This window comes from Malus domestica, chromosome 17 (genome assembly GCF_042453785.1).
Source record: "Malus domestica chromosome 17, GDT2T_hap1".
NCBI lineage: Eukaryota > Viridiplantae > Streptophyta > Magnoliopsida > Rosales > Rosaceae > Malus > Malus domestica.
Genome location: NC_091677.1, coordinates 18,649,637 through 18,721,725, shown reverse-complemented (window position 1 = coordinate 18,721,725; position 72,089 = coordinate 18,649,637). Strand labels below are relative to the sequence as shown.

General features: G+C 40.0%; 2 protein-coding genes across 3 annotated transcripts; one reads left to right on the top strand and one right to left on the bottom strand.

The window, feature by feature from the left end:
- Window positions 1-22,829: 22,829 nt before the first annotated feature.
- Window positions 22,830-26,551, bottom strand: LOC103401784 (LOB domain-containing protein 22). Of its 2 annotated transcripts, none has more exons than XM_070817524.1 (2): window positions 25,541-26,551; window positions 22,830-23,215 (listed from the first exon to the last, which is right to left on the bottom strand). In XM_070817524.1, exons 1-2 carry the CDS (start codon window positions 26,446-26,448, stop codon window positions 23,206-23,208), a joined length of 918 nt encoding a protein of 305 aa, XP_070673625.1. In that variant the 5' UTR covers window positions 26,449-26,551; the 3' UTR covers window positions 22,830-23,205. The 2 variants fall into 2 exon arrangements, with proteins under 2 accessions (XP_070673625.1, XP_008338722.1); XM_008340500.3 differs by lacking the exon at window positions 22,830-23,215 and adding an exon at window positions 24,812-25,113.
- A 9,791-nt stretch (window positions 26,552-36,342) lies between these two features.
- LOC139193404 (uncharacterized) lies at window positions 36,343-36,804 on the top strand. The gene has a single exon (XM_070816402.1). It carries the CDS (start codon window positions 36,343-36,345, stop codon window positions 36,802-36,804), a length of 462 nt encoding a protein of 153 aa, XP_070672503.1.
- The last annotated feature ends 35,285 nt before the right edge of the window (window positions 36,805-72,089 follow it).

Below are 72,089 nucleotides of genomic sequence, written 5' to 3'. Positions count from 1 at the left end.
TCCACACATGAAATATATGCAATCTAAATCGATTTCCAGTTATCAATTTAACAAGTTATGAACCTCGACACTCCAAGTTAATTAGGTCCGCTTAAATTAACCTTCAGATTTCCCTAGAATCATTGAATTGGATGAATATGCATTGCAAACAAATTATTCCTAACAAGTTCTCTATATGAACAACATGATAAAGATACAAGTTAGAATCATTACGTTCTTTGGAAATCATAAGCATCGACAAGGCATTCGTAACTACGAAAAGCATGATACTCTTGCCAGGAATCTACTTAACACGATCGTGACTAGTGACCTTCACTACTTGCAAATATAAATTCATAACGATTAGGTGAAACAAACTTATATCCTAGCACCAAATTCAAGCATGCAAATTAAGCGTGCACTCTCAATCAACATACAAGAATAAGTTCTAAATCAAACGGTTAAGCGAATTGTATTCACGACTTATGCAACGATAACTGGAAGTAATCAACTTATTTCACATATATAATCATGGTTTTGAATCCACCCTTAGCCAAAACGAATTTAGCCAATCATACTTAAAGCAAAACAAAGATTACATGAATTAGACATTGAAATATAAGATAGAAAACACCTAAAATCGTTCAACAACTCAGATTGAAAAGCCAAACAATTGTAGAGAATCTGTCCCCTTTGTTGCTTGCGGCAGATTGTATGGTGATGCTTCTTGGATTGTTTTGATGACGTAGAATGGAATTTGGGGGGTGTAGAGGCACGGCTAGGGGGGTTTGGGGTCAGAAACTATGGAGTTTTGTGAAGGATAGGTGCGGTTAGGGATGGTGGATGAATTCTGGCGTGAATGGAGTTGTATGGATGTGTGTGGAATGTTTTGTGGCTGCAACAAGGAGGTTTATTTAAAGGAAAACAGAAATTAAAACCCTAGGTTGATTAGGAAATCAGAAATTAAGTCTAAGGATTCTAGAATTAGGAAATAAATCAGAAAATTAAAGGAAAGGGCAAGGGAAATTCGGCTAGGGTTTAAAACACAAAAGGAAGGTGTTTTAAAGCATAAAAACAGGAAATAAGGAAGAGGAAATGCAAAGGGGGGTGCGGCAAGGGTTCAAAAGGGTTCTACGCTTTTGTTTTGTGTCCTAGAATGCTTAGAAAGTCTTCATAATTGCTGGAACTTTTAGGGACAATTAGGAAAAATCAAACCAAAGTAGGAAACCTTGGCTTAACTTTCCTACTTCAAGTAGGAATCCTTGTTGGAGGAGGAATCCTTGTTCTTCTAGGAATCCTCATGTGATTAGGAATCCATCTTCAATTAGGAATCCTTCGTCGATTAGGAATCCTCCATCATGTAAGCACTTTCCTACTTCAACTAGGAAACCTAGTTCAAGTAGGAATCATCATCTTCAAGTCTTCAAATTCGTCCAAACCTTGGCTCCAATTATGTGATAATCATTCCAAGCCCAATTTTGCTCCAAAAAGCTCCAAAATGCATCTTCTTGCATCCTTTGGCCTTAAAACCTGAAAACACATAAAACTAGCTTAAAAGACTACTTTAACTAAGAAAACACCATGGAAATGCATAAGAACTAGCTAACTAAGGCGCATAAATATGCTCCTATCAATCGTTTATAAGCGACCTCCACTACTTGTGAATATAAGTTTGTAACTATTAGGTGAAACTCCCTTATACTCTAGCATCATATTCATGCATGCAAACTAAGTGTGCACTCTTAATAAACATACACGACTAAGTTATCAATTAAGTAGTTAAACAAATTGAATTCACAACTTATGAAATCACAACTGAAGGTAATCAAATCATATTGCAAGCATGAACATGGTTTCGAATTCCCCCCTAGCTAAGGGGGGGTTTAGTTCCTCAAGATAGGAGCATATTTATGCGCCTTAGTTAGCTAGTTCTTGTGCATTTATGTTGTGTTTTTTAGTTAAGTTAGTCTTTTAAGCCATTTTTATGTGTTTTCAGGTTTTAAGGACAAAGTGTGCAAAGAGATGCAATTTGGAGCATTTTGGAGCAAAATTGAGCTAGAATGGAGTTCATGCATGTGGAGCACAAAGAATGGACGAATTTGAAGGATTGAAGAGGCTAGGAATGTGTTTCAAAGTTGAAGAAATAAAGACTTGAAGATGTGAGGATTCCTAGTTGAAGATGGATTCCTAGAAGAATGAGATTCCTACTCAAACAAGGTTTCCTAATTGAAGTAGGAAAGTTAAACCTAAGTGGCCTTAAGTTCCAGCAACAAAGAAGTAATCCAAGTCAAAGAAGGAAAAGGAATCCAAGAAGAAGAAAGATTGACCAAGACAAGCTTTCCTAATCCTAATGCATAAAGATTTCAGCTACAAAAGGGATTTCTTTTCCTATTTGGAGACTTAAAACCTGATTTCTAGAAGCCTTATCCCTTCCTACAAAGGTGCCACACCTTATCCCTTGTTTTTCTAGAAATCAGCCACAAAACAACCTTTCTAGAAGGCCTTATCCCTTGTCCTACAAAAGTGACGCCCTAAACCTTTCTAGAACTTCTAGAAACCTGATTATTCCTTTCCCCCTTGGTTTCTAAAAGCCTTAGCCATTTCCTTCAAGGATTGTGTGTTATTATCGTATACAAATTAGGCCTTTAAATCCTTCTCCTTTGCTACATAGGGGCTGCGAATTTCAGCCTATAAATACCATCCTTTGCTGCACCATTTAGTCACCATTGATAGGAGCATATTTATGCGCCCTAGTTTAGCTTGTTCTTGTGCATTTATAGTGTTTTTCCTTAGTAAAGTAGTCTTTTAAGCTAGTTTTATGTGTTTTCAGGTTCTAAGGGCAAAGTATGCAAAATGATGCATTTTGGAGCCTTTTGGAGCAATTTAGAGCTTGGAATGGACATCATATGCTTGGAGCCAAGAGGATGGACGAAATTGAAGATTTGAAGATGATGTTTCGTACTTGAAAAAGGTTTCCTAGTCGAAGTAGGAAAGCGCCTAATTAAAAGATGAAATCCTAATCAACAAAGGATTCCTAATTGAAGAAGGATTCCTAATCTACGAGGGATTCCTAGTTGAAGATGGATTCCTAGAAGAATGAAGATTCCTACTCAAACAAGGTTTCCTACTCGAAGTAGGAAAGTTAAATCCAAATGGCATCAAGTTGCAGCTACAAAGAAGATTTCCAAGTCCAAGAAGGAAAAGGTTTCCAAGATGAAGTAGGAGAAGAATTCCAAGTCAAGAGAGGATTGAGACATGTTTTCCTAATGCTAGAAGGACTCCTAAGTGTTGTAGGACACAAATGAGAAGTTTCTAGAAAGTTTCCATCCTTGCCGTGGGTTTCATGCAATTCCTATCAGTTTTGGGGCTTTCTAGAAGCCCTATCCTTAATCCCTACTTTGGTGCCGCACCCTAGCTTCTAGATACCCTAATTCCTTGCCTTGCAAGGCATTCTAGAAACCTTATCACCTTATCCCATTGCTGCCGCACCCTTATCCCTTTTCCTTGAAAAATCTGATTGTTTAGACCTATTTCCTTGTGGATTTGGGTTATCCAAGTCCATATCTAATTACCCTGGGTTTTAAGTGCCTATATATACTCATATTAACCCCTAAATCAGATCACCACTCACCACAATTCACAATTCACTCCAGAAATTCGTCCAACCCTCTCCACACTCTTGCCGCACCCACCAAGCACCATCCCCATCCCTTAAACACTACTACATTCCTCCATAACCATGCATCCATACACCTAAGGCCCTAAACCTGTCCCTAGACCCTTTGCCGCACCAAGGAGGAGGAGAAGGAAGCTCGAAAGTTCATGCAATTCAAGTTCACGCCGCTGGAATTTCTAGGTGCATCCGATTATGCTCTAGGCGCTGTTTTGGGACAAAGAAAGGACAAACAGCCACACGTCATATATTATGCCTCTCGGACCTTGAACGATGCTCAATTGAACTACTCCACAACGGAAAAAGAACTCCTTGCCGTTGTTTTTGCTTTAGATAAGTTTCGTTCTTATTTACTTGGTACTAAAGTAATAATTTACACTGATCATGCAGCGTTGAAGTACTTGCTCACGAAGAAGGAGGCCAAATCAAGGCTTATTCGATGGATGCTTCTTCTCCAAGAGTTCGATATCGAAATCCGAGACAAGAAAGGCAGTGAGAACGTTGTGGCTGATCACTTGAGCCGTTTGGTGCATGAAGAAGATGTCGTCCCTATTCCAAAGACATTCCTGGATGAGCAATTGATGTCCATAAAGGTTAGTGAGCCTTGGTATGCCGATTTAGTGAACTTTTTAGTGTCAAAACGTATTCCAAGTGAATTCACTAGGCACCAACGTGATAAACTTAGGCATGATGCACGGTTTTATGTGTGGGATGATCCGTACTTATGGAAATTTTGCGCCGATCAGATTATACGTCGTTGTGTGCACGATTCTGAATGTCATTCAATTTTGAGTTTTTGTCATACATATGCATGTGGAGGGCCCTTTGGCACACAACGCACAACCCTCAAGGTGTTACAATGTGGTTTCTATTGGCCGAGTATTTTTAAAGATGCTAGAACTTTTTTCTTAACATGTGATAAATGCCAACGAATGGGTGGTATTAGTGCAAGGGACCGAATGCCGCAGGTTTCTATCCTAAATGTTGAAATTTTTGATGTTTGGGGTATTGATTTTATGGGTCCCTTCCCTTCATCGTATGGTTTCATGTATATTTTGCTTGCGGTTGATTATGTGTCGAAATGGGTGGAAGCCAAGGCCACCCGGACTAATGATTCTAAAGTGGTTGCAGATTTTATTAGAACTAACATTTTTGCAAGGTTCGGAATGCCACGAGTGATCATTAGTGATGGAGGGTCACACTTTTGCAATCGGACCATTGAAGCGTTATTGAGGAAATACAGTGTCACCCATAAGGTTTCTACACCGTACCATCCTCAAACGAATGGCCAAGCCGAGGTTTCCAACCCAGAGATCAAGCAAATACTTGAGAAGACCGTTGGGCCAACACGGAAGGATTGGAGCTTACGGTTAGATGATGCACTTTGGGCGTATCGTACGGCGTACAAAACCCCCATTGGGATGTCCCCCTTCCGACTTGTCTATGGCAAGGCGTGCCATCTTCCCGTTGAATTAGAGCACAAAGCACTTTGGGCCATCAAGAAGTTTAACATGAACCTCGATGAAGCGGGAAGTCAAAGGAGATTGCAATTGAATGAGCTTGATGAGATACGGCACGAGGCGTACGATAATGCAAGCATTTACAAGCAAAAGACCAAAGCTTTCCATGACAACATGATCCATGGGAAATCATTATCAATTGGGCAGAAAGTGCTATTGTTCAATTCCCGTTTACATTTGTTTCCCGTCCAAATCCAAAGCTTGAAAACGGGACAAGAATTCAAGGTGAACCGGCATCGTTTGAAGCCCTATTATGACACCTTTGTGGAGCATGCCGTGGATGACATGCCCTTGGATGCCGTGGGCCCTAGTAAGGAGTGAATGAGGTCTTCGTCCGGCTGTACGACGTTAAAACAAGCGCTACTTGGGTGGCAACCCATGCATTCAACAAAGGAGGACATAGAGAGCATTCCAATTCCAAATTTGCGTCCTAAACTCTTCTCTTTGTTGTTAAATTCGTTTCTGCTATGTTAGGTTGTTTAGATGTTGTTTTGTTTGTTTGTTTGTTATTTGTGTGAGTCTATGCTTGAAACATTGAGGACAATGTTTGATTTAAGTGTGGGGGGGTAACCAAAGTGTTTTGATGCAAATTCGTAGGGTTTTGTCACCTATAATTTCAAATGTTGTTTCTTGCTGTTTTTAAGCCTTTTTAAGCTGTTTTGGTGTGTTTTGAGTCAAAAATCCGAAAATCCCCTAAAAATTTGAAAAATTTGTTTTAAAAACCCAAAAAGAGTCGTTTTTGTGTGTTTGTTTGTGTCTTAGGGTACCTTCCAACACAATGATGAGGATTCGGTTTGTAATTGCATGATGGTTAAAGAGAGTTATAAACATGGATAAAAGTTTGATTTACTCTTTGGTTTATGCTTGGTTGTGGTTATAACTTATGAATTCACATGTAATCATAAAGTAAAAATCCGTTTTTGTAACATGCTTGAAGGAAGTAACTCAAACTAACGCTACAACCTTGTGAGACTTGAGCCTAAACGTTTATTTGGAGAGTTAAAATCTGTGCATTCTTTGGTTTCTAAAGTCGTTGCATGATCTCATTATTCTTTGCTTGGTTGCTACTTAGAAGGCGTTTCATCACTTAGAACCAAACACTAGAACTCATGCCCATTTCATTCAAAACATGTCATTGATTTGCATAACACATATTCAAGATTAAGTTATGTAGTGTCCACCATAGCCCAAAAGCCGCATATCCCTATTCCATTATGTTTTGTAGGTATTAACCCCGTTGAGCCTCGTTTAGCCTATTTTCCTTGTTAACCACATTAGCCTTACCTAGCCTAGATTAGGACCATCCACACCCTTGTTCTTAAAACATAGTAAAGCATAACGCAAAATGAATTCCTTTTGATCAATGTGTGCGGGAAACAAGTGTGGGGGAAGGATTAGTGATATGGGGATGTGCCAAAGTCTTGAAGGAGGCACGGCAAAGAAGAGAAAAAAATGAGAAAAGAAAGAAAAAAAAATTCGTGAAAAATAGAAAAAAAAAAGAAAAGTTGTGAAAAACATGCAAAATAGTTGAAAGGCATGTGAAAAAGAGTTCCAAAGTGTTGTTTGTTGAAGAAAGGGTCCAAAGAGTTGCATTCGGCCCTAATTGATTGTTTGAGTCTTCCCTTCTGTTTTGAAATTGATTTCGGCATGCTAAAGTGAATTCTAAGTTTCGATTTCCATACTTTGTTTACTATTGTTTTAAAGAACGTTTGTTTTCCATATCCGTTTTTGTTAGCCAATACCTTAAGCCCCGTTACAACCCTTGACTTTAATCTTGAGTGTTGGGTATTTCAATTTGTGGAGTTTGAAATTGGTTTGAGCATATGGTGTCATTGGTTCTCGCATCTAAGTAGTAGCATTCCATTCATGAGATCATATTTATAAACATGTTTTGAGTTACAAAGTTTTTGTTTTGTTTTAAATTTCGTCAAAACCAATTCCCCCTTTCCTTTGAAGTGTTAGATTAGTTAAAATCTGTTTTGGTGTGTGTGTTTTAAGTGTTTTGAGTCAAGTTAAAACCAATTTTCGTCCAAATAACTCCTTAGAGTCAGTTTTGAGTCTACTTGGTTGTTTTGTGCTGTTTTGAGTCTTTTAAGTTTGTTTGGAGTCTTGTGAGTCTTGTTAAGTGTTTTTGATGTGATATTAACTAGCACTCAAATTAAACCCTCTTTTTATCAATTGTAGCAATGTATGTAAGTAGGGATCGTTCTAGACCGGGGATTAGGAGGGATTGCAAAATCACTTGGAATTGACTCAGAAACGTAAACACAAGTTTAAAACACTAAAATAAACTCAATGAATGCAAAACTAAACTTTAAAACATCAAAACAAACAAAAAGACTCAAAACAGCACCAAAACACTCAAAACTGCCTTAAAACCACTTTCTGGGCAGTTTTGAACTCTAAACAAGATTTTGACGAAAATAGGTTTTAACTTGACTCAAAACACTTAAAAACACAAACTAACACACTCTCTAACTAATTTGACACTTGAAAACAAAGGGGGATTTGGTTTTTACGAAATTGAAAACAAAACATAAACTTGTAAATCAAAACAGATTTTAAAACGAATTTGATTGAATTGAATGGATAGAAAGCTAGCTAAGGGGTTCATCTCCACACATGTTATACTTGCATTCAAAACGATTTCCAATTGCTTTTCAATAACCCATGAATTCTCAACGCCCCAAGTTAATTAGGTCCGCTTAAATTAACCTTCAGATTTTCCTAACGTTATTGAATTGGATGATTGCATACGACAACCCAAAGCATTCCCCACAAGTCCCCTACATGATTGCATAATAGAGATACAAGCAAGAATCATTAAGTTCTATGAAAACCATAAGCATTGACGAGGCACTCGTAACTATGAATTGCATGAAACTTATGCCAAGAATTTACTTAACACGATTGTGATCAACAACCTTTACTACTTGTGAATATAAGTTCATAACGATTAGGTGAAATTCCCTTATATCCTAGCATCAAATTCATGCATGCAAACTAAGTGTCGACCCTCAATCAACATACAAGAATAAGTTTTAGTTCACATAGATAAGCAAATTGAAATCACAACTTATGAAACGCAATTAAAAGTAATCAAATCATATAGCAAGCATAAACATGGTTTCGAATCCCCCCTAGCCAAGGGGGGTTTAGTTCCTCATACTCGCAAAGCAAAGATACATAAATTTAGAAATTAAAACCCAAAGAAAGAAAACACCTAGAAGGCTCCAACTTGGCAGCAAGATCATCAATGATTTCCCTTTCCTCCTTGCTGCGGCAGAGAAGTTTAGAACAGGTTTTGGGTAGTATTTAGGGTGTAGAATGGATGGGGAAGGGTAGGGAAAGGTTTAGGGTTGATGGGGGTACGGCTAGGGATGATTTTTGGGCAGAATTTTGGGATTATGGTGATGGGAAGGTGCGGCAGAATGCAAGGGCAGATTTCTGGCGTGAATGATTGTGTATGAGAGGTGGTGATCTGATCTAGGGGTTATAATGAGTATATATAGGCATCCAAAACCCTAGGGTAATCAGATTAGGGTTTCTAGAAGCCCAAATCCACCAGAAATTAGGTTAAAACAATCAGATTTTTAGTGGGAATAAGGCCTAAGGTGCGGCTAGGGTTAGGGTTTAGAGATGGGCCTTCTAGAATGCCTTGCAAGGCAAGGAAATCAGATATTCTAGAGGCCTAGGTGCGGCTAGGGTTAGGGTCCACAAGGAATTAGGGTTTAGGTCATCTAAAAGCCCAAAACCAAGAATAGAAACTCTCGAAAATGGAAACCTCCAAGAATAGAAACTTCCAACTTTAGAAACTTTGGTTTCCAAATCTGAATTCTTTGTTCTTCACTTTCATTTCTTCATTTCTTAAGCTCCTTTGACCTTCAAACTCGTCCATTCCTTGTGCTCCATTAGCATACACTCCATTCTAGCTCAATTTTGCTCTAAAATGCTCCATTTTGCACTTCTTTGCATACTTCGTCTCTAAACCTGAAATTGCACGAAAATGACTTTAAACACTAAAATAACTAAAGAAAAACAACATAAATGCTTAAGAACAAGCCAACTAAGTCGCATAAATATGCTCCTATCAAATTCCCCCACACTTAGCTTTTGCTAGTCCTCGAGCAAAACAAAGAAACCAAACAAAACAAAAACACAATCTAAACCTTCCAACATTTGCCTCAGGGATTTCCAATGCACATGACATGTTAAAAATCATCACTCCCACAGATTTTAGTCATCTTCACACTTAAGCACATACTTAATCATAGTCACCACGTACTAGTTCACATTTAACCAATTAAAACAATGCTTTGAATGTAGTAACATGCCTTAGAGAATTCCCTCAATTCCTTACAAGATATACACTCTATTTTCACTCAGATTTTCTAACTCCACACCCTACACTAGTCATATGTGAGAAAATTGATGTAGATATGAAAACGAATGCTCACATATATGTTTCACAAAGAACGCAATTTCTAGAGTTAAGAAGCATGTTTAGATATGATCTCATGAATGGAATGCTACTACTTAGATGCGAGAACCAGTGACACCATATGCTCATACCAAATTCAAACTCCACAAATTGAAACACATAACACTCAAGATAGAAGTTAAGGGTTGTAATGGGGCTTGGGGTGTTGGTTAACAAGGAAAGGATAGGGAAAACAAACGTTCTTCAAGCAATAGTAAGCAAAGCAATGAAATTGAGACTTAGAATTCACTTAGATTGCAGAAATTAACTTTAAAACACAAGGGGAAGACTTAAACAACTCCTTAGGGCCGAATTCATTGTTTTGGACCCTTACTTCAACAAACAATACTTTGGAACTCTTTTTCTCAACTTTTCAACTCTTTTTTCAAACTTTTCATACTTTTTTCTTCAATTTTTTTTCTTTTTCCACGAAATTTTTTTTTTCTTTTTTTTCTTTTCTTTTCTTTGCCGTGCCTATGGCACACAATTCCTCATGAAAAACACTTCCCCCACACTTGTTTTCTGCTAACATAGATCAAAAGGAATTCAATTCGAATCATGCTTTACTCTGCTTTAAGAACAAGGGTATGGATGGTCCTAAACTAGGCTAGGTGAGGAAAACATGGGTTAACAAATAATGAAAGCTAACAAGGCTCAACGGGGTTAAAAACCTACAAAACATAATGACATAGGGCACACGGCATTTGGCTAAGGTGGTGGTCACTACACAACTTCAACTTCATCTTGAATATGTGTTATGCAAATCAATAACATGCTTTGAATGAAATGGGCATGAGTTCTAGCATTTGGAACTAAATGATGAAACGCCTTCTAAATAGTAACCAAGCAAGGAATAATGAGATCACGCAACGACTTAGAAAACAAAGAATGCACAGATTTTAACTCTCCAAATAAACTTTTAGGCTCAAGTCTCACAAGGTTGTAGCGTTAGTTTGAGTTCCTTCCTTCAAGCATGTTACAAAAACTGATTTTTTTCTTTTATGATTGCATGTGAATTCATAAGTTATAACCACAACCAAGCATAAACAAAGAGTAAATCAAACTTTCATCCACGTTAATCACTCTCTTTAACAGCCATGTAATTACAAACCGAATCCTCATCATTGTGTTGGAAGGTACCCTAAGACACAAACAAACACACAAAAACAACTCTTTTTGGGTTTTTAAAACAAATTTTTCAAATTTTTATGTGATTTTCGGATTTTTACTTCAAAACACCCTAAAACACACCAAAAGAGCTTAAAAACAGCAAGGAACAAGTCTATAAGTAAAGGGTGATAAAATCCCACGAATTTGCATCAAAAACACTTATTTACCCCCCCCCCACACTTAAATCAAACATTGTCCTCAATGTTTCAAGCATAAACTCACACAAAACACAAAGAAACACACAAACAGCAAGTTAAAAACAAAACTGGCAGATTAGAAACAAGCAACAAAGTGAAGGGTTTTAGAAACTCAAATCTGGTTGTTAGAGCAATTCCTAGGTCCCACGGCATGGATTTGATCTTTGAATGGACGATGATACTTGAAATGAACCGGCATTGGTTTAGATTCTAGTGTAGGTACCTGATTCATCAAAATCAGCAAGTTAGTATAAAATGTAATGGAAATTGGAGAAGATGACTTACTTGCTTTGTCCGACAAGAACTCAATGACAAACACCACTCCTTTGAACGTTTCAGGGATATTGGACTTGGCCAGATTTACTATGATGGTTGTGACTTGTCCAATGTCATCAAATTCAACTTTTTTGGGCTTTGTTGTTTCAAATTTGTCCTCTTTGAGGAAGTCTTGACATTCTTTAGCCACTACTTTCTCTTGAATCATTCTTCTTGGGAAACAAAGGCCTTTGAAATATTCAACACGATCTAGAACTTGCTTTGTTGCACCAAGAATTGGAATATCCTTTTGCACCTTTGGAAGAGCTGCCACAATGTCTTTTTCACTCTCTTCTTGCTTGGGAATCAAAAACCTGCTAGGAAAAGGGACATTGGGAGGAATAACATTAGAATGAAATGAAATTGGGACGTCCTTACTTGTGATGGGTGGGTTAGAAGGCTTAGGGGGTTGCGGCAAGGGTTGTTCTACCCTTGCCGTGTGTATGTCTTCTTCCTCCTCCTCAATCAGCAGCTCCTCATCCACTTCTAGGCAATGTTTGGACGTTTTTAGGTCAGCTCCAACCTCCATAGCCCTTCCCAAAGTGATAGCATCATGGATTTCAAAATCTTCCTTCGAATTTTCAATAGTTGAGTTGGAAACTTCACTTTGCTCTTGAATGTGTGCCATGAACTCCATAATCTGCCCAATATGCTTCTCCAATTCACCCGTCTTCTTGGTTTGAATTGGCATCTCTTTGTTTCGATTTTCTACTTCCTGGTACAAAGAGGTGAGTAACTTATTAAACATATCATTATCCAAAGACGTACCTGAATTGAATTGGGCAAATTGTTGTGATGGATGTGATAGTTCATATGGCCAATGATAGAACTCCTCTTCTTGCTGCCAATATCCACCTTGTTGATCCTCCTTGGCTTGATTTTGTGAGCCCTGCAACAAAGAATTTAATTCATTAAGAATTTGATTATAATCTATTGACGAACCTAAATTTGATTGAGCATATTGTATATGAGGTTGTGGTGGCTGCATAGGTCTTGAATAGAACTCTTCATATGGCTGCCAATATGCTTTGTGTTGAACTTGTTGAGTTTCCCACCACATAGAGTTTGAATGATCACTCCAATCGCTTTGTGGATATAGATTGGCTTGGTATCCTTGCCTATAAGACGCACCAAATGTAGGGACACTTTGCATTGTGGTACTTTCGGCAATCTGTGACAATTGAGAAGTAAGATTTGCTAATTGAGCTTGAATGCTAGCAAAATCCATGTCTTACTTCTCTAGTACCTAAAATCAAAGAAAGAGAACTAAATCAAATATCAAAAGTAACACAAAACAAGGAAAACAAAACTAAGTCAGAAACTAAAACAGAAACAAACTAAACAAAAAGAAAAGAACCAAGGGATTAGCAAAGTTGCTAATCCCCGGCAACGGCGCCAAAATTTGATGTGATATTAACTAGCACTCAAATTAAACCCTATTTTTATCAATTGTAGCAATGTATGTAAGTAGGGATCGTTCTAGACCGGGGATTAGGAGGGATTGCAAAATCACTTGGAATTGACTCAAAAACGTAAAAACAAGTTTAAAACACTAAAATAAACTCAATGAATGCAAAACTAAACTTTAAAACATCAAAACAAACCAAAAGACTCAAAACAGCACCAAAACACTCAAAACTGCCTTAAAACCACTTTCTGGGCAGTTTTGAACTCTAAACAAGATTTTGACGAAAATAGGTTTTAACTTGACTCAAAACACTTAAAAACACAAACTAACACACTCTCTAACTAATTTGACACTTGAAAACAAAGGGGGATTTGGTTTTTACGAAATTGAAAACAAAACATAAACTTGTAAATCAAAACAGATTTTAAAACGAATTTGATTGAATTGAATGGATAGAAAGCTAGCTAAGGGGTTCATCTCCACACATGTTATACTTGCATTCAAAACGATTTCCAATTGCTTTTCAATAACCCATGAATTTTCAACGCCCCAGGTTAATTAGGTCCGCTTAAATTAACCTTCAGATTTTCCTAACGTTATTGAATTGGATGATTGCATACGACAACCCAAAGCATTCCCCACAAGTCCCCTACATGATTGCATAATAGAGATACAAGCAAGAATCATTAAGTTCTATGAAAACCATAAGCATTGACGAGGCACTCGTAACTATGAATTGCATGAAACTTATGCCAAGAATTTACTTAACACGATTGTGATCAACAACCTTTACTACTTGTGAATATAAGTTCATAACGATTAGGTGAAATTCCCTTATATCCTAGCATCAAATTCATGCATGCAAACTAAGTGTCGACCCTCAATCAACACACAAGAATAAGTTTTAGTTCACATAGATAAGCAAATTGAAATCACAACTTATGAAACGCAATTAGAAGTAATCAAATCATATAGCAAGCATAAACATGGTTTCGAATCCCCCCCTAGCCAAGGGGGGTTTAGTTCCTCATACTCGCAAAGCAAAGATACATAAATTTAGAAATTAAAACCCAAAGAAAGAAAACACCTAGAAGGCTCCAACTTGGCAGCAAGATCATCAATGATTTCCCTTTCCTCCTTGCTGCGGCAGAGAAGTTTAGAACAGGTTTTGGGTAGTATTTAGGGTGTAGAATGGATGGGGAAGGGTAGGGAAAGGTTTAGGGTTGATGGGGGTACGGCTAGGGATGATTTTTGGGTAGAATTTTGGGATTTTGGTGATGGGAAGGTGCGGCAGAATGCAAGGGCAGATTTCTGGCGTGAATGATTGTGTATGAGAGGTGGTGATCTGATCTAGGGGTTATAATGAGTATATATAGGCATCCAAAACCCTAGGGTAATCAGATTAGGGTTTCTAGAAGCCCAAATCCACCAGAAATTAGGTTAAAACAATCAGATTTTTAGTAGGAATAAGGCCTAAGGTGCGGCTAGGGTTAGGGTTTAGAGATGGGCCTTCTAGAATGCCTTGCAAGGCAAGGAAATCAGATATTCTAGAGGCCTAGGTGCGGCTAGGGTTAGGGTCCACAAGGAATTAGGGTTTAGGTTATCTAAAAGCCCAAAACCAAGAATAGAAACTCTCGAAAATGGAAACCTCCAAGAATAGAAACTTCCAACTTTAGAAACTTTGGTTTCCAAATCTGAATTCTTTGTTCTTCACTTTCATTTCTTCATTTCTTAAGCTCCTTTGACCTTCAAACTCGTCCATTCCTTGTGCTCCATTAGCATACACTCCATTCTAGCTCAATTTTGCTCTAAAATGCTCCATTTTGCACTTCTTTGCATACTTCGTCTCTAAACCTGAAATTGCACGAAAATGACTTTAAACACTAAAATAACTAAAGAAAAACAACATAAATGCTTAAGAACAAGCCAACTAAGTCGCATAAATATGCTCCTATCAGTTTTTAAGTTTATTTTTGTGTTTTTAAGTCAGTTTCAATTAGATTAGCAATCTCTCCTAATCCCCGGTCCAGAACGATCCCTACTTATACATATACTACAATTGTCAAAAGAGGGTTTAATTTTTGTGTTAGAATATTTCGCACCACCTCATACTCACAAAGCAAAGATAAACAAATTTAGACATTGAAAACAAAGAATGAAAACACCTAAAAACGCTCCAACAATCCAACTTGAATGGCAAGCACGTCCAAGGGTCCTCCTTCTTCTCTTTGTTGCGGCACAAGGTGTCGTTTGATGGATGAGTGGTAAATTATGGTGGTGGATGGATATAGGTGAGTTATGGTGAAGGGTGGATGGGTGGATTGTGTTCTATCTGGTTTTCTTCCCCATTGTTATGGTGAAGGGTGGATGTATTTATAGGCTAGGGAGAGGACCACCATCTAATTAAGGTGGTAGTGATGAGTGTTGTGGTAATTAGTGGATGTAATGGGTGTGGTGGATGGATGTTTCGTAATGAGTGGATGTAATGGGTGTAGTGGATGAGTGTTTGTGGTAATGAGTGGATGTAATAGGTGTAGTTTTGGTAATGAGTGGATGTAATGGGTGTAGTGGATGGATGTTTGGTAATGAGTGGATGTAATGGGTGTAGTGGATGAGTGTTTGGTAATGAGCGCATGTAATGGGTGTAGTGGATGGATGTTTGGTAATGAGTGGATGTAATGGGTGTAGTGGATGAGTGTTTGTGGTAATGAGTGTAGTGGATGAGTGTTTGTGGCAATGAGTGGATGTAATAGGTGTAGTTTTGGTAATGAGTGGATGTAATGGGTGTAGTGGATGAGTGTTTGTAGTTGTAGGTCAACATACTTGCACACACACACATGCTAATTTCTGGCCTTCTAATCTTCAAAAACGTCCATCCTCATGTCTCCATGCTTGCACTATCCAATCTTGGCCCAAAAATTCTCGAAAGTGCTCCAAATAGCACTTTGTTGCCAACTTTGTTATTTGAACCTACAGATACACGAAAATAGCTTAAAGTACTAAAATAACTGGAATTAAACTAAGTAAATGCCAAGAAACAAGCTCACTAAGTTGCATAAATATACTCCTATCAAATTCCCCCACACTTAGCTTTTGCTAGTCCTTGAGCAAAACAAAAGAAACAAAACGAAACAAAAAAAACAAAACACAACCTAACCTTCCAACATTTGCCTCAGGGATTTCCAATGCTCATGACATGTTAAAAATCATCATTCCCACAGAGTTTGGTTATTTTCACACTTGAGCACAAACTTAATCACAGTCACTACTTACTAGTTCACAATTAACCAATTAAAACAATGTTTTGAATGTAGTAACATGCCTTAGAGAATTTGCTCAATTCCTTACGAGATACTCTTTATTTTCACACACATTTTCTGACTACACACCCTAAACTAGTATATGTGAGAAGATTAATGTAAACACGAAAGACTAGGACTCACATATGTTATAACAAAGAAAGCAATTTTCTGGAGTTATTAAGCATGTTTAGATATGATCTCATGAATGGAATGCTACTACTTAGATGCGAGAACCAGTGACACCATATGCTCATACCAATTTCGAACTCCATAAATTGAAACACACAACACTCAAGATTGAAGTCAAGGGTTGTAACAGGGCTTGGGGGTAATGGCTAATAAAGAAAGGATAGGAATAACAAACATTCTTAAAGCGATAGCAAGCAAAGCAATGAAATAGACACTTGGAATTCACTTTAGAATGCAGAATCAACTTTTAAATACAAAGGGAAGATTCATGCAACACTCAGGGCCGAATTCAATGTTTTGGACTTCTGCAATATATTGATAAAAAAGGAGTTCATTTTAAGTCATGCTTTACTATGCTTCAAGAACAAGGGTATGGATGGTCCTAAAACTAGGCTAGGTAAGGATAGTGTGGATTAACAAAAAACATAGGCTTAACAAGGCTCAACGGGGTTAAACTTAAACACATAATGAAATAGGGGCACGACAATTTGGCTTTGGTGGTCACTACACAACTTCATCTTGAAAATGTGTTATGCAAATCAATAGCATGCTTTGAATGAAATAGGCATAAGTTCTAACATTTGGAACTAAATGATGAAACGCCTTCTAAGTAGCAACCAAGCTAAGAATAATGAGATCATGCAACGACTTTAGAAAACAATGATGCACAGATTATTAACTCTCCAAATAAACGTGTAGGCTCAAGTCTCACAAGGTTGTAGTGTACATTTGAGTTCCTTCTTTCAAGCATGTTACAAAACTGATTTTTCCTTTATGATTGCATGTGAATTCATAAATTATAACCACAACCAAGCATACACCAAAGAGTAAATCAAATTTTCATCCATGTTTATAACTCTCTTTAACAGTCATGTAATTAAAAACCAAATCCTCATCATTGTGTTGGAAGGTACCCTAAGACACAAATAAACATACAAAAACAACTCTTTTTGGGTTTTTCAAAACAATTTTCAAATTTTTATGAGATGTTTGGATTTTTATGTCAAAACACACTGAAACACTCCAAAACAGCTTAAAAACATTTAAAACAGCAAGGAACAACACTAGAAGTAATGGGTGATAAACTCCTATGAATTTCATGCAAAACAATGGTTACCCCCCCCCCCCCCCACACTTAAATCAAACATTGTCCTCAATGTTTCAAGCACAAACTCACACAAAAAACAAGCAAACAAAAAAACAACGAAAAAACATGACAAGTATGGCAAAGTAAAAACCAGACATAGTAGAGTTTAAGAACTCAAATCTGGTTTTGGAGATAGATGATCTTGTTGTCTTTCCACAACTTTGATCTCGAACTGGTTTGGAATTTTGAGCGAGGAATATGAGAGTTCCTTGGTTTCAATTCAGACTCCTTCTGCTGGGTTGATTTGATTGTGCAGTCTGCATTCTTCTCTGCTTGTTTCTTCTGCACAGCAGGCAAGCACGAGATAGAGGTGTTGGTCTATTTCTTTCTTCAATCTTTCCAAGTGCCCACCTCTTGCTTTCTTTCTCCTTGTCCCTAGTTGAGGATGAATTGGCAAATTGTCTCCACATGCTTCGAGGTATCATTTTCACTTCCCTTATCTGTTCCCTAGGCAGATGTGGTAGACGAAGAGGAAGCATAAAATGATGAAGATGAGTACTCGAGAGCAAGGCTAGGTAAGCAATCAAGAAGGGGTTCCAGGCAGTCGGTTCCAGATCGGAAGATTGATACCAAGTGCTGGCTAATTGCTCTCTTTCTCCTTGTCCCAAAACAACGACAAGGATAAGGACAGGGAGAAAGCATGATATGAGATACTCTTGCTTCAACCTTCATGATATGAAATACTTTTGCTTTGGATGAGTTGTTTGCAGAGGTACCTCAAGGAATAAGGAACACTGAGTGACTCGAGAGGGTTTGTTGGAAAGACATTCTTGGAGAAGAAGAAGGGTTATGTATGTCTGCCTTGCAATGGAGGGTGAAGGGTGACATTTATAGGAATTAATAACCGGTAGTATTCTTTCACTCTTGTCAGCAACCGTTGGATGATTTAATAGTAAACTTCACGTGCTTTCTACTTCACAAGAGATCTTCGACAGATTGCCTGTAATTTTCGGAAGGCTGAATGTGCATGTGACAGGCGCTGACACATCTGGAAAAGCAAGTGCCTCTTCGATATCTGGAATCGACGCTTCGACAAACTGCCCGTGATTTTCGCAAAGCTGACTCTGCATGTGACAGATGCTGACACGTTTGGAAAAGCAGATGCCTCTCCGATATCTAGAATCGGCGCTTCGACAAACTGCCCGTGATTTCTGCAAAGCCGACTCTGCATGTGATAGATGCTGACACGTCTGGAAAAGCAGATGCCTCTCCGATATCTGAGCTTGCCTCTTCGATCTCTGAAATCCTATCGAGTGCAGAGGTTGCATGTGACAAGTGCGGACAAATCTGGAAAAGAAGTTTGGCCGTGGTTTCTGAGCAAGCCCAGCTTTTAAGAAAGCTAGCGCCTCTTCGATTTTTGAGGTGGCCTCTTCGATTTCTAAGCTCGCCTCTTCGATCTTTGAAATCCCGTCGAGTGCTGATTTTTATAGAGGTACGCATGACGTTCAAAGCACACTTGAATTTCTGCCTGTAGAAACTCCCTTCTTGTACTTCTATGATCTTGACTGGTCCGACTTCTTCTTTCTTTAACACCTCTGAAAATGTATGGCCCTTCCAACCGTCATTTTAACTTGAACCTTGGTGAAGAGGCAGTCCCGCCTTCTCCAGACAACATATGGCGCCCATCCTTTATATCCCCTACTGGTCCCCTTACTGTTGGGGATTTGGTGATGAAGAATGATATGACAGCTGCGGTGGTGGCCAGGAACCTTGTCACTCCCAAAGATAACAGACTACTTGCCAAACGGTCTGATGAGTTGGCTGTTAAGGATTCTCTGGCTCTCAGTGTGCAGTGTGCAGGTTCTGTGTCTAATATCGCCCAACGCCTCCTTGCTAGAACCCGTCAAGTTGAATCATTGGCGGCTGAAGTGATGAGTCTCAAACAGGAGATTAGGGGGCTCAAGCATGAGAACAAATAGTTGCACAGGCTTGCACATAACTATGCTACAAACATGAAGAGGAAGATTGACCAGATGCAGGAATCTGATGGTCAGATTTTACTTGATCATCAGAGGTTTGTAGGTTTGTTCCAATAGCATTTGCCTTCGTCTTCTAGGGTTGTACCGCGTAATGAAGCTCCAAATGATCAACCTCCGATGCTTCCTTCTTTTGGGGCTCCGCCGATTGCTGAGGCTCCGCCGACTACTGAAGCTCCGTCGACTACTGAGACTTCTCCTAAGCAGCCTTTGTAAAGGCTCCCTCTTGTAGCTTTTTTCTGCTTAATGTTCCTTTTTTTTATGAAAATGAATGTAAAAATACCTTGCCTAACTGTCAGTGTTTTAAAAATAAACCCACACCAAAAACAATTAAACAAACAACAAATAAAAATGATAATCATGGAAAAATAAAACTACAGAAAAGGGAAAGTTTTTAGAAACGCAAAACTGATTGTGGAACGATTCAAAAATCTTCCTTATTTGAATACATGGGTTGCCTCCCAAGAAACGCTTGCTTTAACGTTTTCCAGCCGGACGAAACTTCCTTCTAAACTTGGATGGGGCCCATAGCATGGAATTGATCCTTGAATGGATGGTGATACTTGACGTGATCCGGCAATGGTTTAAATTCTAGTGTAGGTGCCTGAATCATCAAAATTAGCAAGTTAGTATATAATAAAATCGAAGTTGGAGAAGATGGCTTACTTGCTTGCTCCAACACAAACTCAATTACGAACACCACATCTTTGAAGGTTGCAGGGATATGGGACTTGGCCAGATTTGGTGTTTTGAGTGTTATGACTTGTCCCGTGTCATAAAATCCAACTTTTTTGGGAATTTTCGTCTCAAGTGTATCTTCTTTGATGAATTCTAGACATTCCCCATCCACTTCTTGCTCTTGATTCGTTGGAAAGGTTTCGAAGATGCCTCTCTCACCCTCTTCTTCCTTGGATTGCATAATCCTGCAAGGAATAAGGACATTTGGTGAATCGAGGTCAGGACAAATTGAATTTAGGCTTACCTTGGTTGTAGTAGACGGCATAGATGGCATATGGGGTTGCGACAAATGTGGTTCTTCCCTTGCCATGGCCTTGTTATTCTCCTCTTCTTCGAGCAGCAGCTGTTCATCCATGTTTTGGCTTGGTTTGGATGTCTTGGGTTCACCTCCAACCTTCATAGCACTTCCCAAAGTGATAGCATCATGGATTTCAAAATCTTCCTTCAAATTTTCAATAGCTGAGTTGGAGAGTTTACTTTGCTCTTGAATTTGTGCCATGAACTCCATAATTTGCCTAATTTGCTTCTCCAATTCACCCGTCTTCTTGGCTTGATTTTGCATCTCTTTGTTTCCATTTTCTACTTCCTGGTTCAAAGAGGTGAGTAACTTATTAAACATATCATTATCCAAAGACGTACCTAAATTGAATTGGGCAGATTGTTGTGGTGGCTGCATAGGTCTTGAATAAAACTACTCTTCTTGCTGCCAATACCTATCTTGTTGGAATTGTTGAGGTTCTCCCCACATGTAATCTGAATAATCTTTCCAATTCGAATTGTAAGCGTTGGAAAACATGTTGTCACATGATTGGCTATGGCCTTGATAAGCCCAAGCTTCTTCATTCGCAGCGAATTGAGAACATTGATGAGTTGGATATCCTTGCCCATAGGACACACCATATGTAGGGACATTTTGCACTGTGGTCCTTTCGGGATATTGTGACAATTGAGAAATAAGTTTCGCCAATTGAGCTTGAATGGTAGCAAAATCCATGTCTTACTTCTCTAGTGCCTGAAATCAAGGAAACAAAATTAAATCATTTATCAAAAGTAAAACAAAAAAAAAAAAAAACACAAACAGAAACAAAGTCAATAACTAAAAACAAAAGACATGAAAATATACAAAAAGAAATAACAAGGGATTAGCAAAGTTGCTAATCCCCGGCAACGGCGCCAAAAATTTGATGCGAAAATTTTCTTAACACACAAATTAAACTCTCTTGTTGTAAAATTGTAGTATAAATGCAAGTAGGGATCGTTCTAAACCGGGGATTAGGAGGGCTTGCTAAAACCTCTAAACTGACTTAAAAACATATAAACAAAGTTAAAAACACTAAACTAGACTCAAAGAACTTAAAACAAACTCAAAGGACTCAAAACAAGCTAAAAACGCTTAAATCTGCCTAAAAACACAAACTGGGTAGATTTGGACTCTAACACACTTTTGGGACACCTAAAAACACAAATCAAAACAGATTTTGACTAATAAAACACTTTAAAGTAAAGGGGGTTTTGGTTTTGACGAATTTGAAAACAAAACAAGTAAATTAAAGAACTAATGAAATCTGCACGAATTTGAGTAAATTGAATGGATGGAAGGCTAGCTAGAAGGTTCTTCTCCACACATGACATACTTGCACAGAAACCAATTTTCAGTTGTTCTTTCGATCAATCATGAAACTCAATACCCCAGGTTAATTAAGTCCGCTTAAATTTACCTTCAAGTTCTCCTTAAGTTATTGAATTGGATGGGAAAGCGCATACAACAATTCAAGAATTCTTCAAAAGTTCTTTACGTGAACAGCATAATAAAGATACAATCAAAGATCATTAAGCATTATGAAAACTATAAGTATTGACGAGGCATTCGTTACTATGATGAGCATGAAACTCCTGCCAAGAATTTATTTAACGCGATCGTTTATAAGCGACCTCCACTACTTGTGAATATAAGTTTGTAACTATTAGGTGAAACTCCCTTATACTCTAGCATCATATTCATGCATGCAAACTAAGTGTGCACTCTTAATAAACATACACGAATAAGTTATCAATCAAGCAGTTAAACAAATTGAATTCACAACTTATGAAATCACAACTGAAGGTAATCAAATCATATTGCAAGCATGAACATGGTTTCGAATTCCCCCCTAGCTAAGGGGGGTTTAGTTCCTCATACTCATAAAGCAAAGATAAACAAATTTAGACATTGAAAACAAAAGAATGAAAACACCTAAAAACGCTCCAACAATCCAACTTGAATGGCAAGCACGTCCAAGGGTCCTCCTTCTTCTCTTTGTTGCGGCACAAGGTGTCGTTTGATGGATGAGTGGTAAATTATGGTGGTGGATGGATATAGGTGAGTTATGGTGAAGGGTGGATGGGTGGATTGTGTTCTATCTGGTTTTCTTCCCCCTTGTTATGGTGAAGGGTGGATGTATTTATAGGCTAGGGAGAGGACCACCATCTAATTAAGGTGGTAGTGATGAGTGTTGTGGTAATGAGTGAATGTAATGGGTGCGGTGGATGGATGTTTGGTAATTAGTGGATGTAATGGGTGTAGTGGATGAGTGTTTGTGGTAATGAGTGGATGGATGTAATGGGTGTAGTGGATGAGTGTTTGTGGTAATGAGTGGATGTAATGAGTGTAGTGGATGAGTGTTTGTGGTAATGAGTGGATGTAATAGGTGTAGTTTTGGTAATGAGTGGATGTAATAGGTGTAGTTTTGGTAATGAGTGGATGTAATAGGTGTAGTTTTGGTAATGAGTGGATGTAATGGGTGTAGTGGATGAGTGTTTGTGGTAATGAGTGGATGTAAAGGGTGTAGTGGATGAGTGTTTGTGGTAATGAGTGGATGTAATAGGTGTAGTTTTGGTAATGAATGGATGTAATGGGTGTAGTGGATGAATGTTTGGTAATGAGTGGATGTAATGGGTGTAGTGGATGAGTGTTTGTAATTGTAGGTCAACACACTTACACATACACACATGCTGATTTCTAACATTCTAATCTTCAAAAACGTCCATCCTCATGTCTCCATGCTTGCACTATCCAATCTTGGCCCAAAAATGCTCGAAAGTGCTCCAAATAGCACTTTGTTGCCAACTTTGTTATTTGAACCTACAGACACACGAAAATAGCTTAAAGTACTAAAATAACTAGAATTAAACTAAGTAAATGCCAAGAAACAAGCTCACTAAGTTGCATAAATATACTCCTATCACCTGCCTCGACCGCCACATCGCCGACGCCTAAAAGGCTTGTTTGTCACTTCAAGCTCTTAGTTTTTTGAAGGAGAACGTGAGGGCAATTGGGTCTAGAGGTGGGGTTTCGTCGCTCTTGGACATTTGTCAAGGCTGCATGCCCAGCTTGCAGGCTTCGGCAGTGAGTGTGCTGAGAAATTTGGCTGGGTTTGCTGAGAAATAAAAAAAATTTGGGTTTTTTTTGTTTCAAAATTTGTTTATTTATAGGGGAGTAGGATGAGTGGCAGGGGAGGGTTGGGGGGGGATGTTGGTGTAGGTGGGTTCTGGGTTTGAAGTGGTTCTGGTATTGGGTTGGGGGAAAGTAGGAGCAGGGAAATTTTTTGATGGGGATAAGGGGTGGGGTGATGGGTTTGTAGGGGATAGGTCCGACCTTTTTTAATAAATGATTTTATTTTTTATTTTTTTAATATTTAATTAATTTTTTAATCCAATTGGGCCAAGGAGTGGGCCCCGCCTCAATCCACGTCAACATTTAACGGAAGAATTGACAAACAAATTGATGAAGGTATGACACTGAAACAAATTCGTAAGATCAGGTATGACATTGAAACTGTGGTTGGCCCAACAGTTAAGGTAGTTTTATGTAATTTACCCTAGAATATGTAATGTAGTGTGTGGGTTATAGTATTAGAATACTTAAAGTATGTACTATGCTAGCTTTGTAGTTGGTTTTGGATTTCAGCAAATTGTGAAACATCAGAATTATTAAACTATGCATATAGTTTTACTTTCCTTACATTTTTTAAACTCTTTGGATTTATGAGCATCCTCTGATCTTAGGGTGGTACAAGAAAAATTGAAGAATGTATTGGAGGTGTGTTTAATTTTCGCTTAAACTACTCACTTGCATTATTTATGGTATAGATTGGTGGTTACTATGCTCACACCTTAAGCTAAAATTATGCAAGGCTCTTCATTACAGCTTATGTTTATTTTTTTATTTTCATTGTTGGGCTTTCTTACCAATAGATGATTATATTGTGCTTGATATAAGTTGTCTTTTCTTTTTGGCAGAATAAAGATAATAATTGTGGATCAATGTTCGTAGCACTACATTCGAACTCCTCAATAGTTGGTTAAAGTGGATATGGAAAACTAGCATTATAAGATAGACATATCATAGGATTGTAACAAATACTTTTAAATTTTTTACATTGATTTTTTGTGTGTATGTAGCTGAATATATGATTTGATTAGTATAAAACAATTCTTTCAATAAAAATTGACATTGAAAATATTATTAATTCTAAAAAAAAAATGTATTTGTATCCTTTTAATTTTGTCGACGAAGTTGGATCATCGCAAATGTATAATTCCAACGACTCTTGACCATCACAAATATGTTTGTGTGCGTATTTTCGATAATTCTTAATTGTTGGTAATGGTAATTGCGACAAGTATGCGCTCTTATAAATAACATTTTATTGTTGGAAAAACATTTTTCGACACAATATTTTGGTTGTAAGAAAAGTATCACACAAAAAAATTGATGTTGTTTAGAAAGTATATTCGACAGTCATACAAGTATTTGCGACGGTCAGACAAGGTCCTAAAATTTGGGTTTGACCTTTAAGCATCGGATATGGTCATATTCTACAAAACGAAAAATCTTTTGGGGGAAATTGAGCATTCTCATGTCTATTTAAAGAATAACGCTAGAGAGACCATCTATTTAGACCATGTGCACATTGTTAGCTTGCTGACTCACCTTCTTCTGTTCAACTCGCTCTATGTACCCTTAACAATGCTTCCTCACTGCAATTTCAAGTTACAACTTAATTAATTAATTAAGATTAGCAAGTGACAAGGAGGAGGATGAAATTTGTATGAGACTTTCCCATTATTTTCTCAACTTTTAGAATTTTAACACTCGAGGGGCGTTCAAGCATTGATTGAAGGATCTCGAGGGCTTAGTTGTCCAATTTTTTCGTTGTAACGCAAGAGTAATGCTAAACAACCATCTCTGTCCCACTAGTTTAATTATCTTTGGATCTTGAATTAACAATAAATAAATAAATAAATAAATAAAAGAAGGAGAAAAGATAAAAAGGTCATTTTATTGACTTCTTAAATCACAAAGAAGAATGCCTAACTATCACCCTCGATTTAAAAAAATAAATAAAAAAATGAAGAAAAAAAACATTAGGAAGACATAAGTAATTCTGTGTTTGTCACTACAAACCTGTGTTGATGATCACCGTTAATATCGACCACCTCCCCATTATTTCTGTCATGATCATCACCACAACCCATCTGATCAAGGAACGGCTTCAAATCCTCACATCCATTGGCAATCCCATTCATCCCACCACCACATTGCTTGATATCCAAGGAAGACATAGAATCCTGCATGGCCCATATGCTCACATCTTCATGCAAATGTTGATGATGTGGATGTGCATGTGGGCCCCCATTATTATTGTCACTATTGTTGTTGCTATTGGCGTTGTTTTGAACAAACACATAAGGCAGTTGTTGTTGTTGTTCTTGCGGTTGTTCTTGCTGCAGTGCAACTGCATGGTGAGGAGGCTGAGGTTGTTGAATGTAATGGAAATGCCCCATTGGGTTGCCGCACAAGCTCAAAGGATCCCCGTTAATCAATAGATCGCACGTGTTTTGATCTCCGATTTCCGGCATTTGAATAGGGTTTTGATGCTGTTGTTGATGAACTTGTTGTGCCTGAGCTCTGCATATGGCTAGCTGGTGAAGAATAATGTCGAGCTCAGCCTTGTTGTACTCGATCAAGTGCTGCATCTCGCGAATGATTCTGTAACAACCGCCAACGGGATCGTTGGCGCGAACGTCAGACTGGAAGATGATGGTGCGCATGGCCTCATCCTTGTCGGGCTGGTCAAGGTGTTTGATGATTTTCGTGATGTTGCTGACGCCAAAGAGCTTGTGAGCGTTGAGGAACTGGCGCTGGCGGTCGTGGGGGAAGTAAGGGGCTAGAATGCAGTCGGGGGCGCACTTTCTGCGCTGGTATTTGCACGCAGCGCAAGCCTGCGTGTTGCCGTTGCCTTTTGTTGACGGTGTTGTGGTTGTCGTCGAAATGTGATGAGTGTGGTTATGGCTATGGCTACTACTACTCATGATAAATTTCTTTTCTTTTTCGGGGGGTTGATGCGTTGTTGGTGCTGTTGGAATGGGATGCGTTTCCGGCGGGGGTGGTAGAGGCTGTTTTTTTTCTTGACGAGGCTTTTTTTTCTGGGGAGTGGGGAGGGGGGTTCCCTTATTTTCTCAATGGAAGTGAGGAGGAAAGGGGGAATGAGGGATGGGGAGAGATAAGAGGGACAGAGAGGCAGATATCTTAACGGTTTCTGTTGGGGAATTTTTGGTTATAAAATGTGATTAGTTTAGGGTGGTGTAAGATTAGGTGGTTTGTCTTAATTTGATTATTAGCCAAAAATAGAAAGAGGATGCTTTGTCTGTTTTTGGGTAAAGCCAAATTAACATTACACTATGAAATAATATTAATTTCCTTAAAAAATATAATTAACAGCATCGAGGTATCTAAAATACTATTAGACGTTACACTCGGTGTTACCCAGTTGTGACTGTATTGTATACACATTGCTGGACACAAGAGCTTCTCCATGCGTGGTGCATGTTAGATTCAAAGCTTAAGCCATCTCCAACGGAGAGTTCTACAAGTCCAAAAGCCAAAAAATGGCTTGATTTGCCCAAAAACTCATCTCCAACCGTTGACTAGGCTATAATTTTATGGAGCTCACCAAACCACATTTGGCCAAAAGGGCATTAGTATAGTCAAATGTAGCCCCCCACTTAGTCCTTTTTTTGGACCCAGCACCTCAATTGCATAATTGATTCAAATTCAACAATTAGATTTAAAAACATCGAACGATAATTTTATTAAATTAACTAATAAATTTATAGTATAAACTTAAAACTAATAAATTATTGAGAGACTATATTTAGTTCCTTCGGTTGAAGATGACATATGATTATGGCATGATACTGTTTATTTAAAAATAATTTCTTATAGAGCTATAATTCTCAACGGGACTATATTTAGCCTTTTCGGTTAGAGATGGTCTTAGAGAAGTGTGTTTTGGACTCGGGTCCAGGTCTTTGGTCCGATGATCAAAGTAGCCAACTCGAGGGACATTATAATCAGCTCTAGTTCGACAGGTTCAGAAAAGTGTGAGGTTGCATAAAGCAATTTTAGAGCCAGAGCCAGTACATAAAAACAGCGGCAGGAGATTCAATATCTTACGAAGGAACACAAGTGTAAAGTAAATCTCCATCTCATTCCAAGAAATTGCTAGATGATACAAAGAGAATAAATGACTACGGTTCAGCAACTAAAAACAGATACAGAAATTGAAAGCTTGTCGACCAACTATCCAAAGCTTGTCGACCCTTCCTCTTGAATTTCAGCAGTTGTGCATATCTCAATTGCAAGAAGATCTGAATTCAAAATTCAAAATGACGGTGAGAAGCCGTTCCATAATTCTTGGGACATTGTAAGTTATACACACGCAGTTTTTTGTTCTGATTTTCGGAGACAAGGTTTGATGTCAAAAACAAAAAAGTGCACACGTAGTTTCTTAATCGATAATTCAGAAACAGCAAGGAGCCGAAAGCAAAGAAATTTTCTTTATACAAGCTCTAATCTTAATAAAGGAAGGGAAGACAGTCTTACGATTCACAAACAACTGAGGTTCAGAGCTGAGGAGGTCTTCAACAGACCTTCTGTACTGTGTAATCAGGTCCCTGGAATTCAATTCGACAACGAGAACAAAAGCAAAGTGTCATAAAATTGAATCAAGAAACCAACATATTTACTTAGTATTAAATACAACCAATAGAGCACTAGAGTGTACACACTTCCTCTGATGCAACGATTGCTCACTTTCTTCCAACTTCTGCTTCTGTCTGTTACGATTGTGATTAGTCTGATCGCAATTAGTAGTTTTCTAGTACTTCTATTAGTAATAATCTCGTTGTTTAGTATTTTAGCCAGCTGGCAATTGTCGTAGTGGAAACATATATGTAATCAAATTGGTGGGGTTGTCCTCCAACCATGAATTAGAAAATCATTATCAATATAACAAAAAGAAAACAACTCTCTCTCTCCTTCCGTCTCTATCGTCCTCCATAGTTGTTTGGCAACTTGCAGGTTGAGAACAGGGGTGCTGAGCATCGATACTTATAACTGGTATCATCCTCTAGATCCTGCGACTCCCTCTTGTATGCCCCGCCACACCAACAATTCTCGGATGTCGACCTTGGAATCGTGCATCTCTGCTGTGGAAACTGTTTTGGAAGCTCTTCCTCAACAGATCCAAGCTGCTTCGGACGCCCGCCTCACCTCCTTGGAGACGAAGTTCTCCCTCCTCTTGGAGTATCTGCATCGAGATCCTGGCGCTCGTGGTGGCGAGGGTTCTTCTGTAGCTCCCAATCCTCCAGATCCCGATCCGTTGCACCCTACTGACGACGGCGACTGCCGTTATCTGGAGACTCCGCGATTTCCTCGTCGTGACTCTTTTGACGGCGGTTTCACTCCGCGCCCTCAGTGGCCGCATCGTTTGGACTTTCCCTATTTCACCGACGGCGACGATCCTTCCGCTTGGATCTACAAAGCTGAGCAGTATTTTGCTTATTATCACACTCTAGAAAATCAGAAGGTACTGACTGCTTCTTTTCATTTTGAGAATGAATCGCTGCAATGGTTCCGATGGCATGATTGCATCTGTTCCACTTCCACTTGGCATGAGTTCACCACCGCACTGTGCCAGGAATTTGGCTCGTCGGATTTCGAGGACTGTACCGAATCCTTGTTCAAGCTCAAACAAACAGGTAATCTTAAAGACTACATACTCGAATTCCGGCGTCTCGCTAATCGTACTACTGATGTTGGCCCAATTCTGTTGAAGAGTTGTTTTATTGGTGGATTAAAGCGAGAATTAAAGTATGATGTTAAGTTGCTGCAACCTATTTCGGTGCATGATGCCATTGCTCTGGCCGTGCAAATTGAGGCTAAGCTCCTGGATCTAAAAAATGTCACCCCTAAACCTGTTCCTTCGGCCAGACCCAACCTTCTCCCTCCTCCCAACCCGGGACGGAACCGAGTCCCTGCTTTGCCTTATAAAAAATTAACCCCTGAGGAGGTGCAGCGAAAACGAGACCGGGGTGAGTGTTGGTTTTGTATTGACAAGTGGGATAAAGGACACAAATGTGCTCATAAACAGCTTCTTATGTTAGATATAATTTCTGATGATGAATGTGGAGATGATGAACCAACTGATCTTCCTGTAGAGTTACAAAGCATGGCATTGAGTGAGTGTGCCTTTTATGGCACTAGTGCCAAAACTTCGGTTCAAACTATGAAGGTGGAAGGGTTGGTCAAGAATCATACTGTTAAAATACTGTTAGATTCTGGAAACACCCATAATTTCATTGACTCTAGATTAATCAAGCAATTGGGGTGTTCTGTTCATCCAACAAAGCCCTTCGAGGTGATGATTGCGGATGGGGGTAGAGTGAAAAGTCAAGGTTGCTGTAGACAGATGCAGTTGACAGTGGGCCAATATAATTGCTGCAGTGATCTGTTTGTTTTACCTCTTGGGGGTTATGATGATGTCTTAAGGGTCCAGTGGCTAGCCACAGTAAGTCCAGTCCTGTGGGATTTTCAAAATCTGACTATGGAGTTTCAAGTGGGATGCCAGCAATTTAAATTGACTCACTGTGCACCTTCACAGTCTCCCATACAAGATATTTCGTTGCATCACATCAGTAAAGGGTGCTCCACTTCCAACTTGGGATTATTATTATATTCTTTGGAGGTTGAAACAAGTGACACATCTGAGCTCACTTTTTTCCTAATACAATGAACTGCACACGGTTTTGAACAAATTTGAGGTGGTTTTTACTATTCCTTCCACATTACCTCCCTCACGGACCCACGACCATAGGATTCCATTGCTTCCAGGAGCAAAACCCCCTAATATCTGGCCTTATCATTATGGACCTCTACAAAAAGCTGAAATCGAAAAAGCAGTCTTGGAATTGCTGCACTCGGGTTTTATCAGACCTAGCCGAAGTCCTTTTTCCTTTCCCGTTTTATTGGTTAAGAAGAAGGAAGGCACTTGGAGATTATGTATGGATTACAGGGAGCTGAATAGCATCACTATCAAAGATAAATATCCTATCCCACTCATAGATGACCTGTTGGATGAGCTATTTGGGGCTAGGTACTTCTCCAAACTGGATTTAAGATCAGGTTATCATCAAATCCGAATGCATGGGGAGGATGTGGAGAAAACTGCCTTCAAGACCCATGAGGGCCACTATGAATTTTTGGTGATGCCATTTGGCCTTACCAATGCACCAGCAAGTTTTCAAAGCTTGATGAATGACATTTTTAAACCTTATCTCAGGAAATTTATATTGGTATTTTTTGATGACATATTAGTTTACAGTAAAAACTAGGAGGAGCACCTATCTCATTTGCACCAGACTTTGGAATTGTTGATGCAGCACCAATTATATGTCAAGAAGTCTAAATGCTCTTTTGGTCAGCCATAAGTTGAATACTTGGGTCACATAGTTTCATGTGATGGAGTGGTAGCTGATCCCACTAAGATCCAAGCCATTTTGAATTGGCCAGTCCCTAGGAATGTGAAGGAGCTGAGGGGTTTTTTGGGGTTGACAGGTTATTACAGAAAGATTGTACAAAACTATGGCAAGATATGTCAGCCTCTGTACCAACTCACAAAAAAAGATGGGTTCATATGGTCTGAGGCAGCAGAGTTAGCTTTTCAAGAATTAAAAAGGGTCATGACATCTCCTAAGGTGTTAGCCCTACCTAATTTCTCAATTCCATTTGTTATTGAATGTGATGCTTCTGCAAATGGAATAGGCACTGTCCTGCAGCAACAGGGAAAACCCATTGCTTTCTCCATCAAGACTTTGGGCCCCAAGAATCAGGCTCTATCCACTTATGAAAGAGAACTCATAGCTGTGGTGCATGCTATTAAAAAGTGGCAAAATTACCTCCAGGGGCAACATTTCATCATCAAAACAGATCACAATAGTTTGAAATATTTTTTAAATCAAAGAGCCACTACTCCATTCTAGGAAAGTGGGTTTCAAAGCTATTGAGATATGATTATTAGATCCAATATAAACAAGGTGTGGAAAACGTGGTAGTTGATGCCCTCTCAATGGTACCTAATGTCTAGACACTACCAACAAACCAAATTGAAGAGTTAGTGGAACGTGTCACTATCACATACCCTTATTTTGGATGGTTGGATGACTTGAGGAGACAATTGGAAAAAGATGAGTGGGTAAAACAAAAGATGGAGGAATTAAGGGCAGCCACACACGCCAACTCACTTATTTCCGATTTATCAAAGTTCCACATTGATAATGGTTTTATAAAGTACAAAGCTAGGATTGTGATTGGACCTAATTCAACTTGGAGACAAAAGATCTTTGAAGAGCATCATTGCACTCCTATGCCCGGTCATGAAGGAGTCCAAAAAACCTACCATAGATTGAAAAGAAGTTTTTATTGGGTAGGAATGAAAAAAGATATTAAGTCATTGGTAGCTGAGTGCAAGGTGTGCCTACATAATAAGTATGAGACCTTGTCACCACTAGGTCTGCTTCAGCCACTTCCAATACCTGAAAATGTTTGGAGGGACATTAGCATGGATTTTATTTGTGGCTTACCCAACTGCAAGGGAAATTCTGTTATTTTCGTGGTCGTGGACAGATTATCAAAATATGCTCACTTCATTCCTCTTGGTCACCCTTATACTGCAATTATGGTAGCTCAAGCATTTGTAGAGCATGTTTTCAAGCTGTATGGCATGCCAGCAACCATAGTAAGTGATAGAGACATTGTATTCCTCAGTGCTTTTTGGAAAGAATTTTTCAAATTGAGTGGGTCTAAGCTGTGTATGAGTTCAGGATACCACCCTCAGAGTGATGGCCAAATTGAGGTGGTTAACTGGTGCTTGGAGACCTATCTTAGGTGCTTCACAAGTTGTCAACCCAAAAAGTGGCTTTATTGGCTCCCATGGGCAGAATGGAGTTATAGTTCTTCAGTTCATAGTTCATCCAAATTATCTCCTTTCGAAGTTGTTTATAGGTATCCCCCTCCACATATTGCTTCTTATGAAAAAGGCACTGCAAAACTGGATATAATTGAGCAAGGATTGTTAGCAAGGGATAATCTTTTCTCTATGCTCAAGACTGAAGGGAAATCTTTGAGATTCATGTATGGGATTTGATAGGAGCATATTTATGCGCCTTAGTTTAGCTTGTTCTTGTGCATTTATAGTGTTTTTCCTTAGTAAAGTAGTCTTTTAAGCTAGTTTTATGTGTTTTCAGGTTCTAAGGGCAAAGTATGCAAAAGGATGCATTTTGGAGCCTGGGATTTCTAAATGACTAGCATGCATATACAATTCAAAATTTATATACATGAGCAACGGAAGCATTTATCAAATAATATCAAAGCAATAGTCATGCAAATCCCCTTCAAGGTTCATAGGTTTATATATAATGCATCAAAAACATTTTTAGAGAACCAAGAACAAAGTGAAGGTTTAGTCTTATACCTCTTGATCTAGATTTAAGACCAAGGATGGACCACCTCCAAGCCCTTTGCTCCTTGAAATCCTTGAGCCTAGCCTCCCTCCTTGCCTCCTCCACTTTGAAAGAATGAGTACTCCTAGGTTCTCTTCAAGTTTCCAAAGTTGAAAACCTCTAAAGATCCTCACCCACTAGTGTAGTGAGAAGGATGAAGGAATAACCAAAAGGTGAAAGATGTGTTAGTAAAATCACCCCAAGGTGGCCGGCCTTTGATGTGTTTTAGAGAGATATTTCTTTTGCCTCTTTGTTGTTTTAAACACACAAAAACCCTAATGAACAATATCTCTATAAAGTTCCTTATATAGACAAAAGAAACCTAGTCAACAACTTGACTAAATATCTCACCCTTTCCACCTAAAGTGGCCGGCCCTCTTTGTGTTGTTTGGGCTTTGGGCTTTCATTTATTTCAAGTCATCCAATGCTTGAATAAAAGCCCAATGGGTTTAGGCCCAATGGGCCCAATTAAACCCGAACGTTTCTTTAAGCCCAAAACGATCTTTATCGCTTTTATGATTTCTTTAGACTTTCTAAATTAATCACAACACTTAATTAATCCAATTAATTGTTTCCATCATCCATTAATTACTCAGTACAATAGTGTATTGGTGAACAATCTTTTAGGTTCTAATTAGCAAGGCAGTGAGGTGATTGGCACCAATCCAATTGATTATATTTAATCCAATCCCTTAGTGAATTAAAACTTCCTTTTAATTCACCTTTCTTCTTTGATGACTACATTTAATCATCTAGAAGAACTCACAAGCTATGAGTGACATCTAACCATATGTCATAGCTACCCAAGCTAATGTAAAAGTTTATTCGGAGAACCTATTCAGTTGGAATTACAATGTAATTCAATCCTTCTCTAAAACAATACTCTCAATCACATTACTAGGGTATGGATATATTATGTCAAACCCCTAATGTGATTATTCCTTCTTATATGATTCATTTGAGTCGTATAGGAATGCTTTCCTTTATTACGCTCGATACTTCTGATGCGAATAATATAAGCACACAAATTAAACCATCTTTTGACAATTGTAGCAAAGTATGTAAGTAGGGATCGTTCTAAACCGGAGATTAGGAGGGCTTGCTAAAACCTCTAAACTGACTCAAAAACAAAAAGAAACAAAGTTAAAAATGTAAACAAAAGATTTTAAAACAAGAAAGTAAAAGGGGGATTTGAGTTTGGTGAAGTTGAAAGTAAAAACGAATAAACTAAAAACTTAAATAGATTTTAAACAATTTTGGGTTGAATGGATAATGGAAGGCTAGCTAAGGGGTTCTTCTCCACACATGTCTTGCTTGCATACAAAATGATTTCCAATTGCATTTCAATAACTTATTAATTCTCAACGCCCCAAATTAACCATGAATTGCATAAATTAATTCTCAGATTTCCCTAGGTTCATTGAATTGAATGGAATACGCATTACAACCAAATTATTCTTATCAAGGACCCTAACTATGGAATATGCATGATAGAGACACATATCAAAGATCATTAAGTTCAATGGAAATCATAAGCATTGACGAGGCATTCATAACTATGGAATACGCATGTTACTCTTGCCAAGGATTTACTTAACACAATCGTGACTAGCGACTTTTACTACTTATGAATATAAGTTCATAACGATTAGGTGAAATTCCCTTATACTCTAGCATCATATTTATGCATGCAAACTAAGTATGCATCCCTAATCAACATACATAAACATGTTATCAGTCAAATAGATAAGTAAATCGAATTCATAACTTATGAAACGCAATTAAAAGTAATCAAATCATATTGCAAGCATTAACATGGTTTCGAATCCCCCCTAGCCAAGGGGGGTTTAGTTCCTCATTATTACAAAACAAAGATAAACAAATTTAAACATTGGAAAACAAAGGGAAGAAAGCACCTAAACGTTCCAACGATCCATGTTGGATAGCAAGCGCGTCCAAGGACTTTTCTCCTTCTCCTTGCCGCAACAACAAGGTTGGAATGATGTTGAAGGGTTGGTTATTTGGAGGAATGGATGGGAAGGGGTTTAGATATGTAGGAGAGGCAAGGAAAGGCTTGGAGAATGGTTAATTTCTAGATGAATTGAATGAGGTTGCTGCATGGTATTTATAGGGAGAGGATGGACTTGTTTAAGCACAAATTTCTGGTGGAATGGGTAGGTAAACTCACGGCAATGGTGGAGAATTGTTGTTGGGGTAGGTTTTGAGTCATCCACTCACATGTCATGGTGAGTTAAGCATTGCATCATCCACTCACATGTCATGGTGAGTTAAGCATTGCATCATCCACTCAAATTTCTGGTTGCTTTGAAGTAAAAGCCACGGCATTGAGGTTTTTGAGTGAAGTTTTGGCCAATCCTTCTAGAAACCTATCCCTTTTTGCACTTTGTATTTGTTTCACCACATTTTTAGCATGTTCCTAGCCTCATTTGACTTCAAATTCGTCCATCCTCATGTCTCCATGTTTGCACCATCCAATCTTGGCCCAAAAATGCTCCAAAATGCTCCAAAATGCATCTTTTTGCATCCTTGGCCCATAGAACCTACAAACACACAAAAATGGCTTAAACTACTAACATAACTAAGAACTAAGAACATAAATGCACGAAAACAAACATACTAAGTCGCATAAATATGCTCCTATCAACTTCGGCCGAAGATTCCCGAATCATATCTTAGAGTATTCTTCCTCTCTTATCGAAGATTAGAGATCCCTTGTTGCGCATACACTTGCCTTCATGACTAAGTGGCTTAACCCCAATCATGCCGTGGACACCCGCGGATGGGATGACTTTGACATAATCAAAGATTAAGTACTTAGCCACAAGACAACGACGATGCCTCAGGTCAAAGGACTACTTACATTATTCCAACCATTAGAGTTACTTGCTTGACATGTGAGTAGACCTCCATGCAAGTACTCTCGTTCAATTGTGTTCAGTGAACTCATTCCCTTAATGAGCACCTACATACTTGTCTTAGTGTCACAACACGAATGGGATGAGACTTTCCATCCTTCCATTTGAAGCAGACACAGTAACCGATCTAAGCATTGTCAGTATCCCTCCAACAATCCAATGACCAGGAACCTTTTGGACATTATGGTTATGTTAAGAAGGTCTCTGTAGTCTAACATCATTAGATTACTTCTTCAATCGATCCATCGTCCATGGATACACTATTTAAGACATATATCATTTATTGAGATAGTCCTAATTCGTGTCTTTGCCATTTGATGTATAAGAATCATCTATACATCCATTCATTTGTCCTGAAAGGTTACTTCCAAAGATTGACTTTCAGGGCATATTTCCAACAAAGACTAATCTATTGGTGGCTCAAAATAGGATGAAAGCTCAAGCTAATAAGCATAGAAGGGAAAAAGAGTTTGAAGTTGGAGACTTGGTTTATTTGAAATTGGTACCTTACCAGTTGCAATCGTTGGTTGCACATGCTTTTCATAAATTACATCCCAGGTTTTATGGCCCTTATGAAGTTCTGGAGAGAATTGGGAGTGTAGCCTACAAACTCAAACTTCTTACAGATTCCAAAATACATCCTGTCTTCCATGTTAGCTGTTTAAAGAAGCATTTGGGTCCAGGGGTTAGTCCTCTAACAACACTACCAGTGGTAACAGAAGATGGGTTGCAGTCTCGGGAACCAATGTCAATTCTGCAACGGCGAGTTTACAGAAAAGGTAATGGAGCGGGAGTGCAACTACTCATTCATTGGAAGGGCAGCAAGGAAGAAGATGCTACATGGGAGGATTATGATGAGTTGGCTAAGAAATTCCCAGATTTTTTTCTGTGAATACAACCTTGTGGACAAGGTTTATCTGAAGGAGTGGGCAATGTTACGATTGTGATTGTGATTAGTCTGATCGCAATTAGTAGTTTACTAGTACTTCTATTAGTAATAATCTAGTTGTTTAGTATTCTAGCCAGCTGGCAATTGTCGTAGTGGAAACATATATGTAATCAAATTGGTGGGGTTGTCCTCCAACCATGAATTAAAAAATCATTATCAATATAACAAAAAGAAAACAACTCTCTCTCTCCTTCCGTCTCTATCGTCCTCCATAGTTGTTTGGCAACTTGCAGGTTGAGAACAGGGGTGCTGAGCATCGGTACTTATCACTGTCCCTCAACCGTCTACAACCAAAAGCCACACAAATCTTAAACATTCCACTCCAATACTAAGAAAATGCTATATTGTAATACAGTGTGGGTGTGGCATGTTCTGCTACCAAACTATTACTCCAAATCATCGACCATATTTAAATTCGCGAACCAAATGGAATGACAACATAACATGGGGGAGACCTTAATCAAGACCACACTCCACATAAACTCTCACATTAAACAATGTCATCCAACGCATCCCCCATTGATTATCCTGCAACAAACATCAAAATAACTCAATTACCAAAGCCTTGATGCTGATCGATCCGGATATGGAGTTGAGCAGCTGCTGGCACTTCTCAAAGTGGTTGTTCAAATCGCTAACCAATCCGAATTCAGAACCCATTACACAATTCAAATTCATAAACCTTCAAAATAACAACTTTAACAAAAAAACATTCGAAAACCCCCAATTACAAAATAATACCAATGCATCAGACTGCAGATCCCTGGTTCCATTCTCGATCTTGTCCGCTAATTTCTCCACCAACTGCATTATATAAAGCAAACCCAACAAAATTAAGCATAAATTCAAACCAATATGCATTTTTGATTGTATACATATACACACACACAGATGTATATAAATGTGTAGAAGTTAGGGTTTTTGAGTTTGGGTACATGGAAGAGATGGAAATATGAGGCGAGCGACTGGTGATGCTGCTTCTGTTGATGTTGCTGTTGTTGTTGTTGCTGCTGCTGCTGCTGTTGCTGAAGAAGAAGACGCTGCTATGATTGTTTAATTAATGTGATGTTTTGAATTGAGATACATGTTAATGAATGTTAAGCTGGCAACTGCAAAAGTTGTATGTTGATGGTCTTAGAACATGAGAATATTTTCTGCAACTGCAATTTGGTTATTGGTTCAAGGACGCGGGGTGCCCCTGATTTTTCAGGGTAAGAAGGGGTAGAGAAAATGGCTCGAGCCAATGTTTAAGTACTAGGCGCCATGGCGCGGAAGTAACCCATGTCATACTGCCAGAAAAAGCTCGATATAGCTGTTTTCGAATTAAAACTAGCTAAAAAATTGTTGAAAGAATTGCCCTCCATTTAAAAACAAAGTTTTATCAGGCAGCATCGGTGTGGTGTTGCCTAATCTCTGAAAGCTGCCAATGGTCCAGCACTATTATACATTGTAATGCTTGATCATCTTCATTTATAATTTCCTGGTGTGAAATGCACAATTTTCAAGTTTACGAGAGTTGGTTTTTGGCCCAATAAAAAGAGTCTAATATCGATGGAAATTGCAGGTAACGGCATAAGATAGATACGGCAGTAAAACCAACAGTTGCCTTGAGAGCCATGTTAGTGGGAGGGATAGCGGCATTTGCCAAAGTAGCCGGTGCAGCGAAGGCTGCAGGTGGTGCCAAGGTGGGTGCAGCGGCAGCTGCCATGACAGCAGCAGCCACTGCAGCTGTAGGAACAAGACAAGACGACACGAACAAGTAAGCCGAATGAGTTTTTCTTTTGATGTAATCTGTAATTTATGTAGCGTTAGTGTTGGCTGTCCCGGTGTGTCCCAGGAGCAAATTTGCTACATTTGAGTTGTTACTTTTGAATGTAAGTTAATGTTGAAACACTTGAAATAAATGACATGATTTTTTATTTAATCCCTTGTTTTTCCGCATACACTCTGTTAACTATCATCAACGAAACGTGGTGGAAGATTTTTCTTCAGGACCACCATTTCGAAATGGAGACAAACAGTGGAAGTCCGGTTATGTTTTCAGACACGATCGTCTCATATTTACGTAGTGGCACTAAAGCTGATGCACACAAACTCCGGGTTTGGGGACTCTAACTCAGATATGACCTGTGCAATTGTAAAACATAAACAAGTGGATGTTCAAGCTAAAGCAAGCACTCAAAACGAATATAAGAAACGAAATGTTTTTCCGTTGCAACCACCGAAAACAAAAGAATATAACTCAGTTCAAATTAACTTTCGGCATCTCATACCACAACATTCTTCCCATGTCTGTCCCTTTTAACTGCAAAAATGCAACATATTTCAAATCTCGAGTAAAAGAATTCATCTTCTGTTATCAAGAACACAGGACCAGCCAAAATCTTCCCATGTTGAAATTGTTAATAGTCACAATTCCTTTACCCCTGCCACTCAATGATATGAATGTATCTTTGATTTCGTCTTCTTTGCCGACAGAGAAATCTCCAGCAAAGAATGCTGATTCTTTCGAATCAGTCCCTGAAAAGGAAAGCCAAACTACGAGTCACTGCTCAGGTTTCGGACGTTCAAACTACCACTAGAAATATTCATATACAACGAACAAGAATAACAGACTGCCATTCAAATCCATATATTTGAAATCAAAAGCACGTGGGACAACATTCGATCATTGTAGATCGAATGACATTGGCAGATAAATGTAATGCCTGCATAAACCTCATCACGAAATGGAGAAAACAGTTGCTCATTGCAACTGAGTACTGACTTTACCTTCCTGTCAAAGATATATGGTCCATAATTTAGACGGCCCATGTTTTCAACCTATAACAACAGAATATATCAAATTAGGGGGGGAAATGTGATGAGGCAAATTCGACGTTAAGAAATGAAAGTAAGGATGAACAGAAAAACAAATAGACGACATTCAAGTACCAACACAAACAAGCTGATGTTAGAAAGACCTTTCGTATTAGACAGGGTTAGAGGTTGATTTTTTACCATCTTTCAAACGTGCCAACGTATGTTGGTCTTCCATAACCATCTTCAGACGAGCACATTACAAAAACTTGAGCTCTGTTGAAAGTTGAAATGTGAGGAGCAATTTGTCCCACATCAGTGAGGGACAAGCCTTGCTGGTGGCTTAGATGGTCTTGGGCTACTCCCCATATTGCCAATTGGTTTTATGGTGGAACCCCAATTTCATCAAGCTCTCTAATATATAGACGAGTGGCTTGGAATCTGAACAAATGAGAGGTAATACACTTTGTGTTCCCCTGGAAAAGGAGAAGATAAATTTCTAAGAGTAATGAACAGGAAGCTACTTCATAGAGTAAGGGAAGGTTACACTTTTTGTATGGATACAGTGCTTCCACCATCGTTGTCTTTTGCAGAGCATACTCTGTTGCGTATAACATAAATCCGAACATCTGAAAATAAGAAGCATTCATCTCAGCGTAATAATTATATCGCTTGATCACCATGAGCAATTGTAAGCACTCATCTCAGCGTAATAATTATACTCGTCCGAACCAGTATTTGCCCCATTATAAAATTCAAAGTTTGATCCCCCATTTGCCATCTGCAAATTTGAAATCTAAAGTTAACAAGCTTTGCCATAAAGCTTTACATGAAACTAGGAAAATTACGACTTTTAGGACATACATAAAGCACTGTAGAACCATTTCTTTCCAAAATCTTTTCCAAGGCAGCTGCTTTAAAATCAGCATCAGTCTCTGGATTCTTCTCTCCCCAGTGTGTAAGCCAACCTGTCTAAAACTCTCGGATGCAAACATTATGAACATTTGACTGCTGCCAACAGAATTATTAATGACCAACAGAAACTTACAAAGAAAGTGGTGGTGATTTTCCCAAGGCATTGAACTCCTTTTGCATCTCAAATATAGGCCAAGGATCATCACCAGCAGTGAAGTCAACAGCTACAACATAAATATTAGCTCAATTACCGTTTCTTTTGATTTCATTATTTGTTTATCTTGGTAAGAACCAATCAAGACCATTGCCTACTTGAACATCAAAGCACGATACCTTTTAACCAAAACTTACATTCACTAGGCTAGATCAGTTTGGAAATCTGGGGTGCATGCTAACTAGTACAGAAAAGATAATCCAAAACGAAAAACATACCAATTTAAGGAAAACGGGATCTGATGATCTTAGTCTGGGAGCTGGATTGATGGCAAATAACCAAGGATGGGAACCTCCCAAATCCCACCCTGCAATATAAGCATATTCACAATATTTATTATCACCATTATTGTTAACACCAAAATTATTGGCAACTAAAAGATTAACGATTGAAAAACAATAGTAACTGAGATATCCGAATAATTTGCAATATGTTTATGCCTGCTAGTAGGGTTTAGGGATAAATTAAAGGCCAATTGAAGCATGTCATTTAGGTTCACTAGCAGGGCAACATGGGGCAGAAAGCCACTTAACAACAGGTAGATATCCGAGATCCGTACAGACAGCACTGACCTGCACATACATACATATGGTCCAGGTCGAAGCATATGATAGGAACATATTTATAAGACTTAGTTAGCTTGTTTTCTTGCATTTTCATAGCGAGTTTGTGTTTATTATAATGATTTAAGCTATTTTCGTATGTTTGTAGGTCTAATTGGCAAAGTTGGCAAGAAAATGCATTTTGAAGCATTTTAGAGCATTTTTGGGCTGAATTGGATTGCATGCATGTGAAGCACAAGGAATGGACGTTTTTGAAGATCAAATGAAGCAAGGAATGTGCTAAAGAGATGGAGAAATTAATTCAAGACTTGGAAGATGAATAATCCGCTACAAGGGGACCTAAAACCCTTCTAGAAGGCCTATATCTTCCCTTATACATGTGCTGCACCCACCTTTCTAGAAGCCCTAGAAAGGTGGCCCCCCAAACCCTACTAGAAGTTCCAATTTCTGCCACAAAACATGTTCTTTCTAGAAGCCTACAAAAGTGGCGCCTCAACCCCTTTTAGAAACCCTAAAAATCTGCTAGAAACCCTAGTTATTTTCCCCCATGGATTGGGCCAAGCCTTGTGCCGCAAAACCCTAGCCTTTTCCCATCAGAATTTGTGAAAACCCTAGCCTATAAATATATGTTTTCAGCCACAATTTCATATTACCACCCCCATATAATTCTAAAACACATTCAGCCGTAATTTTGGAGATGAAGGAGCTTTACCATCGCTTCCATTGGAGAAGGAGGACCTTGTGCGCAAGTCACCTGCAACCATTGGAGTTCTAAGAGTTCTTTCTTCCCTCATTTTAGTTTCAATGTTTATTTCAATTTGCTTTTCAATTGTTATGAACATGTGTAACTAATTTTTTCATAGTTAGAGGTGAATTCAAAGCCATGGACATATGTTTATGTTGACCCTAAAAAACTACCAAGCCTACATGGCGCACAGGCCGAGTAATCTATAAGCTAACTACGTCCTTCGGTGAATGCAGGGCGTGCTAACTCGTCGGCAGAACTCGGTCGAGGAGTAAATTTGTTGATGTTGTGTTGGGTGTGCGGCTGACTTCTGCATCTTGCAATTACGGCTGAGGAAGAAACACGTCTCGGCCTCTTGGGTCCTTGAACCTGAAGACAAGGCTACTATTCTTACGAAGTTCACGAATCGCCATCGTCGGATTCGGTCACAGTGATGGTATTCGTCAGAGTAAACTCATGCCGAATCGACACTAAAGTGTAAGGGCACAAATACTCAAAGCAGATATGAGTCTTAATAGTGAACGTGGTTCGGCCATCTGAATGCCGAACTCCAAATCCTACTTGAGAATATCCAATCATAAAATCATAAAATAACTCGGCGTGCAATGCGTCAAGCTCAGTAAGCTGTAACACCTCACTTCGCCGAGAAGGCTAATGAGATGACCTCAATCAATAAGGATTCGGAAACCCTTCTCGACCGAGACTTGGATAGGTAACCAGCCGTCCTCGCCGTAGTGCTGTTGATGCCAACGGAAGATGTTGCGAGATCGGCTGATTCTACGGCGACAGAGCTATCTATGTTGACTGAAGATATCACCGGTTGCTTTCAAATTGCTATTAATGCCAACGGAAGATGTGTCAGCGAAAAGAGAAAATAAAAATCTTAAGTGGTTGAGAGAGTTTGCGCATGGTAGTTGTGTGTTGAATTAGAGAGAGTTGAACGATACATAACCTCCTCTATTTATAGCACCGGATACCTTCTAGGTCGAGTTAACACCCTACTCGGATTAGGATTTCTTCTTCTAATCAAACACCATCTCGAGTATTCCTACTCCCATCAGGATTTTGAACCTATTCTTTCATTGAGCCGGATTCACTTCCGGGTTATTAATCTCGCCGAGACTTCGTTTTGCGTCAGGATTCGACTCGTCCTGCAGTACTGGGCCGAGAATGACTCTACACTCGGCCCAAACTAATATTTTTGGCCCAAACATTACCCCCTCGCTTTTGAGGTCTTTGGCCTAAATCCTCTGGTCGAGCTCCGACCGTGAAGAAGCGAAACTAATACTCAAAATCCAAATACTCTATTTCTGAGGTGCATTTATTGAGCACGATTGCACGATCTTAATCCTGCTAACCAATACAGCACGTGGCATCCTTTCACACGGCTAATCCCTAATGATGACGTTTAAAGCGTGCGGCTCCCTGAACCGTCATACCATCATGACCTTGTTGCTGAGCACAAACATGTTACCTTGATCCACGAACCATTCACCATTGTGTAGGCGCCAAAACATCTTTCACCATAAATCTCGCTGCCACACGGAATTGTGCGCCCCCCAAAACACGAAACCCTTGGTCTTTTTAACTAGATTATCTGAATGTTCATAATGATTAGCGAATTCTTCAGTCAATTTTACCCTTCGTTTTGAATTTCGAACGATTGCCCTTCCTTCCATAATTCTATAAATACCGAAGCTCTCTCATTTGCACTTTACGCTTTCGAGCTCTCTGAAATTTCTTGCCCTTATTCTCCAGTGAATCCCTTTCTTCCAGATCTTCGTCTTCAAACCCCCCAACCCAGAAAATTCCTCTCGTGTCGCATCTTCAACCCACATACAATGGCCTCTTTCATCTCCAAGCTTTCCAAGGAATATGACCAATGCCAGAAAATTATTGATCAAAGTTCAATCAAAACCATCCGTTTTGAAAGTGACATGAGCACCCCTCATCAAATCTTGGGCCCTCTCTTCAAAGCGGCAGTACCACTAACCATCATCGGACTTCTCAATGAGCACTGCCTATCACCCTTGCTGCAAGGGTTTGAATGGTCGAAGTGGGACCTGGCAAGGCCTCAAAGTTCATGGCATTCGACCACTACAACCTGGGTGGCTTGGGTCGTACAAATGGAAAAACTCTTTGGTGAACAATGGAAAGCCCTAGGCATCTACGACGTCATTCACCTTTCATCCATGGAAATCATCCTGGACAAGGAGCTCCTTTTAGCCGCCCTGTGCTTTTGGTGTTCGGCTACCAACACCATGGTCCTCCTTCTCGGCCCCATTGGTCCTACCATTCTTGACATTATTGCCATCTTGGGGACTTCTCCAACTAGGATTCCAATCGACGCCGCCCTCTCTGGGTACTCGTCGAACCTTGACTTGAATGCGCTTTTTGACAAACGGGCCTTGGGACGCTGAGCAGTGCAGGCCAAGCACCCTCGAAAGAAGAGGTTCACAAACTTCACAAGAACTTCTTCAACTATAACACCCTTTATCTCCATTTTGCTAGCCGAGGAGAAGAGGCTCTGCGAGAAGGGGAACACGAGGCTTTCCTCTTCTATTGGTACAACAAATGAAGGGAAATAATGAGATTTATTTGGGATTTCTAGTGACTAGCATGCATATACAATTCAAAATTTATATACATAAGCAACGGAAGCATGTTATCACATAATATCAAAGCTATAGTCATGCAAATCCTCTTCAAGAAGCATAGGTTTATATAAGATGCATCAAAACATTTTATTGAAGAACAAAGTGTAGGAGTAGATTTATACCTCTTGATCTAGACTTGAGACCAAGGATAGACCACCTCCAAGCCTTTTGTTGTTGGAACTCCTTGAGCCTAGCCTCCCTCTTTGCTTCCTCCACTTTGCTAGAATGAGTGCTCCTTGGTTCTCCTTTAGTCTCCAAGATTGAAGACCTCTAAAGATTCACACCCACTAGTGTAGTGAGATGGATGGAGGAATAACCAAAGGGAGATAAGATGATTAGCTAAGTCTCCCCTTTGGTGGCCGACCGATTGTGTTTAAGAGAGAGAGATATGCTTTCTCCTTTTGTTAAATCAACACACAAAAAACCCTAATGAAACTTTTCACTATAAAGTTCCTTTTATAGCATAAAGAAACAAGTCAACAACTTGACTTTCTCTCTCCCTCTCTTTGGCCGGCCCTTTGTGTTTTTTGTTTTGGGCTTTGGGCTTTTATCATTTCAAGTCATCCTATGCTTGAATAAAAAGCCTAATGGGTTTAGGCTCAATGGGCCTAAATAAACCCGAACTTTCTTTAAGCCCAAAACGATCTTTTATTGCTTTTATGATTTCTTTAGACTTACTAATTAATCACAACACTTAATTAATCCAATTAATTATTTCCATCATCCATTAGTTGTCTCACTACAAGAGTGTATCGGTGTACAATCATTTTAGGTTCCAATTAGCAAGGCAGTGAGGTGATTGGCACCAATCCAATTGATTATATTTAATCCAATCACTTAGTGAATTAAAACTTACTTTTAATTCTCCTTTTTCTTTGACGACTACTTATTTAATCATCTAGAAGAACTCACAAGCCATGAGTGACATCTAACCATATATCATGGCTACCCAAGCTAATATAGAATTTGTTCGGAGAACCTATTCAGTTGGAATTACAATGTAATTCGATCCTTCTCTAAAACAATACTCTCAATCACACTATTAGGGTATGAATATATTATGTCAAACCCCTAATGTGATTATTCCATGTTATATGATTCAATTGAGTCGTATAGGAACGCTTTCCTTTATTACGCTCGATACTTCGGCCGAAGATTCCCGAATCATATCTTAGAGTATTCAACCTCTCATAACGAGGATTAGAGATCCCTTGTTGCGCATTCACTTGCCTTCGTGGCTAAGTGGCTTAACCCCAACTATGCATTGGACACCCGCGGATGGAGTGACTTTGACATAATCAAAGATCAAGGACCTAACCACAAGACAACTATGATGCCTCAGGTCAAAGGACTACTTACATTATTCCAACCATTAGAGTTACTTGCTTGACATGTGAGTAGACCTCCATGCAAGTACTCTCGTTCGATTGTGTTCAGTGAACTCATTCCCTTAATGAGCACCTACATACCTGTCTTAGTGTCACTACACGAATGGGATGAGACTTTCCATCCTTCCAATTGAAGGGGACATAATATGTATTGGTCTATGCATTGTCAGTATCCCTCTGACAATCCTTATGACCAGGAACCTTTTGGACATGATGGTTATGAGAAGAAGGTCTCTGTAGTTTAACATCATTATATTGCTTTTTCCATCGATCCATTGTCCATGGATTCACTATTTAGGACATATATCGTTAATTGAGATAGTCCTAATTAGTATCTTTGCCTTTGGATGTATAAGAGTCATATTCATTGTCCTGAAAGGTTTCTTCCAAAGATTGACTTTCAGGGCATATCTCCAACAATAAATTTATTTGTTGTACCAAATCCAATAAATATATGGTCGAGAACATGCCAATGGCCAAAGCCCTAGTTAGCGGTCACATTCTGGCACTCAGCCCGGCCATTCTCGTCCATCTTCTATGCTGCTTGGCCGAAATGACCCTAGATAAGGTCGACCCGTACCAGAATGGTCCTTTCTGGGACTTCCAACTCTGGTTGCAGGTGTATTTCGCCCCTCTTCGGCCAACGATCGCTGATTTCACGCCTACGGAAGTGCTCGGCCAACACCCCCCACCAAGCTGAAGAGGTGTTCAGATACTTCTTCGCTCTCGACGATCTTTCTAATGACGAGTTCTTAATTTGTCGTTGTCGAGAATACCCTTTATCGATTAGGCTTCCTACATCCTTGTGGGGCGCGGATGAAGATGCTGACCTTCGTCAATCCTGGGGTCTTTCATGCTTGCCCGCGACTTGCCTCTCGGCTGTGAGGGTCACCGAGCGGGTTAGGAAGTGTATAATCCCAACTTCCCCCCTCAACAGCTTGGCTACCTCCAAGGTTGCCCAGTCCCCCTTCTCTCATCGCGGTCCATCCTAAGCCGTGGACGCGAACCTGGTTCTTTAGAGAAAGAATGTGATGACACCAAAAAGGAGTTCCAAGAGCGATGCCAAAAATTCCACCTTCGATCGGCCTCTCCAGAATCTCTTAGCACCGATACCTTCGGCGATTGGTGGGAAGAATACACTCATAGCTTCTTCAGCGCACCAGTTGAAGATGTCATTAACAAGATCTTCTGCGATCATCCCCACAAGGCTCCTGCTCCCCAACCTAAAGAGGCTACCCATGGTATATAGGTTCCTTTACATATTTGGATATATATATATATATATATATCCTTACTGTTATTGACTTGGCTTTCAATTCTCAGGCAGATGAGCGTCGAAGAAGGTAAAAGCGGTGGCTGCAATTGCAGCCAGGAAAAAGGTAATCCCCTCTTCTAGGCTGAGCAAACGACCCCGACAGGAGACTGAGACGGCCGCCGCAGTCCCTCGTCATACAAAACGCGTCAAGAAATTGACAAACAAAGAGTAACGAGAAATTCACGTCATCTCTAGCCAAACGTCGGGAATAGCCACTCCCAATGTTTCTCCTTCCACCCCAGCTGTAAGCATCCCAATGGTCGTGCAGCCGGCTGTGAAAAGTCAGTCTCCCAAAGCTCGTCCTGACCCTCCAGTCGTGATCGAGCTAAGGACTACTCCATTGGTCGAGTTATCTGTAGTTTCGGGGTCGACCGCTGCACTTGTCGTGGAAGAGGTGGCCCCCCTGGTCGAGAGAACTCTCCCTAAAAATCCAAAACACACGACAGTCGTTCTAGAAGAGAGCGACATGAGAGATGAGATTCGGCTGGCGGGTCACCTTCAACTACGTAATCAACCTCCCCTTGCGTCTGAGGCAGTTGTCCAAGCTGGCCCTTCTGCGGCCGACCGTGGCAAACGACCTGTCGTAGAACCAGAGGAGAGCGATGGGAGCGATGAGATTCCGCTGGTGGGTTGCCCTCAACCCTGCAATCAACCTCCCCCTACGTTCGAGGCAGCTGTCCAAATCGGCCATTCTGCAGCCGATCATGGCGAACGACCTACCATAGAGCCAAAAGGATGGCGGAAACGCCCGTTCATCAGCAGGACCATGACTTCAACATTCCTCCCCAAGAAGCCACTTCGGCTTTCGTAAGTAACCCTACCGCTTTCCTTGGTTATTTTTCTGTCTTAGAGCTCTAAACCAGGAAAATATTAAATGTCAGGTGCCTGCCCACTCTTTTCATCGAAAATTCTACGCGCCGAAGGGTGTTATCTATATTTCTTGGCTGCCTTAGTGGCCATCGAACGTAGATAACCTCTATCGGCCGCGTGAACTGAGAAGCAGTCTAAGACACTGGGCTAGGCCCTTAAGTTATTTAGGTTCGAGCAACGAATCTGAAGATATGGCCAAAGTTTCCTCTCGGCAGGTTTAAAACAAAACCTTCTCGCTATCTTTTTCGTGATGTCCTTGAGCTTAAACTGATTATTGTGTGCAGCCTTCATGGGAAGTCGAGTTCAAAGCTCTCTTGTCAAGCAATACCGGAATGGCTAGTCCTTAGGCCACAACAACTGAACCTGCTGATTCAACTGCTCTGGCTCGGTTACAAGAAGTCTTGTCCCTCTCAGCGTCGCAAGTCCTTAAGCATAAAGGTCTTGATTTGTTGGGTGCATGCCTAAACGATCTCGGAGCCGATGGTCAAATGAGCACCGAGGCTATCGTTCAGGCATCGTCCACCTTGGGGCGCGTTCGGGAAACCTTTAGTGTCCTCGAGAACGCTCTGAGGGCTGAACAAGATCTAAAAGCGACCGTGGCCGTCCAAGACGCTCTACGGTCGAAGATCGATGCCTTAAAGGCTAAAGGAGAAGCCTTGGCCGACCTCGATCGTCAAATAGCCGAATTGGCAAAATGAAGGTCGGCTATTGCTTCTGAGCTTGCGAAGGACTTTTGATGCGTAAAATAACTAAACACACAAATTAAACCCTCTTTTGTCAAATTGTAGTAAAGATGTAAGTAGGGATCGTTCTAAACCGAGGATTAGGAGGGATTGCTAAACTCTTGAAAACTAACTCAATAATGTAAAAACAAAGTTTAAAACACTAAACTAGACTCAAAGAATGTAAAATTAAAAGTTAAAACACCAAAATAAAGCAAAGGAACCAAAACAGCAAATAAACACTCAAAACTGCCTTAGAAGCACAATCCGGGCAGTTTTGAGTACTAACACAAATTTGGACGAATATATGTTATAACTTGACTCAAAACACTTAAAAACACAAATCAAAACACTTTCTAACTAATCTAAGACTTCAAAATAAAGGGGGATTTGTTTTGGACGAAAATTGAAAACAAAACAGAAACTTTAAAACAAAACAGATTGTAAAACCTTTCGGATGAAAAGGATGGATAAAAGGCTAGTTAGGAGGTTCTTCTCCACACATGACACACTTGCAAACAAAACGATTTTCAGTTGTTCTTCCAATAAATTATGAAACTCAACACCCCAAGTTAATTAGATACGCTTAAATTAACCTTCAAGTTCTCCTTAAGTTAATGAATTGGATGGGAAAGCGCATACAACAATTCAAAGCATTCCTCAAAGGTTCCTTACGTGATGAGCACAATAAAGATACAATCAAGAATCATGAAGCACAATGAGAACTATAAGTGTTGACGAGGCATTCGTTACTATGATGAGCATGAAACTCGTGCCAAGAATTCATTCAACGCGATCGTTTTCAAGCGACCTTCACTACTTGTGATTATAAGATTGTAACTATTAGGTGAAACTCCCTCATAATCTAGCATCATATTCATGCATGAAAACTAAGCGTGCACTCTCAATCAACATACACAAATAAGTTATCAATCAAGTAGATGAACGAATTGAATCCACAACTTATGAAATAACAACTGAATGTAATCAAATCATATTGCAAGCATGTACATGGTTTCGAATCACCCCCCAACTAAGGGGGTTTAGTTCCTCATACTCACAACACAAAGTTTATTGAATTGAAACATTGAAAACATAAGAAAGATTACACCTAAAAGTTCCAGCAATCTGCAATAGACTAGCAAGCACATTCAAGAGCACTCCTTCTTCCTTCTTGCTGCGGCACAAGGTATGGAGATGGTTTGGATGGGTTTTGGATGATGGAGAATGGTGGGAAGGTGTCTAGGATGGGTGTATGGCACGCTAGGAAGGTTTGGGGTCAGAAAATATGGATTTGGGTGAAGGTTGGGCACGGCAAAGGTAGGGGAAAGGTTTCTGGCGTGAATGGATGTGAATGGGTGTGTGTAGAATGTTTTGTGGCTGCAACCAGGAGGTTTATTTAAAGGAAAACAGAAATTAAAACCCTAGGTTGATTAGGAAATCAGAAATTAAGTCTAAGGATTCTAGAATTAGGAAATAAAATCAGAAACTTAAAGGAAATAGGCAAGGATATGCGGCAATTACTTAAAACACAAAAGGAATGTGTTTTAAGTCAGATTTTGGGAAAGAAACCCTCCCCCTTGCACGGCAAGGAAGAGGAAAGGATGAGGGAGGTGCGGCTAATGTTTTAAGAAAGGAAACATGTCCTAAAACTAAAGGGAAATAGGTCTACTTGTGCGGCAAGGGTTTGGGAAAGGTCTAAGTGACCTAAAACTGATGGGAAAGAGGATCCCTTGCACGGCAAGGAAGGGGGATTAAGGGAAAGGTGCGGCAAAGGTCCTAGAGTGGTTTAGGGCCTTTGTTTGGTGTCCCAAAGTGCTTAAAAGGTATTCAAAGTGGCTGGAAATTAAGGACATTTAGGAATAGGGAAGGTCAACCAAAATAGGAAACCTTGGCTTAACTTTCCTACTTCAAGTAGGAATCCTTGTTGGAGTAGGAATCCTTGTTCTTCTAGGAATCCTCAAATGAGTAGGAATCCTTCTTCAATTAGGAATCCTTTGTTGATTAGGAATCCTTCTTGGATTAGGAAACCAACTTTCTTCAAGACTTCAATTCATCCATTCCTTTTGCTCCAAAAGGCTCCAATTTGCTTCTTTTTGCACACTTTGGCCTTAGAACCTGAAAACACACAAAAGTGACTTTAAACACTAAAATTGCTAAGTAAACACAACTTAAATGCACGAGAACAAGCCAATTAAGTAGCATAAATATGCTCCTGTGAAATTCCCCCACACTTAGCTTTTGCTAGTCCTCGAGCAAAACAAACAAAAGAAAGGAAACAAAACGAAACAAACTAACCAAAACAAAACCTAAACCTTCCAACATTTGCCTCAGGGATTTTCAATGCACATGACATGTTAAAGATTGTTATCCCCACAGATTTGAGTTCTCTTTACTCATAAGCACATACTTAATTAAAGCCACTACTTACTAGTTCACAAGTAATCAATTAAAACAATGCTTTGAATGTAGTAACATGCCTTAGAGAATTCCCTCAATTCCTTACAAGATATACACTCTATTTTCACTCAGATTTTCTAACTCCACACCCTACACTAGTCATATGTGAGAAGATTGATGTAGATATGAAAACGAATGCTCACATATATGTTTCACAAAGAACGCAGTTTCTAGAGTTAAGAAGCATGTTTATATATGATCTCATGAATGAAATGCTACTACTTAGATGCGAGAACCAGTGACACCATATGCTCATACCAAATTCAAACTCCATAAATTGAAACACATAACACTCAAGATAGAAGTTAAGGGTTGTAATGGGCTTGGGGTGTTGGTTAACAAGGAAAGGATAGGGGAAAACAAACGTTCTTCAAGCGATGGTAAGCAAAGCAATGAAATTGAGACTCAGAATTCACTTAAATTGCAGAAATTAACTTTAACACACAAGGGGGAGACTTAAACAACTCCTTAGGGCCGAATTCATTGTTTTGGACCCTCACTTCCACAAACAATACTTTGGAACTCTTTTTCTCAACTTTTCAACTCTTTTTTCATACTTTTCACACTTTTCTTTTTTTTTTCTTCTTTCAATGCCGTGCCTATGGCACACTAATTCACATGAGAACACTTCCCCCACACTTGTTTTCTGCCATACATTAATCAAAAGGAATTCAAATTGAATCATGCTTTGCTATGCTTTAAGAACAAAGGTATGGATGGTCATAAACTAGGCTAGGTGAGGATAACGTGGGTTAACAAATAATGAAGGCTAACAAGGCTCAACGGGGTTAAACTTAAACATAAAATGATATGGGATATACGGCAATTTGGCTTTGGTGGTGGTAACTACACAACTTCATCTTGAATATGTGTTATGCAAATCAATAACATGCTTTGAATGAAATGGGCATGAGTTCTAGCATTTGGAACTAAATGATGAAACGCCTTCTAAGTCGTAACCAAGCAAAGAATAATGAGATCATGCAACGACTTTAGAAAACAATAATGCATAGATTTTAACTCTCCAAATAAATGTTTAGGCTCAAGTCTCACAAGGTTGTAGCGTTTGTTTGAGTTCCTTCCTTCAAGCATGTTACAAAAACTATTTTTTTTTCTTTTATGATTGCATGTGAATTCATAAGTTATAACCACAACCAAGCATAAACAAAGAGTAAATCAAACTTTCATCCATGTTAATCACTCTCTTTAACAGCCATGTAATTACAAACCGAATCCTCATCATTGTGTTGGAAGGTACCCTAAAACACAAACAAACACACAAAAACAACTCTTTTTGGGTTTTTAAAACAAATTTTTCAAATTTTTATGTGATTTTCGGATTTTTATGTTAACACACACTAAAACACACCAAAACTGCTTAAAAACACTTAAAAACAGCAAGGAACAAGTCTCCAAGTTAAGGGTGATAAAATCCCACGAATTTGCATCTAAAACACTTAGTTACCCCCCCACACTTAAATCAAACATTGTCCTCAATGTTTCAAGCATAAAACCACACTAAACAAAAAGAAACACACAGACAGCAAGTAAATAACAAAACTGGGCAGATTAGAAACAAGCAACAAAGTGAAGGGTTTTAGGAACGCAAATCTGGAATTAGAGTTATTCCTAGGGCTTCCTTTGTTGAATTGCATGGGTTGCCTCCCAAGTAGCGCTTTCTTTAACGTCGTGAAGCCGGACGAAGAACACAATCAGACCCCATTGGAGCCCACGGCATCTAGTGGGATTTCTTCCACAACATGCTCAACAAAGTTCTCGTAGTAGGGCTTCAATCTATGTCCATTCACCTTGAATTCTTGGCCGGTTTTCAAACTTTTTATTTGGACTGCACCATGCACAAAAACATTAATGATAACAAATGGGCCAACCCACTTAGAACGTAACTTACCGGGAAATAGACGAAGACGGGAGTTAAATAGCAACACTTTCTGCCCTATGGAGAATGTTTTGCCTCTAATCATCTTGTCATGGAACACCTTGGTCTTCTCCTTGTAAATCTGGGCATTCTCATAAGCATCATGCCTAATCTCCTCAAGCTCATTCAATTGAAGCTTCCTATGATTTCCAGCCATGTCCACGTCCATATTGAAGGTTTTGACCGACCAATGTGCCTTGTGCTCAAGCTCCACGGGGAGATGGCATGGCTTGCCATACACTAGCCGAAATGGGGACATACCTATGGGTGTCTTGTAGGCCGTTCTATACGCCCACAATGCATCCTCCAAACGCAAGCTCCAATCTTTTCTATTTGGCCCAACGGTCTTCTCCAAGATTTGTTTGATTTCTCGATTGGAAACCTCGGCTTGGCCACTCGTTTGGGGGTGATAAGGTGTGGAAACCTTATGCATCACATTATACTTCCTCAACAATGCCTCAATGGTGCGGTTGCAAAAGTGAGATCCACCATCACTTATAAGCACTCTAGGCATCCCAAATCTAGAGAAAATGTTAGATTTAACGAAATCTGCAACAACTCTAGAATCGTTAGTTCGGGTGGCTTTAGCTTCCACCCACTTCGACACATAATCAACAGCAAGTAATATGTAAGTAAAGCCAAAAGATGTAGGAAAAGGACCCATAAAATCAATACCCCACACATCAAAGATTTCAACAACAAGAATGGGGGTTTGCGGCATTTGGTCCCTTTGGCCCAAATTTCCCGTTCTTTGACATCTTTCACACGTCAAGCAAAACGTCCTAGCATCTTTAAACAATGTAGGCCAATAAAAACCACATTCAAGAACCTTATGCGCTGTGCGTTGTGTGCCAAAGTGTCCACCACATGCATATGAATGGCAAAAACTCAAAATGGAATGAAATTCAGATTCAATCACACAACGACGCACAATCTGATCCGGATAGATTTTCCACAAATATGGGTCATCCCACACATAAAACCGTGCCTCCTTTCTAAGTTTATCATATTGGGCCTTGCTTAGGGTGTTAGGAACTTGCTTAGACACCAAGAAATTGACCAAATCGGCATACCAAGGGGTACTTACCTTAATGGACAGAAGTTGTTCATCCGGAAACGTCTCAGAAATGGGGAGGGACTCTTCTTCACGTACCAATCTGCTTAAGTGGTCAGCCACCACGTTTTCACAACATTTCTTGTCCCTAATTTCAATATCGAACTCTTAAAGTAGGAGCATCCAACGAATGAGCCTTGGTTTAGCCTCCTTTTTGGTGAAAAGATACTTCAAGGCTGCATGGTCAGTGAAAACAATTACTTTAGTACCAATTAGATATGATCTAAATTTATCTAAAGCAAATACAACCGCCAAAAGTTCTTTTTCGGTTGTAGAATAATTCAATTGAGCATCATTTAGAGTGCGTGAAGCATAATAAATAACATGGGAATGTTTATTTTTTCTTTGACCCAAAACAGCCCCAAGTGCATAATCCGAGGCATCACACATCAATTCAAATGGAATGGACCAATCTGGAGGAGTGATGATGGGTGCCGTGGTAAGTAGCTCCTTGAGATGCTTGAATGCCTTCTCACATGCCTCGTTGAACTCAAAAGACACATCCTTTTGGAGGAGGCGGCATAGGGGTTGTGCAATCTTGGAAAAGTCTTTGATAAATCTTCCATAAAATCCTGCATGACCAAGAAACGAACGAACCTCTCTAACCGAAGTAGGAGAGGGTAAGTAACGTACAAGATCTACTTTAGACTTATCAACTTCAATTCCTTTTTCAGATATTATATGACCCAAAACAATACCTTGTTTAACCATAAAGTGACACTTTTCCCAATTCAACACAAGGTTTGTTTCAACACAACGTTTCAAGATTAAAGTGAGATTATCCAAGCATTTGTCAAATGAATCACCAAACACACTAAAATCATCCATGAATATCTCAATAATCTTTTCAACATAATAAGAAAATATGCTTACCATACACCATTGAAACATGGCAGGAGCATTGCACAAGCCAAATGGCATGCGTCGATATGCAAACGTTCCAAAGGGACAAGTAAAAGTGGTATTTTCTTGATCATCCGGGGCAATGACAATTTGGTTATAGCCTGAATATCCATCAAGAAAACAATAAAAGGAATGACCTGCTAACCTTTCCAACATTTGGTCTAGAAACGGCAAAGGGAAGTGATCCTTCCTTGTGGTGGCGTTTATCTTCCTATAATCAATGCACACACGCCAACCAGTTTGAATCCTCATGGGTACAAGCTCATTCTCGGCATTTTCCACAACTGTCACTCCGGATTTCTTAGGCACACATTGGATAGGTGAAACCCAACGACTATCGGAGATGGGATAGATCACCCCACAATCTAGAAGTTTAATTATCTCATTTTTCACAACTTCCATCATTGGAGGGTTAAGACGGCATTGAGCCTCTCTAGTTGGTTTGGCCCCCTCCTCAAGAAATATGTGATGCATACAAGTCGTAGGGCTTATACCTTTGATATCGGCCAATGTCCAACCTAGGGCAGATTTGAACTCCTTCAAAACTCGAAGCAATTTCTCCTCCTCTTATGCCGTGAGGGAGGAGGAAATGATGGCAGGTAGTGTTTCATTTTCTCCCAAGAAAATGTACTTCAAATGGCTTGGCAAAGGCTTGAGTTCAAGGATAGGTGCCTGAATTATGGATGGAAGCAATTTGTTAGTCGAAATGGGAATGGACTCACGGTTAGTATACTTACCATCAAGCTTAGGTGAGGACTCAAGGGCAGCCACAACTTCAATTAGTTCCTCACTAGGGGGCACGGCAAGAATGTTATCATTCATGCCGTGGGTTTGCATGAAATCTGCCCCTTTGTTTTTGCCTTCCACGCCTTGTGTAATGACTTTTTCAAGCACATCCTCGTTCAAATCTTCAAGATATCCCTGCGCCAAAGAGTCAACAATATCAATAGAGAAACATGAATGATCTTCACAAGGATATTTAATAGAATCAGAAAGATTGAAGTTAACAACTTCCCCATCAAATTCCATGGACAAAGTTCCATGAAACACATCAATTTTAGTCCGGGCCGTCTTTATGAATGGCCTTCCAAGTAGAATGGGCAGCGAGGGTGCATGATCCGATTCATCCATCTCAAGAACATAGAAATCCACCGGAAAGATCAAATGGTTAACCTGCACCAAAACGTCTTCCAAAACTCCCTTTGGATAGGCATTAGATCTATCGGCCAATTGTATGATAACACCATCATTTTTCAATACTCCTAGGTTCATAGATGCATAAATGGAATATGGCATAACATTTATAGAAGCACCTAAGTCAAGCATGGCAGATTCAAATCTAGTGTTACCAATGACACAAGGAATGGTAAAACTACCCGGATCTTTGCATTTGGGAGGTAATTTGCGTTGCAAGATAGCGGACACATTCTCACCTACCGTTACCACTTCTTTGGTCGAAATCCTCTTCCTAGTGGTGCACAATTCTTTCAAGAACTTAGCATACCTCGGGACTTGCTTGATTGCATCTAACAAAGGTATGTTAACTTGAGCTTTCCTAAAAGTTTCAAGGATATCCTTTTCTGCCTCTTCTTTCTTCGTTTGCATGAACCTACTCGGAAAAGGCACATTTGAAGGGAAAACATTAGTATGAACTGAATGGGACACATTCTTACCCTTATTGGCCGAATTGGACAAATTGGAGGCCTTAGGGACTTGCGGCAAAGGTGGAACCTCCTTTGCCGTGGGCATGCTTGATTCCTCCTCTTCAATTTGCACATTTACATCACTTTTGGGACCTGTTTGTGATGGTGTAGAACCTGCCCCAATCTCTTTTCCACTTCTCAAAAGTATTGCCTTTGCACTTTCGAAACCTCCCTTCGGATTTGGAATGGTGGAACTAGGGAGTTGTCCGGGATCTCGAAACTTACCTATAAACTCGGCAATCTGCCCAATTTGTTTCTCAAGTTGATCCACCCTTTTGTCTTGGTTTTGCATAGCTTTAGCTTGATCTTCCTACCCATTAGACAACTTAGTTAGTATCTTAAGAAGTGCATCATTGTCAAGAGACATACCTGAGGCACTTGGGCCGGATTGGGCTTGATTTTGGGGTGGGCCGTAAGTTTTGGGAAAGAACCCCGGGGGTTGTTGCCTAAAGCCTCCTTGGTTTTGAGGTTGTTGGGGCTCCCTCCACTTGAAATTTGGGTGGTCTCTCCAACCGGGATTGTATGTATTTGAATAAGGATCATTCCTTGGTTGGTTTTAACCTTGAAACCCAATTGCATTGGCGCTTTCCCATCCACCATTTTCAATCAACTGTGGACACTTTTCAGAGACATGTCATTGGATGGAACATACGCCACATACAATTGGTCCTTGCATCTTCATGCCTTCGGCCATCTGAGACACAATAGAAGTAAGATTAGCCAATTGTGAATGAATGTCAGGAGTCGAACTTACCTCATGGACTTGATGCCGTGGGGGTCCCCTTTGGCCTACTCCTTCGTATTGTTGAGCGTTCAACGCTCGATTAGAGATCAAGATCTTGGCAGCCATGGGTGTTTTGTCCACCAATGCTCCCCCCGCTGAAGCATCAAGCATTTGACGTTCTAGAGGTAGGAGACCCTCGTAGAAGTATTGCAAAAGCAACTCCTCCTTCATCTGATGCTGTGGACAAGAAGCAACAAGTGATTTAAATCGTTCATAATATGTAGGAAAAGACTCACCTTCTTCTTGCTGGATGCCGCTTATCTTTTTGTGTAGGAGGATGATGCGAGAAGTTGGAAAGAACTTCTCCAAGAACGCTTTCTTCATACTCTCCCAAGATGTGACAGTGCCAGGAGCTAACTCGTATAACCAATCCTTGGCTTTATCCATCAAAGAGAATGGAAAAGCCTTCATCTTCAAAATACTTCCGTCAACATTGACGGGAGTCACACTAGAGCAAACTACTTCAAATTCTTTCCAATGTTTGTTAGGATCTTCCATGGACAAGCCATGGTATTTAGGAATATGATGAAGCAAACTTGACTTTAATTCAAACTCTTCCATCTTACCTTGGGCAGCCGTGGGGTATTGGATGCACAAGGGTGCGGCATTATCCAATCCCGAGGCCGAGAGCTCTTTGAGTGTACGGTTGTCCACCGCCATGCCTTGATCCTTTTCACCCACTTGTACTATGGGCTCCTCCTCCTCTTCTAGGACTTCTTCTTCAAGGTCAGGTTCAGGAATTGGCTCTTGTTGATTTCTAGTTCTTCTCAAATTCCTCTCAAAGTCGTCGTCAAAGTCCAAGATGTTCGCACGAACCTTTTGAGAACTTCTAGTCATAAACTAGTACCTAAGAAACAAGAGACAAAATAGGTCAGAAACTAAAATAAAATCTGAAGCAAAGTAAAATAAAAGAAACAAAAACAATCCTAGGGATTAGCAAAATTGCTAATCCCCGGCAACGGCGCCAAAAATTTGATGCGTAAAATAACTAAACACACAAATTAAACCCTCTTTTGTCAAATTGTAGTAAAGATGTAAGTAGGGATCGTTCTAAACCGGGGATTAGGAGGGATTGCTAAACTCTTGAAAACTAACTCAATAATGTAAAAACAAAGTTTAAAACACTAAACTAGACTCAAAGAATGTAAAATTAAAAGTTAAAACACCAAAACAAAGCAAAGGAACCAAAACAGCAAATAAACACTCAAAACTGCCTTAGAAGCACAATCTGGGCAGTTTTGAGTACTAACACAAATTTGGACGAATATATGTTATAACTTGACTCAAAACACTTAAAAACACAAATCAAAACACTTTCTAACTAATCTAAGACTTCAAAATAAAGGGGGATTTGTTTTGGACGAAAATTGAAAACAAAACAGAAACTTTAAAACAAAACAGATTGTAAAACCTTTCGGATGAAAAGGATGGATAAAAGGCTAGTTAGGAGGTTCTTCTCCACACATGACACACTTGCAAACAAAACGATTTTCAGTTATTCTTCCAATAAATTATGAAACTCAACACCCCAAGTTAATTAGATACGCTTAAATTAACCTTCAAGTTCTCCTTAAGTTAATGAATTGGATGGGAAAACGCATACAACAATTCAAAGCATTCCTCAAAGGTTCCTTACGTGATGAGCACAATAAAGATACAATCAAGAATCATGAAGCACAATGAGAACTATAAGTGTTGACGAGGCATTCGTTACTATGATGAGCATGAAACTCGTGCCAAGAATTCATTCAACGCGATCGTTTTCAAGCGACCTTCACTACTTGTGATTATAAGATTGTAACTATTAGGTGAAACTCCCTCATAATCTAGCATCATATTCATGCATGAAAACTAAGCGTGCACTCTCAATCAACATACACAAATAAGTTATCAATCAAGTAGATGAACGAATTGAATCCACAACTTATGAAATAACAACTGAATGTAATCAAATCATATTGCAAGCATGTACATGGTTTCGAATCACCCCCCAACTAAGGGGGTTTAGTTCCTCATACTCACAACACAAAGTTTATTGAATTGAAACATTGAAAACATAAGAAAGATTACACCTAAAAGTTCCAGCAATCTGCAATAGACTAGCAAGCACATTCAAGAGCACTCCTTCTTCCTTCTTGCTGCGGCACAAGGTATGGAGATGGTTTGGATGGGTTTTGGATGATGGAGAATGGTGGGAAGGTGTCTAGGATGGGTGTATGGCACGCTAGGAAGGTTTGGGGTCAGAAAATATGGATTTGGGTGAAGGTTGGGCACGGCAAAGGTAAGGGAAAGGTTTCTGGCGTGAATGGATGTGAATGGGTGTGTGTAGAATGTTTTGTGGCTGCAACCAGGAGGTTTATTTAAAGGAAAACAGAAATTAAAACCCTAGGTTGATTAGGAAATCAGAAATTAAGTCTAAGGATTCTAGAATTAGGAAATAAAATCAGAAACTTAAAGGAAATAGGCAAGGATATGCGGCAATTACTTAAAACACAAAAGGAATGTGTTTTAAGTCAGATTTTGGGAAAGAAACCCTCCCCCTTGCACGGCAAGGAAGAGGAAAGGATGAGGGAGGTGCGGCGAATGTTTTAAGAAAGGAAACATGTCTTAAAACTAAAGGGAAATAGGTCTACTTGTGCGGCAAGGGTTTGGGAAAGGTCTAAGTGACCTAAAACTGATGGGAAAGAGGATCCCTTGCACGGCAAGGAAGGGGGATTAAGGGAAAGGTGCGGCAAAGGTCCTAGAGTGGTTTAGGGCCTTTGTTTGGTGTCCCAAAGCGCTTGAAAGGTATTCAAAGTGGCTGGAAATTAAGGACATTTAGGAATAGGGAAGGTCAACCAAAATAGGAAACCTTGGCTTAACTTTCCTACTTCAAGTAGGAATCCTTGTTGGAGTAGGAATCCTTGGTCTTCTAGGAATCCTCAAATGAGTAGGAATCCGTCTTCAATTAGGAATCCTTTGTTGATTAGGAATCCTTCTTGGATTAGGAAACCAACTTTCTTCAAGACTTCAATTCATCCATTCCTTTTGCTCCAAAAGGCTCCAATTTGCTTCTTTTTGCACACTTTGGCCTTAGAACCTGAAAACACACAAAAGTGACTTTAAACACCAAAATAGCTAAGTAAACACAACTTAAATGCACGAGAACAAGCCAATTAAGTAGCATAAATATGCTCCTGTCAACTTTGAGTCGGGCGGCAAAGATTGTTTAACCGAGTATGCGGTGAGCGTGAAACGAATCGAGCAGTTGAAGATGGACAAGAAGAACCGGCAGGCTGAGGTCATAATGGGCGAGGTGCGGTGGTTGGAGCTGAAGGCCTTTCTTGGCACTCTTCTTCCTTCTTCGCCCTGAATTTATTTAAATGTAAACTGACCGACTTGCTCAATTTGTGTATTCTCTTATCGGTCTTAATGAAATGAATTTCTACTCCCGCATTTCCCATGTGACCGAATAGTACTTCTTTAAAAACTTCCCATTGATTGGTAATCTGTGAACTAAACCGGTCCGATCTCTAAGATGATATGCACTTTTACCGAGAACCTTATGTATGACGAACGACCCTTCCCAATTTGGTGACCATTTACCGAACCTGGGATCTTTAATTCCTACGGGCAACACCGTTTGCCAAACTAACTCTCCCTCACCAAATGTTTTCTGTCGGACCTTTTGGTTATAGGCTCGCTCGGCAATCTGTTTTTGTGCCACCAGCAAGTTATAAGCATCAAGTCGCACTTCTTCTAAATCTTCTAACTCCTGTCTCATGGACTGATTATATTCGGCGCTGAACAGACTACTTTGTTCAATTATTCACAACGAATTTATGCTTAACTCAACTGGTAACATTGCATCGTGTCCGTAGGTTAGTGCATACGGGGTTGTCCCCGTTGCCGATCGGAGCGATGTTCGATATGCCCATAAAACCTCATTCAACTTTAAATGCCACATGCCAGGCCTTTCTTTTATTATTTTCTCGAGAATGCCGATCAACACTTTGTTACTTGCCTCGGCCTGCCCATTTGCTTGTGGATAATACGGTGTAGACTGTTCAAGCCGAATTTTCAAACTTGCAATATATTCTTTAAACCTCTCGGCTGTAAAGATTGTGCCATTGTCAGTTATGATCATTTCTGGTACGCCGATGTGTTCTTCCACAAAGTCGCAAACTTCTTTAGACGTTAGCTAGGCATACGATTTTTCTTCGACCCACTTAGTGAAGTAGTCGGTTGCTACCAGTATCCATGCATGCTTGGCAGCCCCGGAAGATGGTGTGATTTTACCGATTATGTCCATGGCCCATCCTCTAAACGGCCATGGTTTGGTGACCGAATGTAATGATTCGACCAGGACCCTTTGTATAGGACCATGGATCTGACACTGTATGCACCCTCGTGCGAACTTGATACAATCCTTGAGTATTCTTGGCCAAAAATAGACGTGTCGTCGAAACAACCATCGCATTTTACGTCTGGACTGATGAGCTCCGCAAACCCCTTCATGGACTTCTGTGATTACTTGAGCACCCTCTTGGGGGCCGAGGCATAGTAGTAATAGACCATCTTCACCTTTTCGATATAACTCGTTTTGATATATGACATAGTTTGTGGCGTGAACTTTTATCTTGAGACTGTGTTTGCCATTGGGATTGTCAAGATACTGCATAATAGGCTTTCTCCAATCATCTGGTATTGCTTCGATAGTGCAAACATCTATATGATCTTGTCGGTCTAACAACGAAGGTAAGGACATGACTCTTGTGCATATCACGTTGTCACGTCAGAGGACTTGCTGGTTAACCAAGGCCGGGTATAACTGTCGTCTGCGTCGGTATTATGAATTCAGGAAATATATTCAAATGTAATACCATCGAAGGATTCGGCCAAATAGCTAGCGACCATGTGATAGGGTGCTAGAGTACAACTCATGCATCGAAAATAACCATTAAGTTGGTTAATCACAAGTTTAGAGTCGCTGAGGATAAAGGAACGGGTCGCCCTCAAGTCATGAAGGATTCCAATGCTGATGATAAGGGCTTCGTATTCGGCCTGGTTATTTGTGCATTCGAAATCCAGCTTAAGCAAAAAATACCAACGATCATGGTTTGGAGATTGAATGACAATTCCAACACCAACCGAGGATGAAGTACGTGAGCCATCAAAGTACATCATCCAGTAGTTATCACGCGTTTCAACCATGTCGATTTCAACGTCGTTGCCCCTAAAACCATATGAGGAAGGGTGGTGAGCAAGGAAATCAACCAGTGCCTGGCCTTTGACAGCTTTCTAGGGCACGTATTGCAAGCTAAACTCGGACAACGCCATTGTCCACTTCCCAATTCGGCCTTTGACGATTGGTTGGGTGAGCATATAGCGGATGATGTCGGTCTGGGCAATGACTTGGTGATCGATGGGAGCATGTAATGCCTAAGCTTAGAGGCGACGAAAAATACGGCTAGGCAGAGCTTCTCGACGGTGGAATAATTGATCTCTAGTTGATTGAGATTTTGACTTAGATAAAAAATAGCCTGCTCTCGTACAGCGTCGTTGTCTTGCGCAAGGAGGCAGCCGATGGATTCTTCAGCCGCCGAGATATATAGCTTGAGAGGCTTACCGCGCCGGGATGGGACAACGACATGTGGTGTTGTGAGGGAGACTTTGATTTGTATAAACGCCGCCTGATGCTCGTCTTTCCACTCAAATTTATCTGAGTCCTTGAGTTTCAAAAGTGTAGAGAACGCTTTCATTTTACCCGCCGAGTTAGCTATAAATCGGCGGAGAAAATTTATCTTACCAAGTAAAGACTGTAGTTGTTTCTTCGTCTTCAGGGGTGGAGCATTGATGATTGCGCGTGCTTTATTTTCATCCACTTCAATCCCACGGTGATGCACGAGGAAGCCGAGAAAATTACCGGCCGACACACCGAAGGCACATTTGGCAGGATTCATTTTGAGGTTGTGTTGACCCATACAGAGGAAAGCCTGTCGGAGATCATCTAGATGTGCCTGCCGGTGTTTAGATTTGATTACAACATCGTCAATGTAGACTTCGATGATGGTTCCAATTAAATCGTGAAATATGGTGTTCATTGCTCGTTGGTACGTGGCACTGGCATTCTTGAGGCCGAATGGCATGACATCCCATTCGTATGTACCGAGTACCCCCGGGCAGCGAAAAGCAGTCTTGTGCACATCAGCTTCGGCAATGAAAATTTGGTTGTACCCGGCATGTCCATCCATAAAAGATAAGATTGCATGATTCGCCACAGCGTCGATTAACAAATCTGAAATCAACATTGTATACTCATCTTTAGGAGTTGCCAGATTCAGATTTCTAAAGTCGATGCGAATGCGCAATGCACCACTTTTCTTTAAAACAAGAACGATATTAGCCAACCATTCAACATATCGAGCTGTCTGAATGAACCCTGCTTTCAAGAGACGAACTAGTTCATCCTTGATGCTGAGGTGCACTTCGGTCGAGAATCGTCGAGGTGGTTGACGGAAGGGTTTACACCCAGGTTTAATACGTAACTCGTGCTCGATAAAAGTGCGATTTAAGCCAGGCATCTCGTGGTAGCTGCAAGCAAAACAATCTTTGAACTCCTCAAACAGGGCACGAAGTTTGGTTTTCATAGGTCGGGGAAGCAAAGCACTAATAAATAAAGGTCGTGGGTCATCGGCCATCCCAACATTAATTTCTTCCAATGGGTCATTGACTTGGGGCCGATTGTCTTCGAGCTTAGCCGGGGCAGCTTGAATTTTATCAAGAGATAACACAGGACCATTACCTCATTCGGCGATGAACTCTACGAGGTTAACACCTGAATTTGGGTGCTTAGATATAGTATACCAATGAGCCAGCAGTTGTTCCATAGTAGATGAAACCGTGGCCCTATGTTTTTCCCGATCGGTGTTAAACATCGGGGTTGGGGATGAAATTAGCTAACCTGAGTCTCGTCGAATCCTGGTGGATAGTTTCGGTGCCAACCTCGATATCTTTCTGAACAGAAATCTGAGTCAGCCGTCCTTCATCATTGAAACCTTGTAGGGTGATGTAGCCAACGTGGTCATCATAATACCGTGCTTGGATCATGTTAACTTCGAAGGGCTGACTATCGGCCGAGTGAATAATGACCGATTTACCGTCCCAAAAAACGAGCACCTGATATAATGATGAAGGAATATAGCTGGTTTGATGAATCCAGTCTCGACCGAGCAGTGCATTATACTCGATCTTGGAGTTGACGATGAAAAAGGCTGTTATGTGATTATGGCCGGCAATGTTTACCGCTAAAGGAAGCAACCCTTTGGTTTGGGATTTGTCTCCGACAAAACTACTCATTGTGATCCCAGAGGGAATAAGTTCGTCATTGGAGCGACGTAATGCCTTCATGACGTTTACAGGCATGATATTGACAGTGGCTCCACAGTCGACAAAAACTTTGGAGACTGGATACCCTTTGATATGGGCCATTACATACAATGGCTTTAAATGATGAAGTTTGGCCGATGATGATTGAGGAAACAATTTGGCCAAAGCTGCCTTGAGGTTGTCATCTTTTGTTATTGACTCGACTTCAACAACAGTTACAAAATCAATGTGACCGGCTTTCTCGGCAACTACGTCGCCATCGAGGAAATTCAGTTGAGATGTGCTCGACTGAAAATTAGCGGGCAAAACATGGACCATACTGGTTTCGATGTTATCCAGGACCGACGGGCCCATCGGGTTACGATCATCCTCTTCAGCCTCTTCTCTTTCCTGGTCACCGACTGCGGCATCTGCTTCCGTCAGAGTTGTACTAAGAGACTCCTCTGCTCCTTCTTCAATGGTTTGTTCCTGCGGTGTCTCTTCGGAAGCCTGTTTGTTCTGTGTAGGTGCCTCAGGTGCGTATGAAATCGGAATTGTGCCTGGGATTGGTGATAGGATACGAGCTTGCTCTTGGTACATTATACGGGCATCCCTGGTGTCAAGATAGGCATCCAATCGTGCGACTCGTGTATTTCATCGATCGTAAGGCCGAAGAGAGAAACGGCCAAAAAAACTTCGAAGTGGTATTGTAAATACTGAAGGTCCTCCAATGAGAAAGGAAGGTCAGCCGCATCAATATCAGTGTATGGGTCGACTTCAAAGCCAAGGACTCGAGCTTCTCGTATATGCTGGAACCCAGCCTTCAATCCTGGGTCTGAGGTCTTCTGAATAATTCGCTCGGCATCCGGGCAAGTTAGTACGAGATCGATTGTATCTTTACATGCTTTCGGCAAACCATATAGATTGTTGGTAAAATGCTTTTTATGAAACTCTCGTATATATTCCAAGGCCTCCCCGAGGAATGGTGGATGTAAATTTAGTCGAATTTTGATCAAAGGTTCTTGTGGGGTTGGCGGGGACAATTGGCTTTCAGCTTCTTACCTGAAATGCTCGAAGCGTGCCTTTATTTCCCCGGGTCGAAGAAAAAGTTTGATCCGTTTATTAGCCTCCTCAAATGTGGTTTCAACATCTCGATTGACCAGCTGTTTCCCTTGAACCAGCTTTGTCATAATAGTTGGGGATGGTCGTTCATCATCATTGGCAACTGTTTCCTTCGGCCGCCATTTAGGGATCGAAGTTTCTTGGGCTGCTTGTTGGCGGGCCATGCAGTCTATTATTTGGTATCGATATTTCTGGGATTTGGACAGTGCAGTGTAGATGCCTTTCGAATAGTGATATATATACCAATGCTGATCTCGAGGTTCGGGAGGTTTCAAAGTTTTTTGGCTCTGCGTTGATTCTGAGCTGCTAGAATTGCGTATGTAATAATCTTCGTCATAAAACGGAGCATCAAAATCAAGGCGCCGTCTGACTGAAGGTGTTTCTTCCACCCGTACTTTAGGGCCGAGCTTATAAAAAACCCCTTGATGTTGGCCTACGTTGAGCACCTTTTGTTGTGTTGCGGCTGTAGGTTGTTCCATTATAGCCGGAGATGACTTTTCCTTCGGCTCGGTGTTGACATTTGCTTTACACTTTCTACATAAAACCGCCGACCCACTATCTTTATCAGTGCTGGAATCTGTCATAGGTTTGACAATAGCGAGTCCCGTTAGAGCTGTAGGTGGTTTGAACGAAAAACAGCATTGAAACATGGTCGAGAATTCTGATTCAGAGAGCGTTGCGTTGTAACGACCTCTGCCTTCCCTTTTCCTTTGTCCCTAGGTAGGCGAGCATGTACCAGATTTGAGTTTGCCGTTATCAATCCATCTTTGGACGTTGTCTCAAAACACGACATAATTATTTGTCATATCTTTTCTTGAATTATGGTATTTGCAATATATCTTTCCTTTAAGCTCATCGGCCTTGGGAATGTTATGCCCGGGCCAAAGTTTGATGATCTTTGCTGATAACAATTGATAAAAAATTGCATCGGCCTTTGTAATATCAAAAGTATAAACTTTTGATGTTTTCATTGTTTCTTCAGTGGCCAAGCGGGTTTTGACTTCCTTAGAGTCAATTTGAGTCAGTGCCTTGCAAACGTATGGCTTATCTATTATTATCTCAGCTGCGTCCACGCTGACGCATTCACCTTCAGTCGATGCGTAACTGGTAGTGGGATTTTTGTAGATCATCCCTCGGGATGGAGCTTTCGAGATCTTCTCTTCGCGGAGCAAATAATCATATTGCTCGACATGTTGGGCTAGTTCATACATATCCGAAAGTTTACCCCTAAGAATTTCTTTTTGTATTCTACGTCAAGACCGTTTAGAGCAAGTATGACGAATTCGACTTCGGGGAGAGGTACTCGGCACCAATTCCTGGCAGATTTAAATCTGGTAAGATAATCCATTGGTGACTCATCGGATGCTTGAGCCATCCTTGCTAATGACGACACTGACATTTCCATCCCTGGCCGATAAAACTGCTCATGAAATTGCTCGACCAACTCCTCCCAGATTTGGACAGAATTCGGTGGGAGGTTGATATACCAAGCAAATACTAAACCGGTAAGCGAAAAGTTGAAAAGTCGCAGCTTGTGAAAGTCGCTATTGACATCTCCGCATTGCGCGGTGAAACGAGCCACATATTCTAACGAGGATAAGGATGATTCTTCAACAAAAAGGCTAAAATCTGGGATTTTGAAACCTCTAGGGTATTCGAACTGTTCCACATAAGCTGGATACGGATGTATAAATTTAAGGAACTTCGTCCCTTTCTTTATGGCCGAATCGATCATCCGTTGGACCTCGGTCATATCAACAGGTGTTGCTTCCACTCTATGGTCGGATTTGTCTGACCTACTATTTGATCCTCTTCATTTTTCCAAGTTAATTGGTTTGAGTCGAGCAGGGATTGACTCGGTCGGTATAATTGGTAACTGATTATTTCTTGGTGACAAGTGTTGGGCATGATCGAAAGACCTTCCGTCACTGACCTTACTAACCAGTATTTCGAGTAATCTGGTTTGTGCCTCACTGGTATTGCGTATCACGTCATGAAGTTTATCGATTCCTCGACTAAACGTCTGTTCAACCGTCCGAAACTACTTGTCAAGTCATTTTCGAAGAAACGATCTTGTTGGTGGATCAGATCTTTGACCACCATCCTCGTCAGAATCCTCTATTATCCCTTCACTGAGAACACAGGTGTTCCTGTTAGGGATTTCTAGATTGCGAAACTGACCGCCAAGATTAACTTCCCTTTCTCGACGAGTCGCGCTTGTGGACTCAGGTGTCACGGCATTAAGGGGATTCTGCGCCTGCGACACACTATGTCCTATGTTCTGAATTGGCAAATCGGCTGTTGATTTTCCCATAGCTATTTTCTATTTTACCGATCGCGTTTCAATTGGCATGAACTTCATAGTTTAGCACTGGGTCCCACTGGGCGTGCCAAAATGATGACCCTAAAAAACTACCAAGCCTACGTGGCGCGCAGGCCGAGTAATCTATAAGCTAACTACGTTCTTTGGTGAATGCAGCGCGTGCCAACTCGTCGGCCAAACTCGGCTGAAGAGTAAATTTGTTGATGTTAGTTGGGTGCACGGTTGACTTCTGCGTCTTGCGATTACGACCGAGGAAGGAACACGTCTCGGCCTCTTGGGTCTTCGAACCTGAAGACAAGGCTACTATTCTTACGAAGTTCATGAATCGCCGTCATTGGATTCGGTCACAGTGATGGTATTCGTCAGAGTAAACTCACGCCGAATCGACACCAAAGTGTAAGGGCATAAATACTCAAAGCAGATATGAGTCTTAATAGTGAACGTGGTTCGGCCGTCTGAATGCCGAACCCTAAATCCTACTTGAGAATATCCAATCATAAAATAACTCGACGTGCCATGCTCCGAGCTAAGTAAGCTGTAACACCTCACTTCGTCGAAAAGGCTAATGAGATGACCTCAATCAATAAAGATTCCAAAACCCTTCTCGACCGAGACTTGGATTGGTAACCAGCCGTCCTCGCCGTAGTGCTGTTGATGCCAACGGAAGGTGTTGCGAGATCGGCTGATTCTGCGGCGACAGAGCTATCTATGCCGACTGAAGATATCACTGGTTGCTTTCACAATGCTGTTGATGCCAACGGAAGATGTGTCAGCGAAAAGAGAAAATAAAAATCTCAAGTGGTTGAGAGAGTTTGCGCAAGGCAGTTGTGTGTTGAATTGGAGAGAGTTGAACGATACACAGCCTCCTCTATTTATAGCACCGGATACCTTCTAGGTCGAGTTAACACCCTACTCGGATTAGGATTTCTTCTTCTAATCAAACACCATCTCGAGTATTCCTACTCCTATCAGGATTTTGAACCTATCATTTTATCGAGCCGGATTCACTTCTGAGTTATTAATCTCGCCGAGACTCCTTATTGCGCCAGGATTCGTCTCGTCCTACAGTACTGGGCCGAGAATGACTCTACACTCGGCCTAATCTAATATTTTGGGCCCACACAGTTTAATATGAATTGATTACTTTCAGTTTTTGTTTCGTAAAACATGAATGTGATTTTCTTATCTATTTGATTGAGAACTTATTCTTGTGTGTTGATTAAGGATGCATACTTAGTTTGCATACATGAATCTGATGCTAAATTATAAGGGACTTTCACCTAATCGTTTGGAACTTATAATTAAAAGTAGTGAAGATTGCTAGTCACAATCATGTTAAGTAGATTCTTGGCTGGAGTATCATGCAGTTCATAGGTACGATAGCCTTGTCAATGCTTATGATTTCCATGGAACTTAATGATTTTTTAATGTATCTCTATCATGCTGTTAATACAGGGAACTTGAGAAGAATAATTTGGTTGAGATGCGTATCCCGTCCAATTCAATGAATTGAGGGAAATATGAGAGTTAATTTGTGCGTTCACGATTAATTTGGGGCATTGTCATTCATGGTTTAAAGAAACAATACTGGAAATCGATTTATGTTGCATATGTTCATGTGTGGAGAAGGACCCTTTAACTAGCCTATTTCACCATTCAATTCACCTGATTTCATACCTAGTTTGATTTAGTTTTGCAATCTATTCAATTTAATTAATTTCGTCCAAATCAATCCCCCTTTTAATTAAGTGTCTTAGATTAGTTAGAAAAGTGTTTAAATCTATCCAATTTAGTGTTTTGTGTCTTAGTAGTCTTAAATTCGTCCAACTAACTCCCTATAGTTAGTTTTGAGTCAATTTCACTTATTTGTGCTGTTTTGAGTAGTTTAAGTCAGTTTTAAGTCTTAAGTGTTTAGTTTTGTGTTTTTTAGTCATATTTGTGTTGATTAGCAGCCCTAGTTAATCGCCGGTTTAGAATAATCTCTACTCGCTTAATACTACAATTACATGTTTAATAGGGTTTAATTTGAGTGTTAGTTAAATTTCACATCAGCATAACAAGAATACCCAGCTTCTGGGAGAGTTTGAGAAGTGCAACTAAATCCATAATACCGTCAAAATCCAAAGTACCAGCTCTGGGTTCATGTTGATTCCGAGGAGCATAACTTTGAATCGTATTTAATCCCAATGTCTTTGCTCTCAACAACCTATCCTCCCAGTACTGCATTAATAAAATAAAATGTCCCACATCACCATATTAATACAAGAAACCCTTCACTATATATTAATACATGCCAACAGTCTATGATCCACATGCTTTTTCAAATTGAGGTAGTGCATCTATGGAATATGAGCCTACGGATTAGGTTCAACTAGAAATTTCTCCAGTACAAATTCCCCAGTGCAAACTTAAACAACATATGCTCGGAAGACACCCAGGAGTTGGGGACATACTTAAGATTAATGTACACTCAGCTGACGAAACACTTTAAGTCCTTAAGTACTCGGAAAGACCAAAGAAAGGAGAGAAATGCCTTAGGAAGAACCGGGAAATAATGCAAGTCGCCCCCAATGATCTGGAAAGGCTGACTATCTTTCCAGTTTCCAGAACTTGTCCTCTGAAATTTCAAACTTTCTGGCATAATCCCAAGTCTGAAAAACAACCAAACAAAGTTGACACTACTCAATCACTACATGACCAATTGACACTTGCAATTCTTCTACTTTTTGGACAAGAACAAAAAAAAAAAAAAAAAAATTGACTCAAATTGAGTATACTTGGTAAATTTGGTTCCAACTAGATCACCAATTTGTCAAACACTCGGAAAGTAAAATGCACTTTCCAATTAGGCCAACTTGTGCTTGATTTGTCACTTAGTTCAAAACCACTTTCCTAACAACCAAAAGTTAGTTTTTTTTTTAATTAACTCCTTTTACCGCCGAATCAGGAAGGAAGAAGTGGTTGTAACTTTGAAAAAGATGAAACATAGAAAAGCAGTGGGCCCAGATGATATACCGATCGAATTGTGGAAGGTCTTGGGAGAGACAGGTATAGCATGGCTCACTGACCTTTTCAATAGGATTTTGAAAACGAAGAAGATGCCAAATGAGTGGCGAAAGAGCACTTTGGTGCCTATCTACAAGAATAAGGGCGACGTACAAAATTGCATGAACTATAGGGGTATTAAGCTAATGAGTCATACAATGAAGCTCTAGGAGAGAGTCATTGAGCGTAGATTGAGGCAAGAGACAGGGGTTTCGGACAACCAATTCGGGTTCATGCCAGGGCGCTCAACCATGGAGGCAATCTATCTCTTACGAAGATTGATGGAAAGATATAGAGATGGGA

Bases quoted from the DNA above. Each gene is read 5' to 3' on its own strand.
- LOC103401784 (XM_008340500.3), bottom strand. From the start codon at position 26,448: ATGAGTAGTAGTAGCCATAGCCATAACCACACTCATCACATTTCGACG. The intron at 25,114-25,540 runs GTTTGTAGTGAC...TTGAAATTGCAG, and splicing joins AACGGTGATCATCAACACAG to TGAGGAAGCATTGTTAAGGG.
- LOC139193404 (XM_070816402.1), top strand. From the start codon at position 36,343: ATGAAAGCTCAAGCTAATAAGCATAGAAGGGAAAAAGAGTTTGAAGTT.